General features: G+C 38.1%; 1 protein-coding gene and 1 pseudogene across 1 annotated transcript; both read right to left on the bottom strand.

Moving 5' to 3' along the window:
• Positions 1–39,852: 39,852 nt before the first annotated feature.
• On the bottom strand, positions 39,853–40,210 carry LOC149190569 (large ribosomal subunit protein eL33y pseudogene; annotated as a pseudogene).
• Positions 40,211–66,142: 25,932 nt separating this feature from the next.
• LOC149190568 (putative pentatricopeptide repeat-containing protein At3g23330) lies at positions 66,143–68,221 on the bottom strand. Its single transcript, XM_089410553.1, has 6 exons — positions 67,729–68,221; positions 67,313–67,383; positions 66,979–67,083; positions 66,702–66,720; positions 66,378–66,565; positions 66,143–66,250 (listed from the first exon to the last, which is right to left on the bottom strand). The coding sequence occupies exons 1-6, from the start codon at positions 68,219–68,221 to the stop codon at positions 66,143–66,145; spliced, it is 984 nt and encodes a 327-aa protein (XP_089266679.1).
• Between the last annotated feature and the right edge of the window lie 3,868 nt (positions 68,222–72,089).

The raw sequence follows: 72,089 nt of genomic DNA, 5'->3' as shown, positions 1-72,089 counted from the left end.
TATCATATAAGGTTATCTCAACATAACCATCAAAATCATACCCCATATGTAACCATATGTCACACTCTAGATTGGTTTCCTTACCAGACAATCATTCAATATCTTCATTTACACCTGCACATAGTGTGCATTGCACACACACACACACAACTATACATGTCATGTATTATCATGCAATACATGTATCCATACCGGTACCATATGTACCGCTTGTACACAGTACCACTTGTATAACTTGTACATCATATCAATGTCCATAGCATCACCTGCATGACATACACTTCATCCACATGTTTTCAACCATGTTAGTATTATGCTAACAATTTTTCCAACTATTCATCTTACCTTTAGGCAAGTCCATTCAAACCATTTTTGGTTTGTCAATTGGGGAATAATGAATTTTGCAATCGAAGTATAACTAAATTTTTTTATGTCAAAGTATTCAAGTGCTTTTACTTAGCTATTCCTTTTCATGTATCTTGTGGTTGTAGGAAATTTTCAGCAAATGATAACATAGATGCATAATACAAATTTACAAAACCAACAACTTTGAGATTTTGGATTGAATTTTTCCTGTAGACAAGGTTTTAACAATTATGGAATATGACTTACACTTAAACATAAATTAGACTATTGACTATGATACTTAGTCTATCATAGATATTTGAAGTCTAATAACAACTTTAACTTTGTCTTTAACCAACAAAATGATCGTTTGGTACTTAAAAGTACTCCACACTTAACTAATCATGTCACATGACTTATTGTTTCTCTTTTTACACTTCTTACAACATATTTTTGGCCATGGATAATTTAGTGTAGGTCTAAACCCATTGAACAAATTGTATGCAAATACATACATTTCCAATGCATGAGTTCTAAATGAAAGTTACAATGTTTTCAATTCCACACCTTCTGAGTTTTTAGACACTATTTGTAATAGGGTGTGATCCTAGGGTATTTACATGTTAAAACCTCATTCTAACATTAAGCCACCCCTGAAAAAAGAGTGAATATAAATCATTTATTAGTTATCAAATTTATTAGCATGAATTTTTGCGTCGTTTATGCAATACTTGTTATGTTGGCCTATTCAGAACCAAAAAACACTCTTAGTGCAATCAGACAGAAGACTTATTCAAGATTGCTGGATGGGAAATAGTGTTACAATATGCATTTCAAATTATACGGTTATCCATTTACTAGATACCCAATATCTTTCGTGCACAAAAATCCTAATTACTCGTGTCGCCTTTGCCATCATCTTCTTAATATAGCAACAAGTTTTTGCATGATTTGTTATCCTCTTTCTTCCTCATCTAGAACATTTTATATGTTCCATTTCACTTGACGCGTGCATTTACTACCAGCCTAAAATCCCTTGATTATCATAAGATGTATTAATGTGAAACCTTTTTGGTTTACCAAAGATTGGTTTATTAATTTGGACCAGTGATGTTACAAATCTATTATACAATTCCTATTAGCTATTAGGCTGCTCAAAATTGCTCTAATGCATCAAGCACCACCATATCTAACCTACAAGTATACTTTATTTATATAAATTAGGAACACACTGATCATTTTTACCTTATTACTTTGTAAGATCTTCAATCATTCTACTGGGAAAATCTTTTTGAAAGGTTCTTACTTGTGACATATTAATAGAACCCCATCTATATCTGGATGGATATGTACATTAAGGTTGTAGAGTTGGGGTTGCACACTTTAAGTTGATTTTTTTTACATATTAGAATTTGAGTGAGCCTGTACTCTTAATCTTAATATTGTCTTTCTGCTATTAGCCAAGAAGCACCAGGAGTTGCTTTTACACTCCCATTATGTATTTACACTAGAGGTACTTTTGGTGTCAATCCCACTGACTTTCTTATGAAGGTCATACATTATTAATGTATGATTTCTTCCGCCATATAATAAGTTGTATTGAAGGTGTGCCTACTCTTCACACTTTGACCCTAGCTCAGTCCATAATTGAACATAAAATGTTCCTTCTTATTAGTTACAATTATTTAGGTATTGTTTTACTCAAGAGCCTATAGGTCCAAACTATACATATGTTACTGAATATAATAGAATAGTAAGGTTAAGCTCCCTTCAATAGAATTTTCCCCAATGGAAAATTACATTCCAAAATGGTTTATATCATTACATATAGATGCACTAATCAAAATATTAAATTGGAAGACATTTTATACAAATACATAATCTTATACAACGACCTGTTCTTCATGAGCTTAATGATTTTTCATGAGAACATTTATGAATAGATATCCTTATATAACTATTTTAGGACAGAACCCACTTAATTTAACTATCAACTTCTGTTAATGTTGATGGTATGTCATGGACCTCTTACCCAATGGTTTATATAATTTTCAATTATATACTCTTATTTTTTATTTTTCCTCATGTTGTCCATGATTTATGGAAATAAAACACTTGACATTTTATCTCATAAAGGTTCAATATCTCTATACGCATAACTTTATTCCATTAAGTTATGTCCTTGTCTGGACTATCTTTACCAGCATTAATTTGCATTTCATTAAGCTATGCCCTTGCATAGAAATCATACAACTCATAATATATCCATTATTCCTCATACAGCTAGTTATATTCTTTACTCCTCTTATGTGGAGACATTTAGTATTTGAATCTTTTCATTCCTCAATGATATATATATTCTTTATAACAAGTTGTTCAATGTCAGAGTTTAATCATGTTGTTCCACGCCCCTTCTATTTAATTCCTTGATATGTTTTACATAGAGTTTATTTTAGTAGTTTCAGTTGCACATTGCCGAAGATAGAAATATTCCAAGGGAAAATAAAAGTGATTTAACTAAAAGCAAAAAGAGGGGAGAAAAAAAAGAGCTTAAGTGATTCAAACACCTAATCTTCGATAGTCCTCGAGTGATTTCCAATAATGAAGATCCTCGCAGTACTATTTCAAGGCTCGAGCAGATCAACATCTTTAATGGCCAATTTTTCCCACATATGCTCGAGCATATCAACATATGCTCTGCACACTATTATTTTCCAGTTAGATGGACCTTTTTTGTTTTTCCAATACGTTCAATCTGAACAGGGTCCTTGGAAGACTCTACATGCCTATACTCTATGTAAACTCTAAGTAAACTAATGAAATCTTACTCTAAAAACAATATAAATAAAATAAATTTTCGTATGTAACATAGGGCTTTGCCCATTACTTATACATTTAAATTTAATATTCTCTTAATTATACTTATAACTAATAACATTCTCAAATTGACATCCTTATGTTTATATTCACTGAAAAAAACACTTGTGTTTCCTTAATTTAACTTATATTTTGTTATGTTAATTTAAGTTATATTTTATTTCATATTAATGTTTCTTCACTTTATTCAAACATAACAATATAAATAATTCATTAAACCTTTTAATAAAAAATACAACATACAAATCTATTCTAATATTTCAATTCTTTAAAAATATTAATCATGACTAGTTTAACTTATTACATACCTCTTTAAGTGCAAAAATTGATTTTATTTATTTTATAATATAGATTAAATGAATCAAAACTTATCATATATGAAGAATCCATATATAATTCCAAGAATTAATATATGTTTGTATGGATCAATGAATTGGAAATAATTAAAGGTTAAAACTAATGACAATTAGTGAAATAATTATATCAACATTTTCTATAGCTTTCAAAGTAAGATACTTTGTGTATAATACTCTCTCTCTCTCTCTCTCTCTCTCTCTCTATATATATATATATATACATATTACACCTTTCACATCAATCCTAACTCAATTATTAAAAATATGATATATACATAAATATTGCACTACCATGTTCTCCTATGCTAATATCTACTAGGAATCCAATTCTTTATTAAAGAAAAAAATTATAATCAAATCAATCTATTCAATTAAAAATGTACACAGAGAATCAATTTATCGGTAAGAATAGTTTTGATGTTAATTATATTACTTAAACCAACTTTTTAACACAATCATAAATAATATCCGAAAATTTTATTTCTCTAACAATTTTTTTTTCTCATCACTACAATCCGCATTTAAAATCATGTGGAATGGAGTGAATTAGTTTATTCTTAACCAATTTATAATAAAATCAATACGATGCATTTAAAATAATGTATAATGGGTACATAATTTTACCATGATTTAAATCAATGATATCTCATTACATTACAATATAAATATGTCCATCATTTTAATATATATTGTAATGATGTAACATTATCCCAATAGTGTAATGTAATGAATGGATTCATTATGATGTGTTCATCCTCCAAACTCTATAAAGTAATCAATACACTCATCAATTAAATATAAGTTACGGGGAATATGGTGTGATGGTCCTCTTCAATTTATAACAACATAAACATTGCATAGAAATTGATATACATACCACACCCAATTGTTCTCCAACTAAGAAAATGTTATGTAGAATAAAATATAAATAGAAGCACATGGTCACTTATCATATTTCATGATATTAGTAAGAACAACTATATAGCAATTTCATGGCTTTGATAAGTTACCATTTCATGGCTTTGATAAGTTACCATTTGCTGCTGAAAAGCACATGTATATATAAATATTATAACTTGAAAAATGAGCAGTTACATGTAAATATAAATATTATAACTTGAAAAAAAGAAGTTTCTTCTATGTATATGCAAATATAACTATATCGGAACCAAAAATAATCCAATTTTCAATCAATATTTTCATTAATTTGTTATGATACAACGTGCAATTAAAATCCCTCCACTATCACTACAACATCTGTCACCTTCTTATCAAAACTAAGAATGAGTTGCAGGTAAACTGTGATAATGTGGATGCCTCATTAGCATGGAGTTGAGTTGGATCCCTAAGATTTTCTACAAACCTCAATGGTATAAATAATGAAATACTTAAGGAGATTAGCTCATTTCATAAACAACTAAGTTATCTGTAGAAATTGCATGTTGTTGAGCACGCATCGTAGAGGTGTCTATATGAGTTATTTCAATGTCTTAGTAAAGCTAAGTGATGGATAAATGATGTTGAGTGATGGATCAGTGATGCATTATTTATTCTCTCTTTTGTGATGCTACCCTTATGTTGTTACAAGTCCAAATTTCCCACTCTTTAGCACTATTAGAGGTGGAAAATTTTGGACAACAACTACATTGAATTGCAAAGAAAATTTCACATTAAATTTTTCAATGTTTTCTCGATATTGAGTATAGTCGGCCTATTTTCAATGGTATTGAGCCATAATAGATGAAAGTAAGTTTTATCAAGAGAGTAAAAGCTGGATGTTTCGGTTTGAATTCAAGTAAATTCATTTTTTGGTTTGAATTAATGGAAGACGTGTTCACATTAAAATCCCATGCAGCTAAAAAATATATAGGTTGGTGAAGACTTTGCCCCACTGTTGCATGCTACTGGCAGATTCCTTTTATTTAAGAGGAGAGAGAAACATCATTTGATTTCGTAGTAAAATAGGGAGTCATGACCATTGAGTTTTGAACATTGAATATAACACCAGTAAAATGAGGGGATGACTGAAGGAATGGCGTAAACATAGGCCTGATGCTTGACAGGGATACCAAAAGTTAGAAACTAGTGACATAAACATGTGTCTCTAGTTTTTCTAGTCCAAAATATGTTATGTGTGATTCAATGTCAAACCCCAAGAAGATGTTGTTTGACCTAATATTTCCATTGACATACTTATTTTCATGTAAATAAGCTAGACCTCTAGCTACTCCCTTTGTAATTTTAATTCTAGCCAACCATGGTAGACAAATGGGAGAGTTTGATGAATTTCTGATCCAGGTGGATGTTTTTGGCCACCCACCTATCCCACTTGGACACCCACAACTGCCTCTTTCAGTTTTTCAGTTTCTTTATTTGTAGCACAATTTACTATTTTTAGCATTTTTTCGGGTCCTGAACTTTCAGAGCCGTTTTGAGGCCCTAAACAACGTTTTTTGGGAAAATAGGAACAACATGGTTCCATGCATCAATGTTGCTCTTCCCAAAGTTGTAGTCCTCAGATAGATCTTTCTAACGAGGCATTTTGTGTGTCAAACAGAGATCGTATGCCAAAGTTACAACCCCGGGAAGTTGATGTACCAATTTACCCAAACGGAGCCCACAGTTTGGAGTTTCATCTTCTAGGGTTAGGTTTTTGGATGTTTATGGTTTTCCATTGTTTCTCAACAATAAATAGGCCTTCTAGCCTCATTATTAGACAGTTGAGAGGCATGTAGCCACCACATCTCTTCTTAGAGATAAGCTACCATCACCCTCGCTGGTTTATTTCCATTTTTTGTTTGTAAGCATATTTCAGTGTTTTACATTAATGAAATGAAGCATTATTTCTACTGCATCTCTGTATTTATGGTTATATTTGTATTTTTTTGCATTCCTCTATAAATCCGGATCAATGGTATTAGAGTGGTTTGCTCTTTCTCTATTTTTCTTTGCATGTCCCCAACGAGGTCGACTTATAAAAAGTTAGGGCTTGAACTGGTTGAACCTTTGCAAGACCAGCCTCGCAAACCCCGACGACCTCCCATGGTGGATGAAAAGAAATACGAGTGGGCAGGAGATCCTATCAAAATATTGCTCGAAGAAGCCCTCAAATGACAAAGGAACGCGATGATGGATAGCTTTGCCCAAATCCTTCAGTGGCTACCCAGAGGCGACGCATCGGCTTCCAGTAGCTACTATGGAAATGCCACACCCTTTAAGGTACAAGTTAATTTTGAAACCCCCATATTCGAGGTTCAGATAGACATGGATGCCATAGATAAATGGTTAAATCTGCTAGAAGGGTATTTTTTTGTTCATGAATTTTCCAGCCAGAAAAAGATCACTTTTCCACTTCTCAAAGTAGCCCCCCACATCAAGGACTGGTGTGAAACCTACTACGAGCAGAAGGATGAAAGTATGAACTCACTGTTTTCAGCCGCACCCACTTGGAATTCATTCTGGGATGCGATTAAGGAGCAGTACTACCCTGTCAAAAGCTATGGGGACAAATACATAAAGTGGGCCACGTTGCGGCGGGGAAGGGACCAAGATGTGCTAGAATTCACAAACATTTTTCATACCCTTCGCACATAGTTGTGTATAAAGGATTCTGAGCTACATTTGGTATTCAAATATCGCGGCTGCCTACACAGGTACATCCAAGATGAGATAGAGTTCCTAAACATCTCCTCGCTTGGCACGACATATCGATACACTGTCAAGATTGAGCATAAGTTTAAACAAAGGAAACGAGACTTTGGATCTGTGAATCTGAAAAACAAAGGACAAAGCTAAGGTGGGGTGACCCAAGACAACTTGTCGAAGCTGAAAGAAAAGAAAAACACCATGAAGCTAAAGAAGGACTCAGGAAAGTGGTGTGAGTTCCATAAGAGCCCCACTCAAAATACAAGTGAGTTTCGGACCAAGCATTTGCTGGTGGCTGAGTTGAAGGCTTCCAAATCAAATGCATGTTCTGACCCTAAGTCAGAACTTGACAAGGGGAATGACAAAGGGAAGAAAATTATTGACGTGGAGCCCAGTGCCGCAATTGCCACCACCAAGATCTAGAAGAATGAGCCCAAAGATCCAGAGGAGGGGGAGCATCTATTCCACTAACAGATGTGGGTGAAGGGTTCACTGCTGCAATTCATTGTTGATAGTGGGAGCCAAAAGAATCTCATTTTAGTAGAGGTCATGAAGCGGTTGGGCCTACCGACTACAACACACTCGCAGCCGTATAGTATCAGGTGGCTTCACCAAGGACGAGATCTCCGAGTCCGCCAGTAGTGCCACCTTCCCTATAGCATCAGGCCCTCCACAGTTGAGGTATTGTGTGATGTTGCACCTCTTGATGTTTGTAATGTACTATTAGGCCAAACATACTTATGGAGGCGACGTGTTGTGTATGAGTCAAGGCCTCGCGCTGTTACTATTTATTTGGGTAATTCATTATACAGTATATCGGAGGTAGCCCCACCTACAACCATGTCTTTGATCACTGCTAAGAAATGCAGCAAGCTCATCTCCCACACTAGGAAATTCATTTTCTGTCTATTTTGCTCCCAAAGTAAGGGGAAGATCGTTGCCACATCCATGACCCCCGTGAAGGGTTCCTCCACGCAGTGGCAACAGCAGATGGATACAGTCATGAAAGCAGACAAGAACATCTTCTCCTCACCCACAAGGACATCATTGCACTATCAGGTCAAGCATTCATTCGATCTGACTCCTAGAGCACCACTACCCAATGGGTCAATATATCGCCGCTTCATTATGGAAAATGCCAAGTACAAGCAACGACATGATCAGCATCAGGTAACACACAAGTTTCAAGTGGGCAACAAAGTCTGGTTGCATCTGCAGAAAGAACGCCTTACAAGAGCCCATACCAAGGTTGTGGGAAAAAATGCTTTAGAGCACAACATTTCCCCATTCCTTCGCTTGCACCAAGTGTTCAATGTGGATCGCCCTCAACCGTGCTTCCCACAATTGTTGGACACATCAGAGGTTGCATAACAACTCACCAGGGATGCAGTTCAACAGAAGTTTCCTCATCATAGGGAGGAACTCAACGCAATGGGGACCATTTCTTCCTAGGGGGGAGGAATGATCCAGGTAGATGTTGGTGTCCACCCACCTATCCCACTTGGACCCCCATAATTGTCTCTTTTAGTTTTTCAGTTTCCTTATCTGTAGCACAATTTACTATTTTTAGTAGTTTTTCGAGTCCTGAACTTTCAGAGCCGTTTTGAGGCCCTAAACGACGTTTTTGGGAAAATAGGAGCACCATGGGTCCATGGACTAATGTTTCTCTTCCCAAAGTTGTAGTCCTCGGATAGATCTTTCTAACAAGGTATTTTGCGCGTCAAACGAAGATCGTACGCCAAAGTTACGACCCCGGGAAGTTGATATACCAATTTACCCAAATGGAGCCCACAGTTTGGTTTTTCATCTTTTAGGGTTAGTTTTTTGGATGTTTAGGGTTTTCCATTATTTATCAACAATAAATAGGCCTTCAAGCCTCATCGTAAGATAGTTGAGAGGCATGTAGCTACCACATCTCTTCCTAGAGATAAGCTACCATCACCCTAGCTGGTTTATTTCCATTTCTGTTTGTAAGCATGTTAGGTCCCTATAATACTAGTGTAACCCCTTATTGTTATTAGTAAAACCCCCTTATTATATTGTTGTGCCCATGTAGTCACCATATTGTTATTATTGTGCCCCATAGAAGCCCATTATTGTTATTACTATGCCCTTACATTATTATTGTTATGTTAACTCTGATTATATTATGACCCTTTAGACTCCTATATATAGAAAGGAGGCCTTGTCATTTGTATCATCCAAGAATTGTTCATTTGTGTAATGTAAAGGAGGTTGCTGCCTCGAAGAGGCTTATTTCTAAGGCGTTGATCTATCTTTTCTATCTTTTTGTGAGCTAGTTTCATAACATTTAGTATCAGAGCTTTGGATTCTAGGGTTTCACTGATTCAAATAGGTCATTGTGGAATTTTTGCTATCACTTTTTTGATACGAATTTTTAGAAGCTAAAACAAAACCCCATTTGAGAAGAAATCAGCTTGAACCTCGTGTCTGAATTTCAGTTCTTGTCTCGATACTGTTTCAGAGATATGATATGAGGAATTTAGGGTTTTTGTAGGCTCCAGAATCTCATCTCAAACATGTCATCGTGGAATTTGCGCTATAATATTTTTTCTACGAAGGCTCAGACTTTGAAATTAAAACTCATTTGAACTTAAATCTGGGTGAAGCTCGGGTCCGAATTTCAAATCTTGTCTCGCTATATTTTCGGAGGTATAATCTGAGGAAGTTATGGTTTTTGTAGACTCCCGAATTATATTATAAATAGGCGACATTGGGAAAATCGTCATAACTTTCTCTCTGAGCATTAGATTGAAATTTCGTAAGGTGTTACAGAAATACGACGGACGGTAGTTTTATGTGTATATTTTTCAGATCCTAAGGTTGAAACAGTGACACGTGGCACTTCATACAAGTGCACTATAGTAAACTAATCTATAATCAGGTCATTGTGGGAGATTTGACATAGCTCTTTCTCAAACAATCCAATCTTGATCAGACTTGCGGGGTTAGAAAGAGACCACAGAGGGCTATTGCAGGACGCAATTTTAAAACTTGAATATCTGAAATTTCAGAGTTACAATCGTTTCAAGATCGAGCTCATAAAATCAAGAAAAGGCGATATGAGGAAGTTTGATGGCAAGGATCTGGTAAATTGGATACTACAGATGGAGCAATATTTTGATCTACATGAGGTGCAACTATTACAAAAGGTACGTATTGCATATTCGTATTTAGAACCGGATCAATTTTTATGGTATAAAGGGCTTTGTTCTCATAAACCACTTGTTACGTGGTAAATTTTCATGGAGGAAATGATAGCACACTATGAAGATACAAAGAGAAACACCTTCTTTAGCTAATTGATAAATCTCAAACAAAAGTGTTAAAAGGTAGAGCACATTGAGGACTTTCAAAAATTGAATATAATGGAAAATGATATTCCAGAGAAGCAGAGAATTGATGTCTCCATAAGGAGTTTAAAGGATAACATTCAATGTGAGGTTCATCTTTGGGAACTTGATTCATTGGAGAAGGCATTCATGTTGGCAAGAAAAGTGGAAAGAAAAATTATGGAAACAAGGAAGTCTACCCCTCACAACTATAAAGATGGAAGTGTTGTTTCTCCTAGCCTTTCACAACCTACAAGGTTGACACCACAACAATTGGAAGAAAAAAGAGAAAAAGGGATTTGTTACAATTGTGATAACAAATACATTAAAGGTCATAAGTGTGCTGAGAAGAAATTATTTTACATTGATTGTGAAGAGGAGGAAGAAAATGATCAAGAAACATCAAAAGAACGGGATATATAATAGGAACCAATCCCAGAGAAAGAAGAAATGAATCTGACCATATCTTGTAAAGAACTGGGAAGAATTACCACTCCTCAAACTCTCAAGATAGAAGGACATATCAAGAAGAAAAAGGTTCAAGAATTGAAAGATCACATCGAAAAATAAGAAATGAATCCGACCATATCTTGTAATGCATTGGCAATAATTACCACTCCTCAAACTATCAAGATAGAAGGACATATAAAGAAGAAAAATGTTCAAGAAGTGAAACATCATATCGAGCATCAAGAAATGAATCTGACCATATCTTGCAATGCATTAGAAGAAATTACCACTCCTCAAACTCTCCAGATAGAAGGACATATCAAGAAGAAAAAGATTCAAGCAGTGAAAGATCACATTGAGCATCAACAACAAGTTCTCCAAGTTTTAAAGGATAACGCCAATTTGGTGCAAAATCGAATGAAAGAACAAGAAGATCAACATCACAGTGACAGAAGTTTTGATGTAGGCGATTGGGTATTTTTATGGCTACATCTCAAGCAAGATATTTATGAGAAAGAAATGTTGGCAATACTACATGCACTTAATAAATGGCGACCTTACCTAATGGGAAGACACTTCAAGGTAAAAATGGATCATGATAGTCTTAAATACATTTTAGAAAAAAGATTATGTTCAGAAGAACAAAAAAGATGGGTCACAAATATGTTGGGTTATGACTTTGAAATCATCTTCAAAAAAGGGAAGCAAAATGTTGTTGCGGATGCACTCTCAAGAAAGGATGAGGATGTGGACACATTGATTTATGCTATTTCTATTATCCAACCAGATTGGATAAATGAAGCAAGAGATGAATGGAAGAAGGACGAAGAAGTGTTGCCACTCATTCAAATGTTTCAGAAGATCCCAGTTCAAACAATATTGCCAAAACTTGACGAGGAAGGAAAAATCATATTGGAACCTGTAGCAGTCATAGAAACAAGAACCCGACAGCTACTAAATTGATTAATTTTATAGTATCTCATCAAGTGGAAGAACTTACCCGCTGAAGATTCCACATGGGAGGACAAGAATTTTATACAGAAGCATCAAGAACTACTCAAGTGCTGAGGACAACACTTTTTGAAGGAGAGGGGCATGTCAAGTCCCTATAATACTAGTGCAACCCCTTATTGTTATTAGTAAAAACCCCTTATTATATTTTTGTGCCCATGTATTCCCCATATTGTTATTATTGTGCCCCATAGAAGCTCACTATTGTTATTACTGTTCCCTTACATTATTGTTGTTATGTTGGCTTTCATTATATTATGATCCCTTAGACTCCTATATATAGAAAGGAGGTCTTGTCATTTGTATCATCCAAGGATTGTTCATTTGTGTAATGTAAAGGAGGTTGCCCCCTTGAAGAGGCTTATTTCTAAGGCGTTGATCTATATTTTCTATCTTTTTGTGAGCTAGTTTCATAACAAAGCACATTTTAGTATTTTACATTAATGAAATCAAGCATTATTTCAGCTACATCTTTGTATTTATGGTTATATGTATAATCTGTTGCGTTCCTATTTAAATCCAGATCAACTTCCTCTAATATTGGAGAGATATAATGTTAGTCAATGTTCATGAGATAGGATCTGAAAAGATAGGCCGCTAAAAACTTTAATAGCTGAACAAGATGATCAAGGTCAGCATGCAACAAGAGGCATAAAACAAATCAGATCCTACATGATAATGGACTCCCTTTTGCAATGATTACAGAGATTTGGTTGGTTATCCAAAATGTTGAAACTGAAAAGAAGTCAATACACTTTGATAAGAAAGGAAATAATTATACTCAACCTGAGGGAATGCAATGGGAAAAATGAGAAATAACTAGTTATAAACAAATACAGAGAACTCAGTGAAAAAAAATGACAAATATCAATTTTAAATGAACTGTAAAGAACCTGGTGAAAAAAAATATAAATATCCATCTTAAAGGTAAAGGAAAAATGAAATAAACTGCAACATAACCTGGAAATAAAACAAAAGGGTTGTTATATATTCTAAACAAGAGAAAACCAAAATAGACTTTGTAGAATCCAGAATATGAACCAGAATCAATGATATTGTTGTTTTCAATAATTTATTTTATGGAGTAGCAAAGATGAAGAATCCCAAATAATTAGGCAAATCACAGAAAGTTGATTCCTATTCTTAAAACTTCTTGTTTTCACTTTGAAAGATATATTTATTGAAGTTGGAAGCAAACTCTATATTTTAGCTCTCCTTTCTTATGTAGAGATGGGGATCTTGTATAATCACTCTTTATTTTTTTGATGTAACAATGCTTGTTCACATGTAGGATGCTTCTACCATAAAAACCTTGAAACTTTCACTTTACTTCATTTTCTCATTCCTCCTTGAGTGTATCCTTTAAAAAAAATAGAAAAGACTATTCAAAATCTACAGTGTCATATAGGGTCATTCTAAGAGGAAATGAGAAATCAACATCACTGGTGATGGGTGCAATTTCAGGGACTTAAGAAATTACAAATCCCACGGGATACTTGTGTATAAGCCTACAAATTGTTTGGAATAATATATCACATCCCGTGAAAGTTAGTTGACAACAACGTTGTAGAGATAGCTCCAAATGTTAGCTTGGTTGGAAGATGCTTTCGTGAAAATGTCCAAAGAGTTCTTGAGATCAAATATCATTGAATATTTTGTAGTTACCAATGGTGGCTAAAGAGGGGAAGAGAGTGGAATTCTTAACAAACTCATAATATGCAAGAAAATGAAAGACTAAATTTGTCAAAAAAACAACCTTGCTAAAACGAAATAAAGAAAGAGAACAAGACAAACCACCAACCCAAATATTGACCTTGCGTGTCATGCCCCCAGGCCGGCAATAGTCTTTCAACCGCTCTTAGTAAGGTGTGGCACCATCAAACACTTTCTTTTCACCAATACTTATGTTTGTGGACTACGCCTAACCACTTATCCCACTTAGTTTGTGTTTCGCAACCAATTATTATTAATGTTTCCTTTATACCAATGAACATCCATACACATTCATTAACATCAACAATTATACATGAAGAACACAATTGCATAGTATAAAGGGAGGGGAAACTCCCTGAACAATGAGTCTGCCTGAATAATATATTATACAGTCTTTCAATGTTACAAAGCTTTACAAGTATACTTGGAAACAACAAGTTTCATACTTAGGCAAATTTACAATCTTCGGCAAACTCGATTGCCCAGCTCGTCGACGCCTCTGCACGGTCGCTGCACGACTCACCAACCCTTCGTTCAACTTGTTGCATGATTGTGTTGTTTGCCCAACTTGGGCGCGCCTCCAAGTCGCCACAAACAGGTGCCTTTACCTGAGACACACCTTTGTTCACAATCTCAACACTTCACCAAAAGTCACACCGTGCACACTTTCACGATGGGTGGGCACTCACCCGAGTCACCCAAGAACCTGTGCCAAGTCGTCACACAAACCAGGCAGCACACTTGTGCACGCCTTACTCCAACCGACGGGCGACCTCTACCCATGCCCTTCACCCAAAACTAAGAAATGACACTATCTTCGTGCAGCCTTGCCCAAGAATGGGCACATCACCAAAATCTGTGCCTCCTTATCTTGCTGCGTCCACCTCTTAGATCTGCGCCTTCCTCTTCTTCATGATCGAAGTTGTTGTGTGTTGAGTGATGGTGCCAAATGACTCCAATGCAATGCCAATATATACGAGTGGCAGGGCGAGGTCATGGCTGTCTAGCCAACCTACCCACGCCCTCAACGCCATCACAATTTCCTTCTAAACATGAGTCGACCTTTGTTTCAAACGCCCATGAGTCAAGTCGGCCTCACTATGCTTGTTGGTCGGCCCGTGGGTGCTCCTCCACACTCCCACGCACATATAAATAACTCGCCCAACCTTCCATGCATGCCATAACACCTCCGCACGCTTATGTTGAGCTCGCACCTTTGTTGTTTGTCATCGCACTTCAAGCCGAAGTGTGCGCAAGGATTGCAGGTCCTTACATCCTCCTCCACCTGAAGTCATGGTCGTCCTAGACAAAATACCATCCTGGTAGCCATCCACCAAGATCATCATCAATATCTATCTCATCCTTGGTCCATGATGTCAACTCTTCCACATACTGCAAACATCCCTGCAACATATGTAGAAATCCCATCTCCATCATGAGTTGTCCTCATTCTGTGAACTCTCCTCCTTGCCTGCCTGATGCCAGCATCTCTTCGTGCACTTTCGGACCCCATGTTTGAACTAGTTGGGTATCTAATCCAACTGTCACACTCAAGCCATGAGAGTGAACATTGTTATGCTTCTATCAGTCTATCTCAGATTTTGCCACATCTCGGACTCACCAAGAATCTCACCCATGCTTAGGTCCATGGAAACTCCATCCCATCTGCAACATGTCATGATGCTTGATGCCAAGCCATCCCTGCACCATCTACCATACCTGCTCAACCAGTTTTAAGGACTCACTGCCATAAGCAGCTAACAATGAGCCCCATCTTCTTTGTCATCTAAGAAGATGTGGAGGGAGTAGAGCCTGAAGGCTCACCCTCACTAATCACCTCAATCCATCTGTCAGGATTCTCTATCTCCTTCCTTTGTAGATAAGTGATCTGATCCTCCTCCCAGACATTCGGCCTCACATATACCTCCTCCTCCTCATCATCATCCTTGACCACTTCTAGCCTTCTTGACAAATCCAAGATACTATCTGAAAGAGTCCTGATGACCAATGACTGCTCGGTAAGCTTTGTCTCCATCGTAGACAACCGCTTACTCATATCTTCCATCCACTTCTCATCCTCCATTTGCATCACTGCCAACTTGCAATCAGGCTTTGTCACTCCAATGGTTGGTACACCAATGGGTACATCCTCCCTTCCATTATAAATGTACAGCTTCTTCAAATGTGGAACAATCATAGCATCGAATTGTTTCAAGAATTCCATTCCCAGCAAAGCTTCATAGTCATCTATCCGCACTATGGTGAAGTTGACCTTCCCTATCCACTCACCTAATGTTGTGCCCACATTTTCAGCTACACTAAGAATACTATCCAAAGGAGAATTGACTGTCTTCATCTGTGCCTTCATCAGTACAAATTTCAGCCCAATTCTTCTCGCAGTATCTTCGCCCATGAAGTTGTGAGTAGCCCCACTATCCACCATAGTGAGTATATTAGCACCCCCAACCTTCATCCGAACATACTCCAACCTGTTCCTCTCAGGATCCCTCCAAGAGATCACCTTTGTAGCAGCAGCAGCACCAAGTATCTGCATCATCCCCACAGAAGCTTCTTCATTCTTCGTATTAGACTGTGCAATCGCAGCCACTTTCGGTCTAGAAGGACAGTTCCTCACTGTATGTGGTCCAGCACATATCCAACACTTCAAGGCTTTCTTCATCTTTGAATTATCATCCGATTTCAAAGCATCATCCTTCTTCTTTTCTTTTAGATTAATGGACTTCTTCTTCCTATCATCAGAAGTCTCTTCATAATGCTCCACCAACCTATCCACAGCAGTAAAAGCTTCCTCAAGTGTTCTAATCCTCTGCCTCTTCGCTTCATTGCGTGCCTAAGGCTTCAATCCAATAATGAAGTTGAACACCTTGTCCCTCTCTGCCATGTCAGGAAGTTCCAGAACCGCACTTGTAAACTCCCGCTGGTATGTCTGAAGGTTACCTATCTGCTCTATGAACTTAATCTTCATCCTTGCTTCCCACGTTTCATCCTAAGGACTGAAATGGGTCTACAGAGCTTTCTTCATCTCATCCCACGAAGTAACGTCACCAGCACTGCCATTGGCAATCTGATCCATCCTCCTTCACCACCACATATTAGCATCCTTTGTCAAGAATTGAGCAGCTACCTTCACCTTCGTCTCATCATCAGATAGACCCAATCATTGCAAGTATTGCTCCATGTCCCATAGAAAGTTTCCAAGAGTCTTTGCACTCCTTGTACCATCATAAGATTCCAGTTCCTTGACTTTCACATGAGGTACTCCTCTACCTGAGTTATGCCTCACAACCTTCTTCAACACCGCAATCTCATCTCTGGCTTTGTCAAGAGATTTCTGCAAGTCCACGATCTCTGCAAGACCTTGGTCTCTTGCCTCTTCATCCTCCTTGACCCTTACTTCAAGTTGTGTACACATAAGATTAGTCTACTCGTGTTGAGTCCGGAGTTCATCAAGCTCTTCCTTCATCTTTGAATTGGCCTCTTGATCTCTCTCGATCAAGTCCATCTTCTTAGTCCGGAAAGCCTCTAAGTCCTCCATATTCTCCAACACTTTTTCAATGAATGCCATAGTAGCATCCTTCGCACCGTGAATAGACCCAGCCTAAGATTCAGCTACCATTGCTAACAACTTCCTTCTTTTTTGCAATCTAGTTTCGACCATCCAACAGCTTTACCATGATGCCTGCAACCTGAACCAACCCTTGTTCCACTCGTATGTGAAACAGCTTCCTTCACCTTCAAGTACTTGCTTCACTATCTTCAATTTCCAAGTGTATCCACACCTGCACTTCGTCACGAGCAACCCTGCACACCCAGCTTCCTGCAAGACTCCTCCAAGTCTTCATACTAGCTCCGATACCACCTGTCACGCCCCTAGGCTGGCAGTAGTCTTTCAACCGCTCTTGGTGAGGTGCGGCACCACCGAACACTTTCTTTTCACCAATACTTATGTTCGTGGACTACGCCTAACCACTTATCCTACTTAGTTTGTGTTTTGCAACCAAGTATTATTAATGTTTCCTTTATACCAATGAACACCCATACACATTCATTAACATCAGCAATTATACATGAAGAACACAATTGCACAGTATAAAGGGAGGGGCAACTCCCTGAACAATGAGTCTACCCGAATAATATATTATACAGTCTTTCAATATTACAAAGCTTTACAAGTATACTTGGAAACACCAAGTTTCATACTTAGCCAAATTTACAATCTTTGGCAAACTCGATTGCCCAGCTCGTCGGCGCCTCCGCATGGTCGCTGCACGACTCAGCAACCCTTCGTTCACGTTGTCGCACGATTGTGTTGTTTGCCCAACTTGGGCGCGCCTCCAAGTCTCCACACACGGGCACCTCTACCCGAGACACACCTTTGTTCACAATCTCAACAGTTCACCAAAAGTCACATCATGCACACTTGCACGACGGGTGGGCGCTCACTCGAGTCACCCAAGAACCTGTGCCAAGTCGTCCCACAAACTGTGCGCCACACCCGTGCACGCCTTACTCCAACCGGCGGGTGACCTCTACCTATGCCCTTCACCCAAAACCGAGAAACGACACTATCTCCGTGTGGCCTTGCCGAAGAAGGGGCGCATCACCAAAATATGTGCTTCCTTATCTTACTGCATCCACCTCTTAGATCTGCACCTTCCTCTTCTTCATGAGCGAAGTTGTTGTGTGTTGAGCGATGGTGCCAAATGACTCCAACGCAATGCCAATATATACGAGTGGCAGGGCGAGGTCGTGGCTGCCCAGCCGACCTACCCACGCCCTCAACGCCATCGCAATTTCCTTCTAAACATGAGTCGGCCTTTGCTTCAAATGCCCATGTGTCAAGTCGGCCTCACTACACTTGTTGGTCGGCCCGTGGGTGCTCCTCCATGCTCCCACACACATATAAATAACTCACCCAACCTTCCACGCACGCCATAACACCTTCGCATGCTTATGCTGAGCTCGCACCTTTGTTGTTTGTGATCGCACTTCAAGCCAGAGCGCGCGCAAGGACTGCAAGTCCTTACGTCCTCCTCCACCTGAAGTCGTTGTCATCCTCGACAACATACCATCCTAGTAGCCATCCACCAAGATCATAATCAATATCTGTCTCATCCTTGGTCCATGATTTCAACTCCTCCACATACTGCAAACATCCCTGCAACATATGTCGAAATCCCATTTCCATCATGTGTTGTCCTCGTCCTGTGAACTGTCCTCCTTGCCTGCCTGATGCCAGCATCTCTCTGTGCACTTCCGGACCCCATGTTTGAACTAGTTGGGTAGCTAATCCAACTGTCATGCTCAAGCCATGAGAGTGAAAATCCTTATGCCTCTATCAGTCTATCTCGAATTCTGCCACACTTCGGACTCACCAAGAATCTCACCCATGCTTAGGTCCATGGAAACTCCATCCCATCTACAACATGTCATGATGCTTGATGCCAAGCCATCCCTGCACCATCGGCCATACTTGCTCAAACTATTTTAAGGAGTCACTGCCATGAGCAGCTAACAATGAGCCCCATCTTCTTTGTCATCTAAGAAGATGTGGAGGGAGTAGAGCCTGAAGGCTCACCCTCACTAATCACCTCAATCCATCTGTTAGGATTCTCTATCTCCATCCTTTGTAGATAAGTGATCCGATCCTCCTCTCGGACATTCAACCTCACTTATACCTCCTCATCATCATCATCATCCTTGACCACTTCTAGCCTTCTTGACAAATCCAAGATACTATCTGAAAGAGTCCTGATGACCAATGACTGCTCGGTAAGCTTTGTCTCAACCGTAGACAACCGCTTACTCATATCTTCCATCCGCTTCTCATCCTCCATTTGCATCACTGCCAACTTACAATTAGGCTTTGTCACTCCAATGGTTGGTACACCAATGGGTACATCTTCCCTTCCATTGTAAATGTACAGCTTCTTCAAATGTGGAACAATCATAGCATCGAATTGTTTCAAGAATTCCATTCCCAGCACAGCTTCGTAGTCATCTATCCGCACTATAGTGAAGTCGACCTTCCCTGTCCACTCACCTAGTGTTGTGTCCACCTTTTCAGCTACACCAAGAATACTATCCGGAGGAGAATTGACTGTCTTCATCTGTGCCTTCACTGGTACAAATTTCAGCCCAATTCTTCTCGCAGTATCTTTGCCCATGAAGTTGTGAGTAGCCCCACTATCCACCATAGTGAGTATATCAACACCCCCAACCTTCATCTGAACATACTCCAACCTGTTCCTCTTAGGATCCCTCTAAGAGATCACCTCTATAGCAGCAGCAGCACCAAGTATCTGCATCATCCCCATAGAAGCTTCTTCATTCTTCATATTAGACTATGCAATCACAGCCACTTTCGGTCTAGAAGGACAGTTGCTCATCGTATGTGGTCCAACACATATCCAACACTTCAAGGCTTTCTTTGTCTTCGAATTATCATCCGATTTCGAAGCATCATCCTTCTTCTTTTCTTTCGACTTATCAAACTTCTTCTCCCTGTCATCAGAAGTCTCATCATAATGCTCCACCAACCTGTTCACAACAGCAAAAGCTTCCTCAAGTGTTCTAATCCTCTAGCTCTTCACTTCATTGCGTGCCCAAGGCTTCAATCCAATAATGAAGTTGAACACCTTGTCCCTCTCCGCCATGTCAGGAAGTTCTAGAACCGCAATTGCAACTCCCGCTCGTATGTCTGAAGGTTACTTGTCTGCTTTATGAACTTAATCTTCATCCTTGCTTCCCACGTTTCATCCTAAGGACTGAAATGGGTCTGCAAAGCTTTTTTCATCTCATCCCACGAAGTAATGTCACCAACACTGCCACTGGCAATCTGATCCATCCTCCTTCGCCACCACATCTTAGCATCCTTTGTCAAGAACTGTGCAACTACCTTCACCTTCGTCTCATCATCAGATAGACCCAATCATTCCAAGTATTGCTCCATGTCCCATAGAAAGTTGCCAAGAGTCTTTGCACTCCTTATACCATCATAAGATTCCGGTTCCTTGACTTTCACATGAGGCACTCCTCCACCTGAGTTATGCCTCGTGACCGTCTTCAACACCACGATCTCATCTCTAGCTTTGTCAAGAGATTTCTGCAAGTCCACGATCTCTGCAAGACCTTGGTCTCTTGCCTCTTCAACCTCCTTGACCCTTACTTCAAGTTGTGTACACATAAGATCAGTGTACTCGTGTTGAGTCCGAAGTTCATCGAGCTCTTCCTTCATCTTTGAATTGGCCTCTTGATCTCTCTCGATCAAGTCCATCTTCTTAGTCCAGAAAGCCTCTAAGTCCTCCATCTTCTCCAACACTTTTTAAATGAATGCCATAGTAGCATCCTTCGCACCATGACTCGACCCAGCCTGAGATTTAGCTGCCATTGCTAACAACTTCCTTCTTTTTTGCAATCTAGTTTCAACCATCCAACAACTTTACCAAGATGCCTGCAACCTGAACCAGCCCTTGTTCCACTCGTATGTGAAACAACTTCCTTCACCTGCAAGTACTTGCTTCACTGTCTTCAATTTCCAAGTGTATCCACACCTGCACTTCATCACGAGCAACCCTACTCACCCAGCTTCTTGCAAGACTCCTCCAAGTCTTCAAACTAGCTCCGATACCACTTGTCATGGCCCCAGGCCAGCGGTAGTCTTTCAATCGCTCTTGGCAATGTGCGGCACCACCGAACACTTTCTTTTCACCAATACTTATGTTCATGGACTACGCCTAACCACTTATCCTGCTTAGTTTGTGTTTCACAACCAAGTATTATTAATGTTTCCTTTATACCAATGAACACCCATACACATTCATTAACATTAGCAATTATACATGAAGAACACAATTGCACAGTTTAAAGGAAGGGGCAACTCCCTGAACAATGAGTCTGCTCGAATAATATATTATACAGTCTTTCAATATTACAAAGCGTTACAGGTATACTTGGAAACACCAAGTTTCATACTTAGCCAAATTTACAATCTTCGACAAACTCGGTTGCTCAGCTCGTTGGCGTCTCCACACAGTCGCTGCACGACTCACTAACCCTTTGTTCACCTTGTCACATGATCATGTTGTTTGCCCAACTTGGGCACACCTCCAAGTCACCACACACGGGCGCCTCTACCCGAGACACACCTTTGTTCACAATCTCAACACTTCACCAAAAGTCACACTGTGCACACTTGCATGACGGGTGGGCGCTCACCCGAGTCACCCAAGAACCCGTACCAAGTCATTGCACAAACCGGGGGCCACACCCGTGCACGCCTTACTCCAACTGGCAGGCGACCTCTACCCGCGCCCTTCACCCAAAAATGAGAAACGACACTATCTCTGTGCGGCCTTGTCCAAGAACGAGTGCATCACCAAAATCTGTGCCTCCTTATCTTGATGTGTCCACCTCTTAGATCTGCACCTTCTTCTTCTTTATGAGCAAAGTTGTTATGTGTTGAGCGATGGTGCCAAATGACTCCAATGCAATGCCAATATATACAAGTGGCAGGGCGAGGTCGTGGCTACCCAACGGACCTGCCCACACGCTCAACGCCATCGCAATTTCCTTCTAAATATGAGTTGGCCTTTGCTTCAAATGCCCATGAGTTAAGTCGGCCTCACTACGCTTGTTGGTCGGCCCATGGGTGCTCCTCCACGCTCCCACGCACATATAAATAACTCACCCAACATTCCACGCACGCTTATGTTGAGCTCACACCTTTGTTTGTCATCGCACTTCAAGCCAGAGCGCGCCCAAGGACTGCAGGTCCTTACATTACGTATGTCAACGCACTCAAGCTATCCCACCCAGTTATATATATATATATATAGCTTATATATATGTTATGTAATAATTTTACATACGTAAAAATTTACTTGGTTAAATAAAGTGCTTTGGAAGTTTCACACTGTTTTACCCTGAAACTCTCGATCGTGTTTTCTCAATTATTCCTTTGTACCATGGAAAATATCTCATTTTCTATATTGGAGAATATTAATTCAATTACCATTTGCACCCTTGAAAATATTGACCTGAGCATACGATGACAAAATAATTAATTTCTTAATTCGTCTAGCTGAAAATGCCAAATTAAAGCTCTCAAAAACTCCAATATCGCAGAGAGAGCTTCAATTTCCCATTCTTTTCTTGGTCAACATATTGCCTGAAATTTAGTAAGGGGGAGTAGAATAGGCTTCAAATGTTAACAATGATGTAGATCTAGGTCACATCTAATTTAATGAGTTAGAGAACATATTATTCGCGAGGGCAGAGGACTACTCCAAGGAATTGAAACCGTGATATCTGGACTTCAATAAAAGTCCATTTAAATGTAATGAATAATTCACATGCACTATAATACAAGGGTTTAACAGAGAACAAATGTAGAATTCTTTATTTATTTAATTGCTACCCGTATTTAATTACTACCCGAGTGGGATGCACGGCGGTTTCCAAGGCTGAGAGGCAGTGATTGAAAGATCCAAGAATCGAAACCATGTCATCCGTGATAGTATGAATTTTGTTGACTCTCCCGCATAAAGTGTGCACATTCGGTCAACATCTCCATTACTAACGGTAGCCCATAAAGTGTGCACGTTCGGTCAACATCTCCATTACTAATGGTACCCCATACTCTCGTCGTCCAACAAGAAAATCAAAACCCTTTCTGCAAATAATCTCGTAGTGATGCAATCACTTCACCCTTCAACATATTTTCCAATTGATTTGCAATTTCATTTTGAAGAATGAAATCAACACTTCGAGGGAATCCCAAAATTTTTACACATGAAACAAATGAGGCACTAGCCCACGGATCGATACAGAATCTGATCACACCCAATATGCTCCAATACATTTGACCATAGCTCTTGGGTATTCTCTGTTAAGCGATTTCAACTGCTGCAGTTGAGATGAAACTATGGAAGCAGTACAAAGAGTCCTTCGACAGGCCCTTAAAAACTCCCATACCAAGAGCTTTATTTTAGACTATAGCGCACGACAATGATGAAGACATAAGTTGTGGTTGTGTTGGTGGCACTACTTCAGAGGAGCGAATGTGCCGCTACTTGTGGCTCAGGATTTAGCATGTGCGTTGGGCGAAGAGGAGCTTAGAAGAATCTTCGAACGTGCACTCTACGCATGTCTGTTCGGAGTAATAAAATCCATAATTTTATTCAATAAATTAAATATAGAAAATTTACCATTTATATAAATATTGGTAATAAATCCATTAATGTATATACAATGAAAAAATAAAACTCTGAAACTTAATGAATGTAATCGAGTGTAAATTCGGACAACCCAAAAGACATGGAAAAAAATCAATAGTTCAAATTGCTATATACCGTTGACCCTAGTAAGGCGTAACCTTATCTCAAAGGTGGCCAGAGAAATGGATGAGAAGACAAGGTAAAGAGGACAGCGAGGCTAACGTATGTGTACAGATAGACGACCATGATAGTGACCAGATGATATAATTTTTTTATAAATCTGAATGAGGCCGAAGAATTCTAGAGATTTAAATTTGAATATATATATATATATATATATATATATATATATATATTTGTTCAAAAAAATAGGAAAGAGAACTCGGTGAGAGATTTTTTATAAAAATCCACCTAAAATTAAAGATAAAATTTGTAATGATGAAAGAATGAGTGTTGCAGTTACAAATCTGGGATGCTTGGAGAAAAATAGCAAATATTAGAGTTCAAATATGATAAATGTTTTTTCATATCAAAGTATTAGTTTAGATAGAAATTAAAATGTCAAGAGTAAAGCAACGAAGAAAAAAGATAAGAGAGGGAGAGTAAAAAATTAATAATACGATTAAATATAATTGATAAAGTTTTATAAATTAAATTAGCAGTTAAACATTTATTCCATCATATATTTTAAGTTATTAATATTAAAAAAATTAAAAATTGAGTAAATAATGATTTTATTATTATTAAGTTAAACATATATATCTTAAAAATTATATAACAATATTTTTTATAATAGAGATTTTAATATGTAAATGGGTTGTGTTGGTTTATGAGTATCATATGCCAAAAAAACTATATGACACTTGTTCATATGTCATTTTTTTTAACTAATGAATTCAATTATAAAAACAAAAATGACATAATTATTTTAGATGTAAATTTCAACTTTTGATTTGTGTATACTACTATGAATATTTACTGTATCTATATTGGAATTGGGCTCGAGGAATTTCAATTTTCTATAAATGAAAAATTGTTTAAATGGTCAAAATTTTGATAAGCCTAATTTATTTAAGTTACAATCAAATAAACTAAATTGAGAGTTCGAAGTATTCATAAATTAAGTTACAACCTTTTCATAACTATTTATTGAGGGAATTCATTAACTCGCCATATATTACTCATCCATTAGATTATGTAGGGTTTCACTGAGATTAGGACATTTTTTTTAAGGATTCCCATATTTTATATTGAAATCTAAATATTTAATTACAAGGCATCATAAAATTGGAACATGTTGGTTGCACATTATTTTAAAAGTTTGTATGATAAATCATCCATCCAGAGTGGCTGATGGACAGATCTCTTACATATTTTATATTCTCCCATTAAAAATATTATTAATGTGCATATCCTGAACCATGTGAAAAAGTATATGAACATGTTATCTTATTAATTTTACCATCAACTATTAGTATGTTGCATACCCCTGGCCTAATTTGACAATTACGTCTAGGCTCCTATTTCTTAACTTTAATTGGATTAAAATCAAATTCAATAGTCGTCACAAATATAATTATTCCATAATTACATGAACAATTATTATTCACGCAACTACACTCATATTCTTCAAAATTCGACAGCATCAAAGTAATGAACCATACCCCCTGGGCACAATACTGCAAACTCCTTCTCTGCTTTACTAGACCTATGATGTGGACTTTTACTTTCAATTACAAGATTTAAATTTCAAATCAAACCTTAGGCATAAATTACAACTTGGAGAAAGAACCAATCATGGCATTCAATGAGTAAGATTCTTTGATGAGCTAACACAAACATTAATGGAATGTTATCCTAAATTTACTGTAGTTAGCATGGCCATGAATCATGATCATAGTCCCACTCGCATAGTTGAAGTATTACTCACATTTATGCAATATGAATAAATTGTTAAGCGAGCCTTAGTGGATGCATCTCCGAGGATGCCTAATGCATAACATAGATAACCTGAGCCATAGGTTATACCATTTCAAGCCTCACAAACACAATTATTCTGCATACATCATTGTCTCATGCATAAATATTCATCACCTTAAAATTAGAGATCTCCTATACGTTTAGAGAGGTACTAAATTTAATTGTGATTCAATTTAGATTTAATAGTTATACCATGCATATGTATAAAGTTAGTATAGGCAATTCTGCTCAGGCATAGTGGTCGCATGCAAATTCTACTATTTATAACATGTTTCATATAGCTCGTTGACCCATGTATTAAAAACTACCTGCTATGCTCCCATCACTAAATCTACACTTGGATGCATTAGGGGTCACATGCATAAGAATTAAATTATCCTCATAATTCAAGATAACACATACAACTATACACATGTGTTGAGCAATTCAACAACATAAAAATTAAGGAGTAAACATACAATACATCCCATGCAAGTGGTTTAGACAAGAGAAATTGGAAAGAAGGTCACTTCGAGAATAGATCCCCGCCACCCAGCCTAGAACTGTCTTCTACCAGGTCACCCCTAAGCCGAGGGTTCTTTCCATGGATCAACTGCCCCTGTTGATCTCTTCAATGGTTATTTAATACCCTCTTTCATGATATGGTTTCCTTTGGTGTCCCACTTTTATGGATATTTTTTATCCATTTGCCTAGGATTTTCCCAGAAAAGCTCGCTTTTATCTCCCACGAGGCTTTTCCTCATAAAAGCTTGTATTTCTCTGCTGCAAGGATTTTATGTTTTTCTTAACTTAACATCTTTCTTCAGCTAAGTAGTATAATGGATGTTTATCTCCAATCCATTAATATTATCTAGAATTGGATCTAGAAGTGTTATCATGAAAGAAGTATCCCTTCCCATTTAAAAATGGGATTTGGCAAGAATCTCATCTCTTGGTTTAGTGCTTTCCCAAGTGATTAAATTATTTTATTTATTTCATAATATAGTATTTACTTTTCTTGTCACGCATCAGACCTTGCTTTTCTTGGCTTAGGTTAGTGAGCTTTTAGATACAATGGAGGGATGTTACATACTCACCCCCTTAAATTTACACCATCCTCGGTGTATTACTACATCTTACAATATTATTTCCGTGTTCATAGGTAGTTGTCTCTAAATTTACAGGCTCCCATCACCTTACCATCTTATGCAGATCCTATGATATATATCGATTACAAAGGATCACATCTCCTTCTATCGCTACCTGTAAAATTTGTTTCAATCAATTTTGTGAGAGATTTTAGATGCAGAAACTCAACTTTGTTTACCACAATTAATATCATAACTTGATATATAGTACTACGGTTTGAGTAACTATGGGTTATGTTGCACATTATTTAAATATCATTCCTCATTTTCATTGTATTTGAAGAAATCCATGTTCTTCCATCGTTTTTGTGTTCTTATCGAACACTTCCTTCCTACAGTTTCCTTGCATTAGTCACAACAAGTTGACTACCACATTTGACTAATTACATGTATAAAATATCATATCAGGTTATCTCAACATAACCATCATAATCATACCCCATATGTAACCATAGGTCATATGTATACTAAGACTGAAGCAAAACACAGATACCTATCCTTAGTTTCCCACACCAATTCTTACTTTCCACTTTTATCCTGCTTCTATACACACTCTGGATTGGTTGCCTTACTAGGCAATCACCCAATATCTTCATGTGCACCTGCACATAGTGTGCATTACACACACACAACTATACATGTCATGCATTATCATGCAATACATGTATCCATATCAGTACCATATGTACTGCTTGTACACAGTACCACTTGTACAACTTGTACATCATATCAATGTCCATAACATCACTTGCACGTCATACACTTCATCCACATGTTTTCAACCATGTTAGTATTATGCTAACAATTTGTCCAACTTTCATCTTACCTTTAGGAAAGTCCATTCAAAACATGTTTGGTTTGTCGATTGGGGAATAAGGAATTTTGCAACCAAAGTATAACTGAAATTTTTTATGTCAAAGTATTCAAGTGATTTTACTTAGCTATTCCTTTTCATGTATCTTATGGTTGCAAGAAATTTTCATCAAATGATAACATAGATGCATAATACAACTTTACAAAACCAATAACATTGAGTTTTGGGATTGAATTTGTCCTATAGACAAGGTTTTAACAACAATGGAATATGACTTACACTTAAACATAAAGTAGACTATTGACTATGATACTTAGTCTATTATAAATATTTGAAGTCTAATAACAACTTTAACTTTGTCTTTAACCAAGAAAATGATCGTTTGGTACTTAAAAGTACTCCACACTTAACTAATCATGTCACATGACTTCCTGTTTCTCTTTTTACACTTCTTCTAACATCTTGTTGACTATGAATAATTCATTGTAGGTATAAATGCATTGAACAAATTGTATGCAAATAAATACATTTCCCACACATGAGTTGTAAATCAACGTTACAATGTTTTCAATTCTACACCTTCTAAGTTTTTAGACACTATTTGTAATAGGGTGTGATCCTAGGGTATTTACATGTTAAAACCTCATTCTAACATTAAGCCACCCCTGAAAACAAAGAGAACATAACTCATTTATCAGTTATCAAATTTATTAACATGAATTTCTATGTTGTTTATGCAGTACTTGTTATGTTGGCCTATTCAGAACCAGAAAACACTATTAGTGCAATGAGACAAGAAAAATTCTTCAAGATTGTTGGAAGGAAATAGTGTTACAATATGCATTTCACATTATACAGTTATCCATTTACTAGATACCCAATATCTTTTGTGCACAACAATCCTGATTACCAGTGTTGCCTTTGCCATCGTCTTTTTAGTTTAGCAACAAGTTTTTGCATGATTTGTTATCCTCTTTCCTCCTCATCTAGAACATTTTATATGTTCCATTTCACTTGATGCGTGCATTTATTACCAGCCTAAAATCCCTTGATTATCATAAGATGTATTAATGAAAAACCTTTTTGGATTACCAAAGATTGGTTTATTAATTCAGATCGTCATGTTACGAATCTATTGTACAATTCCTATTAGCTATTAGGCTGCTCAAAACTGCTCTAATGCATCAAGCACCACCATATCTAACCTAAAAGTATACTTCATTTATATAAAGTAGGAACACACTGATCATTTTTACCTTATCACTTTGTATGATCTTCAATCATTCTACTGGAAGAATCTTTTTGAAAGGTTCTTATTTGTGACATATTAACAGAACCCCATCTATATCTGGATGGATATGTACATTAAGGTTGTAGAATTGGGGTTGCACACTTTAAGATGAAATTTTTTACATATTAGAATTTGAGTGAGCCTGTACTATTAATATTAATATTTTCTTTCTGCTATTAGTCAAGAAGCACTAAGAGTTGCTTTTACACTCCCATTATGTATTTACACTAGACGTACTTTTGGTGTTAGTCCCACTGACTTTATTATGAAGGTCATACATTATTAATGCATGATTTCTTCCTTCATACAATAAGTTGTATTGAAAGTGTACCTACTCTTCACACTTTGACCCTAGGTCAGTCCAGATTTGAACATAAAATTTTCCTTCTTATTAGTTACAATTATTTAGGTATTGTTTTACTCAAGAGCCTGTAGGTCCAAACTATGCATATGTTACTGAATATAATAAAATAGTAGGTTAAGTTCCCTTCAATAGCATTTTCCCCATTGGAAAAATTACATTCCAAAATGGGTTGCATCATTACATATAGATGCATGTAATGCCCCACTTAAATCTTATCCTACAAATTTTGTTAATGTTTACATTATCTAAAAATATTGAGAAATATTGGTCTAATATAAAATTCATGATTTCCATTATTCAAATTCCCCACTTACCTTCTCAAATTGAATATTAGGTAGGATATGGTCTCCTTCCATTATTTCAAAATATATGTATTCATTTCACATTACCCAATGTACCCTCACATTTACTAAGGAGAAGACATGGTCCTCTCCATGTAATTACATCTCACATTCCCCAATGTACCCTCACATTTACTTGGGAGAAGACATAGTCCTCTCCATCTTATTATCAATATATATATTCATTTCACATTCCCCAATGTACCCTCACATTTACTAAGGAGAAGACATGGTCATCTCCATGTAATTACATCTCACATTCCCCAATGTACCCTCACATTTACTTGGGAGAAGACATAGTCCTCTCCATTTAATTATCAATATATATATATTCACCTCACATTCCCAAATGTACTTTTTAGATTTACTTGAGAGAAGACATGATCCTTTCCCATTAAATTCTCAATTTTATATTCATGTCACATTTCCAAATGTACCCCTAACTTACTTGGGAGAAGAGAAGTCAATTGTAAGGATGGATGAGAAGTTAATGACATTAATGAGAGGTGGTTGAGATGGAGAAGGGAAGGAGGGTATAAAAAGGGAAGGGGGAAGGAAGAAAGGGGAGGTTGGGGGGTCTTGCTTATGATTGTGGGGGTTGGTTGTGATTGTTTGGACTTGTCATGATTTTTGGGAGACCTTGGAAATCTATGGAGGTTTCTTGGGTTTGAGAGGAGGAAAGTATTGTTATCTGGTTTTGCATATTCTTCTTGAGGACACACTATATCTGGTTGGATTTGGGCACAAAGGGCTAGGGAACCTGTGGAGGTTTCCTGGGCTAGGAATTTATTTCCTAGTTGGCTGGGAGGTAAATCCAGTTGGGTCGGCGAGAAGGAGCGCTTAGCTAGAGCTATAAGACAAAGGTATCATCATCAACCACCGGAACAGGTATATTGCCATGGACTACTCTTGTTAAGTTGATATGGATGGAATGCTCACCTTAATTTATGTTGCTTATGATAAAATGATAAGATGTTAAATGTTTAAAGCTATGTGAAAAGGTCAGCAAACTCCTTTTATTACTTTAATCAGCAAAAAAAAAAATAGAACTATTAATGTGTAATAGATTGAAGCTCTAATAATTGGAATTAGGCCCTTACACATGGTATCAGAGCTTTGGTTCAAAATCTGGACCCAAAGCCCACTAAACCCAAATTCCGCTATAAAAAGCTTGTAATCCTCCTAAGTACTTGTAATATCTATATATATATGTTTTAGATTGAAAATGATACATTAACTTTTACCTCTATTAAAAAAACCAAAGACTTTAAAAAGGTTGGGCTTAACAACGATTTGATCATTCTTATGCCAACAATCGATATGCTACGTTGCATACATTTCCATTTTGGAAAGAAAAGATCTCAAGGTTTATGTAGGATCCACATGCATCTAGAAGAGAGGAGGTTTATGAGTATATATACCACAGCCATCTGAGAGGGGCCTTCGATTTATTTAGACTTGCCTGAACAAGCCCATAACCCATTGAACTAGGTACTCATGGTATTTTTTTTCGTGGGCGGTGGCAATATTCCATTAGATTCAATCCAACCTTCTTGCCTCCGAGAATACTTTGAACAGATAAAAGGGCAAAAAAAAAAAATCCACATTGGAATGGATAGCAAATTAATCTTCACTGCTTCCTGCTTGGCGGCAGTTTCATTAGCTGTATTTGTGTATGCGATTCATCACAGTGAGAAAAATACTCGGCGTCCAATCGCAGACGAAAAACCTCAAAGGAAGTTCAAGTGCATTTTGGCTGGTAACTCCTAGTCGCCCTTTGTACACTTTCAACACCAGCGGGAACAAAATGGGCAAACCTACTTTTCTTTTATTTATTTATATTTTTGTAAAATCAATCTTCACTGCTTCCTGCTTGGCGGCAGTTTCATTAGCTATATTTGTGTATGCGATTCATCAGAGTGAGAAAAATACTCGGCGTCTAATCGCAGACGAAAAACCTCAAAGGAAGTTCAAGTGCATTTTGGCTGGTAACTCCGAGTCGCCCTTTGTACACTTTCAACACCAGCGGGAACAAAATGGGCAAACCTACTTTTCTTTTATTTATTTATATTTTTGTAAAATCTACCGCTTCCATTTGGAGTAGTTTGGTACACTGCTAAGCCAATTCTTTTCAGTTTTAAATACAGAACGTACCAAAAGCACGAACTGCAGTGACAGTTGGGGATTTTCAAAAAAAAATATAGGTCTAGTATGTTCAATTAGAAGTTCGAACGACGATTTTAAGTTTAAATTTGACGGAAATTGACTTCATAGGGTATTGTAATCTGTATATTTTATGGAGTTTGAGGGTTTCTGTTGTCGGATTGCTGTTTTGAGTTTAAATTTGACAGAAATTAAGTGTTTAGTGGCTTGTAGCTGCTAAATTTTAAGGTTTTTGTCGTCGGATTTCCATTTTGAGTGTAAATTTGATGGAAATGGACTTTTCTGGGGTTCGTAATCTCTAAATTTTATGCAGTTAGAGGGTTTCTATCATTGAGTTGGCGATTCTAATTGCGAATTTGACGAAACATTGTTACATTGTTTAAATGAGGTTTTAGCCTGTAAATTATTCGTAATTTGAGGGTTTATGTCGTTAAATTGGTGATTATGAGTGTAAATTTGACGGAATGTTCTTTGTTTGAGGTATTAGCCTATGTATTATACGCAGTCCGAGGGGTTGAAACCGAGACCTGTGCCATACAAACCTGGTGCCATACCACAATACCACACTTTGGTTCTTCTGGTTGCATTTAAAAATACAACTCCAGGGCTCCCTGGGAGTGTCCATCCCTGACATAACATAATCGCATTCTATGTGAAAACATTTTGCTTGGGAATGTTATCAAACACCTAACTTGCATACTTCATATTTTGAGAGCAAGCATACATGCCAACAAGCTTGGTTGCTAGAAAAACACTCTGGGTGCAAAAGTGCGTGGGCTATTCATGTTGTCAATATAGTCAAATATATTCTACAAGGAGAAGCACGATTTTTTTTTCATTGCTTTTCTCAACATGACACCCAAGTTCTTTTGTTTTTTTTTTTTCGGCCCTAATTTTCTATGAAGGTTTAAGTCATACTCCAGGGATATTATAAGTCTTATCACTAGTTTTCTTCACGATATACGGATTTCCATACTATCTGCCACATGATGTATATTCACAACTTATATGAATATATTGCAACTTTTTTATCTTACTGAAAAAAAAAGGTTTGGTTATCTATAACATCGCTTGACGTATTGTATGCAAAAATTTACTCAAATGCTTCCAAGAAGGGCCATATAGAGCCAATCCAATCTCCAAATAATTATATGACAAATACTAAGTGACGGCCGTTGGTGGTATATGACAAAAAAAAAAAACAAACAAACTGATCATGGGTGCGCTTATGTATTAAAGATTATGTATCCAACTTATGGAAGTCTTGTAATTTAAATTACCATAAATTGGATGATAAGTGCTCAGTATAATCACGTAATTTCACGTAGTTCAATTGCACTAATTTCAATAATATATTTATATAACTATGACCCTAATAATTTCAGTAAAATTTATTTTAAATTTGACAACAATGTAAACTTTGAAAGGGGAACTATAAACTCAAAACGGGAACTCTAGCCAAAAAACCCCGAAAAAACATCAAAAACAGTGCTAAAAACGAAAAGTGTGTATACTGGAACGATGATTTTATTTTTTAGGAGTCAATTTTGAACATGTTTTAAATATCACAGTGACTACGAAATTTACTACGAAATTTTCGTGCAAAATATAGCTTCAAAACGAAAAAGTGATGATACTGGAACGATGATTTTTTTTTTAGGGTCAATTTTCAAACTTTTTAAAAAATTCTAGTAAAACCAAATTTTTATGTGCCAAACAAAGTTGTTTATGAGGAAAAAAACACATTAATGTTTTTGGTAGAATATCATTTTTCTTTCCTAAGTATAAATTCAAGATGTTTTCAACCATTACATGCCATGGTTATTACACCTAAAAACATAGATGGACAAATTTACCATATCACATCAAGCACATTTTCTTGATTATCCTTATCTTAATTTTGAGCATGAAAAATTCATAGGAGGCCAGGATTTCGCTAAAAAGAGGAACTAGAGTCAAATTACAGTGAATCTCCTCTAATGACCCTCGCTAAACTGATCACCCTCTCCATAAAATATGTTCACAAAAAGTTCACAAGGAATCCCATAAGCAAGTTTTATTTGTTCTAAAGCAACTCAGTTACACCTGAAGAACCATATTACTCCCTCATAAATGTGTTCCCGAGAAATGAAAGTAGCATAACTCCATTTGCTATCAATAAATCCCAAACCTAGTTGCCAGAGGATTTTCTCTCAAGAATGAAATAATTGGAAACAACAAGCAAGTTACCAGAAGATAACTCTAGTGTCAATCACAATCCTAATAATGCATCATCAATGAAATCATACCCCACATGTAGGGAGAATATGATGAGCTACCTACGACCACTCGATTTACTTTGATTAGAGTATCTAAGGCCATAATAATAATCTATTTTAATTTCTTTCCAAACCTTTAAAGGAAGGTCACTGTCACTGTCATCTTATGAACCACTATAATAAATTTGATGGCGTTTTAAATATAGTTACATGGTATTTTGTGTTTGTCTTATTTTGTTGCAGGTGACTCATGAGGAGCACATGGACGCTAATACCACAATGGGAAACACAACTAAAATGATCAAACTAAGTTTGGACCTCCATTAACATCAATTACCACTGAGAAAGGATTACATTTATCAAATTCACTGCGAATATCTTAACAACAGCATAAAAACATCTCCGTTGGCAACAATTCTAAAAAGTCAATTAGGTCAAGAATTTACACCCAATATAAGGAGACAAACCTATTAATATGGTTATTCAATGCGTTGCTTCCCCCACTATTATCAATTAGATGTTACCCATCCTCATATCTAAATAAAAGAAAATGGAAAAATAAAATAAATGAAAAGCACCCCAATGGGGGAAGTAACGAGGGATATAAAAACCTTTTATGGGGCTATGAACATCTAGTTGGTAGCAAATGCTTATTATTTCATTGTGGTGATTACGTTGTAGACATAGAAACTCATTAATATTGGAAGAATACCTTTAGAAATCCTTGAGTCATATTTAAGGAGTCTATTACCTCAAGATCTATACAAACCCATTGGATCAAAAACCAAACCTAAAGTGAAAGTAAAAAAAAATATTTTTTTAAAAGTAAATGACCTTTATGGATAAATTATTATAATAAAGAAGTATTTCTTAATCCTCAAAATAAAAAGCTTTCAATGTTAAACAAATATATCTAATCTCTTGTGAATTCCTAATAAAATTAACTAAAAATATATTATTGTACCATAACTATAACCTTATTGTTAAAGCATTTCAAATATTTTAGACTCATCTATTGTCTTTCCATGAATTCACTAGAAAACACACTTGAATTTTGCTTTTAAAAACTACTCCTATTTCCATTCCTTTATGCTTAACATGGTCATTTTAAAAGTCTTCTTAATCAAGGTGAAAACCATAATCTCAATCAATTTTCATATAAATATCTTAGATAAAGATGAATTGACTAAAAAACAAACTTGGATTTTTCTTTCAAAAACTACTCCTATTTCCATTCCCTTATACTTAATCATTTTAAAAATCTTCTTAATTAAGGTAAAAAACTAATCTTGATCAATTTTCATCTAAATGTTCATCTAAATGTCTTAGACACAGATAACACCAAACTTAACGACCCCTTGTTTGAATGATAATGAACTAAAATAACAGGACCATATGAAAGCCCGAACTTTCTATCTTGTTTGAATGATAATGAACTAAAATAACAGGACCATATGAAAGCCCGAACTTTCTATATTATCTTCACCATAGTAACTTAAATCTTGAGCTCATAATTTTATCAATGTTACCTCCAACTAATGTCTAATGTCTAATATTATTAGACAGGGACAGTGAATTTTAGTTACAACTTACATTGAAAGTCCATGTAACCCCATGGAAACACTTAATATATTTTAAGACAAAAAAATCACCGAGAATATGTGTCCGCTTATATATTGGTCTTGAAAATACCCGAGGGATATAAAACACGTACCTCATTGATAAATTAGAGAAGATCAACTCGGGACATTCTTCAAAAAAAAAAAAATCGCCACCTGAGACGCGTTATACATATGGAAACAGATGTATAATTTTAACCCATGAAAACAGGGTTTGTAGGATCCGGTAATGTTGCAAAAACAGATGACAGCGCCTCCGGCATTGGCGGAGGAAGTGAGGCAGTCATAAAATCAGATGAGAACGTCAAAGTCAAAGTGGCTGAGGCATCGATGGACAATGTGAGGCCTCATCAATACCGCTTCACTTTATCCACCAATGCCTACAGTCACTTTGACGCTGCTATCTTACTCTGTGGCGTTACCGGATCCCACAAAGCCTGTTTTCATGACTTCTATTACCCAAAACGGATCTGGGTCTGGTTGTCTTTCTCTCCTCCACCGCCTTTATTTATCGCCTATGTTACTGCTACAGGCTCGGTATTCTCCAAGCAATTCGGGTTCGATAGAAATCGTGGGACACTTGTAATATAAATATATGAACTTTTTTTATAAGATAAACAAGTTCACGTGGCAAGAGTGAGAACATGGATATTATTTTTATATCATTTATAATAACCATTATTAAAAGAATATTTATATTGTAATTTATTTATATCAAGTATTCCAAGTTCATTATATTAATCTACTACCTACTACTCTAAAGAATCAAAAGAGATAATCAAATTGCATAATTAAATTGTCATAATCTCATAATCAAACCTCGGTGGATGGTAAAAAAGAAGACAACAATCCATTACCACTATTTGACCTTATCTCTTGAAAGATTTATATTATAAAATTATGTCATAATCAAACCTCAAGATTCCAGCAAATTTGTTTATTGTAACACTTTGGAGAAGGTGGCCTTGGAAATTGCACAATTCCCACGTCATGATTTATGCCTTGCAAAGAAAACTTTGAAAGAGGTTGCAGTATTCACGACGCGTGCAAACCATATGGTTACGTGGCAATTGGGTATTCTAAAATCATAAAACTTTATCCGGCTGCGTAAACAGTAAAACTAAAACTTTATGGGGTGAGTGCGCATTACAAAACCTAAAATGAACTTCATGGGGCAAAGGCGTATTGTAAAATCCAAAACGTCAATGTCATGGCCCGGTCCTGGAATTTCAAGTTTGTTCCGCCTGTCGAGTCAAAATTTTGGGACGGTTATTTATTTTTTGTGCCTGTCATTTTAATGACAGCTTCATTTGGATGAGTGTAAAAGAAATTCCTGTTTTAAATAACAATACTTTATATTTAAAATTTTCAATCCTAGGTTAAAAATGAAGTATAAGAAACGAATTAAATATAGTTCAATACGTCTGAATGAGAAATTTAAATAATCAGAAGAGGTTTGTTATTAATATCTCAGTTTGAAAATGAAGCATAAGAATAGTTCGATATTTCTAAATGAAAAATTTAAAATGAAAATAAACCTAAGAGGTTTAAAATATAATGAGTTATTGGTAAGTTAAACGGAAACATCTGCTATGAAGATCTTATCACCAGGATGATGGCCGGGTAATATTTAATTTGCTGTATTGTTGTGATGCATAGTCTTTTTCAAAATTTTTGATTTTTGAAACCTCTGGAAATCTTGCGCCCTTTTCTCTAGGAAATTAAGAGAATATATTTTATTATCTAGAAGGGCTTGAAGTTAGCATATGCCAAGGGTTTACAGTGGGCTTGTCTATTCATATGTTAATCTGTATTCACAGTCTGATTTAAAATAGATTGCTTCGATCTAGGATATTTTCGCCATATTCCTGTGAGAGTGCCCTAATTTTCAGTTTGCCGCTGTTTGAAAATTTCATTTTTATCCATTTTAATGAACTGAGGCAATTCTGAGAATCGCCGGCTAGTGGGGCGATTCTCAAAATCGACCCGCCACCGGTGCCGCCACCACCACCGGTGGCGGGTCGATTCTGAGAATCGCCCCACCACCTCATATGCTGCTGGGGTACATAAATACTCTCACTCGACCTCCCATGGACAATACACCTGTAATTAGTTCCCCCCTTCACAGCACTGCAGTAGAGAGTGAACTTAATCTGATTTGGCATTCGTCTTCTAAAAGATTCCACCTCACGATCAATTCTCATGAGACACTTTTGAAGAAAACTAGAAGCATTGTTAAGAACTTTATTGTACAAATTGCCTCTGCTTAAGTTGAAAGCCAAGGAATCTTATCGGTGAAATAATGCACTAGTTGGATTACATTGCTCAATGAAAAATGCCATATTATTGACAATATCCCTTCTTGAGGACCTCGTTCTACATTAATGACTACTAATATGTGTAATAGTTGGCCTGCCACCTTTGTGGCTTTGACCAGGAAATACATCTTTCATGGTGCTTTTAACATAGACAGGAAAGCTTTGTCGTGGACCAGTGCTATATATACAAATTGATGTGCATTCAGCTTAGACAAACCAAGAACCTGTCCTATTACCTAAGATTAAGCATTCCTGTTTGCGAGCTGAATAACTTCTGACGGCCATATTGCAGGACAAGCAAATAAGCAGGTTGCAGCAATATCAATTTGGCCAGCAAAGCAATTGCTGGGATAGCAATCCAAAACTGAGTCTGCATCAACATTTCCATTATGCTGATGCAATATTAAGGAGCTTCTCTATAGCGGAAAGAACCAAGGTGAAAAGTGTCTTTACAATGTGTGTACACTTAACTTCTGGAGCTGGTCACATACTATAAAAATTCCAGACAAACGCAGGAAATTGCGACGACACCAACTTCTGTGACCTTCAGCTGCCTTAAGGGTACAAGAAAATCAGAAACATCCCCACTGAATGTAGTAATGTAAACACAATTCGAGTAGAAGGTTTGACACCAAAAGCTGCAAAAAGCAGAGAAACAAGGCTAAGAGAACCCATTTAAGATCATACATTGATTAAAACTTAAAGGAATCAAGTAATGTTGTGTTTAAAAAAATATATATTTCATGAAAAATCAAATGAAACTCACGTGAAGCTGAAATAGGTGACGGTTATTTATTTTTTGTGCCTGTCATTTTAATGACAGCTTCATTTGGATGAGTGTAAAAGAAATTCCTGTTTTAAATAACAATACTTTATATTTAAAATTTTCAATCCTAGGTTAAAAATGAAGTATAAGAAACGAATTAAATATAGTTCAATACGTTTGAATGAGAAATTTAAATAATCAGAAGAGGTTTGTTATTAATATCTCAGTTTGAAAATGAAGCATAAGAATAGTTCGATATTTCTAAATGAAAAATTTAAAATTAAAATAAACCTAAGAGGTTTAAAATATAATGAGTTATTGGTAAGTTAAACGGAAACATCTGCTATGAAGATTTTATCACCAGGATGATGGCCGGGTAATATTTAATTTGCTGTATTGTTGTGATGCACAGTCTTTTTCAAAATTTTTGATTTTTGAAACCTCTGGAAATCTTGCGCCCTTTTCTCTAGGAAATTAAGAGAATATATTTCATTATCTAGAAGGGCTTGAAGTTAGCATATGCCAAGGGTTTACAGTGGGCTTGTCTATTCATATGTTAATCTGTATTCACAGTCTGATTTAAAATAGATTGCTTCGATCTAGGATGTTTTCGCCATATTCCTGTGAGAGTGCCCTAATTTTCAGTTTGCCGCTGTTTGAAAATTTCATTTTTGATCCATTTTAATGAACTGAGGCGATTCTGAGAATCGCCGGCTAGTGGGGTGATTCTCAGAATCGACCCGCCACCGCCCCGCCACCGGTGCCGCCACCACCACCGGTGGCGGGGCGGTGGCGGGTCGATTCTGAGAATCGCCCCACCACCTCATATGCTGCTGGGGTACATAAATACTCTCACTCTACCTCCCATGGACTTTGGTGGAAAATTTGTTCTAAATTTTGCCTTAACAACACCACTGTTACCATGCGGCCTTGTTACTTTGCCCCAAATACACCTGTAATTAGTTCCCCCCTTCTTGGTTTTTGCCTTGTAAATATAGGGCATTTGCCGAGATACCAATACCAATCCACTTCCTATAGTGTATTGACTCTTTCAATTTGAATCAGAGAAGTATTTGGGCACTGGTTTGATTTTGACCTTTTGTAGCAGAGGATGATCCCTCGAACATACAACCTGATACGCTCTCCTTGGCGTCCCTTCACCATGTTGATCAAAACGGCTTGGAACATCTATCTCGCAATGTGATGTGAATTGAGTTTTACTTATCAATATCAGCACTTTCCCTTGAACAAGGGGTAGGCAATAATATTACATTTTGATAGGCACACTATGATTTAATAAATAATAGAGGTTGATGTATGTCGTTGAGCTTTTTTATAGGCATGCAACATAATGTTTTGTAGATGGATATCAAAATCTTTCTTTATCAAATTAAATAGGATAATTTTGAGCGATTATAAAGGTTGAAAATTGAATAATGTAAGTCAAGTCCAACATCGTATAGTGAATATAAGAATGAAGTGTTCGTTATCTGCGAAAGAGAATTGCAAAGAGTAAATGGAATGGAGATATAAGTTTTAAACCAATTGGTAGGTTTATATGACTAATTGTACATGAAAACATGTTTTAAAGAGAAATTAATGTACAAGTTTAAAAGATGTTTCTAAAGAAGTTATTGAGGAAGAAAACGTTAAAGGAGTTTCATGTAATAAAATTTATTACTTAGGGTGAATAATCATCTATTTTTATGTAATAAGGTGAACAGATGGACTGTTGCACAAACTCTTATTCCAGTTGCTGCTGCTCCTCTTCCTCCACCTCGCCTGGCACAGCCAATGTTAAAATGCATGGAACAAACAAAATAGTTACTAATGCGTGGGTGCATGTATCAAATATGGCAGAAGAAAAAGTGAAGAATCCAACTCAGCAGTTTCTTCTCAATGAAAATGTAGGTCCCTCTTTCTTTTTTTCTTTTGTTTTTTTGGAATAATTAACTCCGACTAAGATATAAATGAATAATCAATCCATAAACGTCTTTATTTATTTCTTTTGTTTTTTTGAATAATTAACTGACTAAGATATAAATGAATAATCAATCCATAAACGTTGATTAGATTACATTGTTTGATTATTTCTAACAATCTTCATGGTATTCCTTCTCAACAAAAACCAGACTAAGGTTAACCAATAAGGTTTCATATCAAATTTGGTTTGATATGTGATCTATCTCCTCTCCTCAGAATTATAACCTATCCAAATCTCTTATTCATGATGCATGCATTAGGCATCTATGCCAGGTTTGCAAGCAATTATAAAAATCTGCAATATGTTTAGTATTTATGACTTTTCTTTTTCACCCATGGATCTGCCACATCTATTTGTTTTCTTCCCATCTTGTTTTTCATTGGGTATGATACAATATTTTCCAATCATTGTGTATGACACAATATTTGCCAATCTTCCATTGTCACATATTTTTTGATGCTAAATAATCTTGGCAAGCAAAAAAGAGTGGTTATTGGTGTGTATTGTGAAAGAAAAAGAGATAATCTAACACAGTTTACCTCTTCTCCAAGTTCTAGATGAACACATAGGTTTCTTTCTTTTTTCCAAAATAATGAACTCCGAACAAGATAGAAATGTAGGTGTCTTTTTCTTTTGCTAAAATAATTAATGTATGATGAGATAGAAATAAATAAAGAATTATGAATTGGGATCACAAATTTCAAGATTTGAGTATACTCAAATGTTCATTTTTACATTCTCTTGTATGTTTGTTTTGATTAGGTCTATTGAATCAAATTGGTTTTCAATAGGTTTGTTTTGAGTATGTGAGGTTTCTAGTGTCTTATTAATTCAAGTGGAAGAAATCTTTCTTACATATCATTAGATTATGAAGTGACATTGGACATAATTAAGCTTTGGGCCATACCCTTTTAGAAACAACAACCCAAACTAAATGATTAGTTATTACACCTTTTTATTTAGTTGATCTAAACTAGAAGATTATAAAAAAAAATTCTTTCATTGCTCCTCATAAACCAAGATAGATTGATTCATCCCTCCTTTTTAATGTACAAAGAGGAGTGCTTGATTTTTACTCAAAAAGATTTGGTGTTGATGTATCTATATATGGATGCTCAGGTTTTTATATTAAAAATTTTCTCCAGTGCTTGATTTGTAGTCAAAGAGATGCGGTGATAATGTATCTAGATATGGGTGTTGAGTTTTTTATATTGAAATTTTCTCCTTGTTTCAATTAGAATTAGAAGAGTTTTTTATTTTTGTTTTCCTCATAATAAACTATTGTTCTCAATTGAAATTGGATCATTTGTATTAATGTTTCTTTTCAATGTAAGTTTGAGGTGCAAGTTACTTATTTTATTTTTAGACTATGATATTTAACACATAGTGACCTATGCCTAATAAACTAAAATTAGGAAGGTTTAATAACTTGCTTAGTTTTTTATGGTTTTGGTGTAGCTTGTTTGTAGAGAGACTAGAGATTTGTCCACTAGGCAATAAAATTCTCTTGCATCTTTGAAATCTTATTTATTGGTTCTATGTGCTTGCATTACCATCTTTTCATAAATGGTATTTGAAATAGTTATTCAAGAAAATTTCTAAACATTTCAGCCTTTCATTCAGCAAAGAATTAATTCTTTTCAATTTCTTCCAGATGCATTGCAAGAAATTGGGTTGAAGAAAGGGGACTTTAGTGAATCACGTGTGGCAAAAAAGGCAAAGGAACCCCACCCACCATTACATGGAATGTTTGGAAAGACATACATTGGGAGATTTGCAGACATCAAAGATCCATTAGAAGAGGAAAATGAGCAAAAGGAAGCAGAAAATATTGTGGAAGAAGACAATGATGAAACCTTAGAGGATGAAGAGTTTGGATTACGTGACATTGTTGATTAAATTTAAGTTATGCCTGGAAATAAAGCTTTGCAATGTTTTGACTTTGACATTTTAGGAGAAAAATAAACACTCAATTAAGGTTGTTATGCGTTCAATATTTCTAAGATGTGATTTTCACATTAATTTTTAAGTTAATCATTATTTAAAAAAAAAAAAGTGATTATTATTATTTTTTTGACATGAAATTCATAAAAAAAAACTATTATTTAACCATTTTTAGTTAAAATTTTCGTATAAAAGTTGTGATTTTGACATGTCAATTCTAGCAAAAAATTATCAAAACGTGTAGTTTTTTAGTTATATTTATGTTAAAAATGGTTACTTTTATGTCCATTGTTAAAAAATATTGTTTTTTAGAAACAATTATTCCATGTGGATTGAAAAATTACTTAAGGATGTATAAATATGTACAATATCGAAAATTCTAAATATCGACCTCCTAATTTAAAAATGCAAAACAATAAAAACTCACAAAAAAAAGGTTAAAATTAAAATAAAAAACAAGAAAATGTGAAGAAAACGACTGTTATCACCCAGGTTGTTCCCTATGACTCCCAAGGGAATACGGCCGGGGTAACCACTAACCAATCTTTGGGTTACAGTTCCTAGCCTAACTGCAACCAGAGAGGGCTCTCTCTTTATGATTTATCTTTGCTATAGTTGTGTTTTAGGCTAGCTATGATGCTCAGGTTTTTGTTTGTGTTTTGGTTGAAGGATCTCTTTCAGTTCTTATGATGTAATACTTTGATGATGAATTTCCATTGGGCAATGGAGTCTAGATGCTGTGAGATGATCTTAAATGTTGAGTAGTGTTATAACTGCAAGGCCTATTGTGTACTTAGCAGACAAGTTCAATATTTTGAGTGATGATGTGTGTCAACCAGCAGAAATCTGTTAAGAATTTTCTGTTATGTTGGTGAAATGAAAATGAACACAGAGCACAGGAGCAAAGTTATGAATTCCTGTGACAGTGACCTATGTGAAAGATGTATTCTGAAAGTGCAGCAGATTAAGAATCACACTTTATATAGATTACACCTGAAGAAAACATTTATAAGCAACACAGACTGAACTCAGGGTGCTCAGTGAGCAAATCCTGGGAGTTATTCTTTTTCTCTGTTGCTCAATACTGGAAATCAGGTAGCGTATATGGAATTATGACAAAACAAAATGAAAATGGAGAGAGTTACAGAGACTTATTGCATGGTAAGATACGCAGGGATCCAGCAGTCATAAACAGGCACAGAACATCCTCAACACATCATAGCATCCACGAAATTCCATTGCTTTCCTTTATTGACTTTCAGAAAACAATTACAGCATAAGTAACCGTTCAGGAGAAATTTCCAACAACCCTTGCTACATTCTGCGAAGGGGTTTATATAGAAATATGTATACAAAATATCTCAGGTATTGAGTCATCTGAGAGAGAGAAAATATCTTCAGTAGTGTTCAGAAAGTAGGCAAGAAGTTATTACAATGTTAAATGCAGCGTAAATGCCATTTATATCTGTCAGAGGATTGTTTGACTTTTAAGGAGTCACTGAGTCGGTTGCATTACTCTGCATTAATCCTGTAGGTACGCATTTACTTTTGCCTGCGTAATGAGTTCTCGGCTTTGCCAGCTGTGGTTCTCCTTTTTCTGCTTTGTTGGCCGCTTCATCTGCTGAGTTGGCTCAGCTTTGAATTTATGATGCCTGCTGACTTTGCTGACTGTTCTTTTCATCAAAATTTGTAGAAGAAACAGGAATTGATGTATGGCCTAATGTTTACAAAATTCTCTGGATGGCATCTGTCCACCATTCCTGTGTAGGGAGCTGATGCCTGAGGATGGCCTCCATTGTTTCCTCAGCTTCTGTATACTTGAAAAAATTCGGGGCTATATCAAATAAGTGATTTATTTCATTCATTACAAAAAGTAGATTTTCTATTTTACTATAGAAAATCTGTCCTGTAATAGGCCCTGTGTCTTCTGAACTGCTGGCCTTCTCATTTACCTGTGATGAGGCAAAAACATTCACTCTCTTGGCATATTGTTCATGGGTGAATAATCTCCCTCCGCTGTTCAGTAAGCTAGGGAGTCCTTTACTCTCCAATACTTGGAATCTCTCCATGAACCTGTTTACCTCTGTTTGCATATCCTGGGTTCTTCTGTCCAATGTCTGCACCAGATTTCTAAGAGTAAGAACCCTCTTGATCATTTGGATAGTCTCAGTTCTGTTTGCAATTCCCATGATGGCCAACTGAGAACTTGTCTTGTGATTGAGCACATTGATCATTCTTGTAGCAATTTCAGGCATATTCCCCAATAAGGCCCTTGATGTTCTGATTTCCCTCTGTGCCTTTGGAATGAGCTCTAGTTGCTCATGGATTGTCTCAATGTATGGCCATTGGTTGTTGATGGATTTACCAATATTGGACCATATCATTGCTCTGATTTCAGCTATGATTTTATCTAGCTTTAGCTCGTTCTCAAGCTCCTTGATTTTGTCTTTAAGGGCTTTGATTTCCCTGGCCTTCTCTCCCACTTCTCTTTTTGTTTTGTCATGCCTTTCATTTACCTTAGCCAGCTGCTCCTTAGTTTCATTCAGCTGCATCATTTGAGCTTCCAAAGCTTGTATTTCATTTTTTAGCTTTTGCATGTCTAGGCTCTGATCTGTGCTGATGGGTGTTGCTGCAGTAGATGTGGCTGGTTGTTCAGCCTGCTGAGGTGGAGGTACAGTAGTAGGAACAGTCTCCTCAAGATTTATGACCTGTGGAGGAGGCTGAGATGTCTGCCCTTCTTGTGCTTGTTGTGATAATGTTTGGGGAGGTACTTGTGCAGCTTCATATTGCCCCAGTTTTTCTTGTGCCTTGATAAGCTCTTTGTAAATGGAAATTAGCAGGGCAGTGGAATCCTGCTCATACCTTTGCTTTGCTACCTCATCAGTCTGTGAATGGATAGTGGCTGGAATTTTGATCTTCTTTCTTAGTGCAACCATATCAGCATCTCTAATTTTCAAGATCTCTTGTATACCTTTGATGTCATTGGGATTGTGCCCAATTTCTATAATGATTTCCTCCAAGGTTTTGATCCTGTTGTCTTTGGCCTGAGAAGAGGCCCTCTCTAGCTCTAGCTGGGAAGCTGTGGCATTCAGACTGCTTGTTAATTTATAGTTGTCCAAAGTCTTATCGGTCAATGAAGCATACACCATTTCTCCAGTTTGTTTATGCAGCTCAATTTTGTCCATGGGGTGTATGTCTTTGGCAAGGACCTCTAGGTTGGTCCTGAGGTAGTCAGCAGAAGACTGTGGTTTGAGTGCCGTAGGCATGAAGTGACTCATTGTCAGTTTGCCCTCACTTACATCAAAAGCAGACATAAGTCTCTGCTGATTGGAAGGAGCCATATTTAGTAAGTGATTATACAATTGCACCTTGATCGGGTCACTCCTCCTCTTAATGTCTATAAACTGCTGCTTTATGCTCACTTGTCCTTCTTTCTGCTGGCTGGAGGAGCTGACCTCCCCTCCCATGGTCCTGTCCTGTTCCTGCTGGAAGGAACTTGCTGAAACTTCTTGACTGGGTGGGCCCATGCCCAATGCATCTCTTATTGCTACATCATCCTCTGGGAAATCATTAAGTCTTTGCCTTTTCTCTCCCTGGTCCATGGAGGATGTGAGGGGAGTTTCTCTTTCCCTTTTCCTAAAGACAAATGTATCCTCCTTTTGTGGGGTTTGGAGGACCGAGGCATCAAATGTGGTATCTTGTCCTGTAGGCAGTGTTCTTTCAGTGGTCGGAGGAGTATCCACTGTTTTCTTTTGTTGGTCTGGCTGCTCCTGCCCTTGCTCTTCCTGCTGTTGTTGCTCTTGCTGTCCTGATTCTTCTTGCTGCCCTTGCTGCAGCCCTTCTGCTTGCTGCTGTTGTTTTTGTCGCTGTTCCTGCTGTTGCTCCTGCTCCATCTCTTTCTCTGCCTCCATTTCCTTTTCTTTTCCTTTTTCTGATACTTTTCCAGCAACTCTTGTAGTTTGCTGTGGGGTGGTTGAAGAGGAGGCTGCTGCTCCAATTTGTGTGCTTGGCAGTGAGGGGACCTGTGCATAAAACTCAAGGTCAGCCATCTTCTTTTGGTTGTTTAGAGCTCTTTGATTAAGCTCTTCTTGAGTCACATTTTCTTCTAAAGTTCCTCTTTTCCACTTGCTTTGGTTGGCATATTTTTCTATTTGAGGGAGGCTATAATGACCATAAGCAGACAGTTTGTATTTGAGTCTCCTCATTGTGATGAAGTTGTTGGGGTCATAGGGTTTCCATATGAAACTGTACTTGAGACCAAATCCCCCCAGTGTTGCATCTACTTCCTTCCACCCTTCATCCCTTTCATTGTAAATGAAATGGCCAAGTTGGCTCTTGATTTTCAGCTGTGCCTTCTTGCCTCTGCCTGAGAAGTGGAACATATCCACAAAGCCAAACTGCCTGAAGTATTCTAAGGCAAATAGCCTCATGGGCACAAATTTGGGTAGTCTAAATGGGGGCAACTCACACCCATATATTCTGATGACGGTGTGGTGTTGGTAGAGATACCAATCCCCAATACTGTATACTTTTGATAGCTGAAGGAGTCTTTTCATCTCATCTGTCAATATGGAAAACGGATGTCCAATACACAACTGATCTGAGGTTGCCCTGTGCATCTACTCTTTTCTTTGGGAAAGAGAACTTATCATGCTGGAAGTAAAGGAGCAGATGATATAGGTAAGAGGTGTATCTAAACACCCTTTCTCTTGACAAATTCATCAACTGATCATGCATCTTGTCTGATATGTATGTGGCATAATCATAGTGGATTGGTTTCCTTCCTGGGGAAAACATAAGCATCATTTGTATAACTGTTTCATCCACATGTTCTATTGAATCATATCCCAGGATGGGACTGATCATGTCAACCAGGTCTTGGCCCAATTGGTTGAGGTAAACGCAGTTGATGGGAGGAATTTGCAAAGTGTCAGCCCTGATGAAGAGCTGGTTGATCTTAGTGATTTGGGCCTCTGTGGTTCTGGCTCCCTGTACTATTAAATCAGCTAGTGACAGAGGGACCAACTTTTGATCTGTCTGGAATTGCAACATCTCCCTGATGGCTTCAGGGGTAATGAGGAACAGAATTGAACCTTCAGCATCTAGCACTGCCCTCTGGGATGCATCATAGTGTTCAGCAACTATGTGCACAAGCTCAGGGAATTGATTAACCTGAGGAAGCTTGAATATTGGGAGGAATGAATCCCAAATTCCCAGGATGTCTGTCCCCCTCTCATGTTTGATCTTTATCTCATTTAATATTTGCAGATGGAACCTGCTTCTGCTCAGCATTTCCTCTGTTATCTTGTAGTCCAAGTCTGCCAATGCTCTGGTGTCAAATGTTCTATTAGGAACATTCAGGGGAGCCACATTGAGGGCTATAGGGGCTACAGGGGGGTCCATGACTCTTGTTTTAAGATTTCCGTCTGCTCAAAGACTGTGTTACTATGCAGAGTAACAACAACAAGGTTTGCTTGCAGAGAAAGATGGTTTAGCAAGTGGAAGGTGGAAATAAGGCCGCAGCAGTTGAAATACTGCCTCTGTATGACTCTGTGGTAGCGGAAATGTCAAGGGGATACTCTCTTGCGGTATATTTGTCCCCTGCAGGTAACGGGCTCACGATTGCGTGAACCAGTTGTAGTTTTGTTTTTAATTATCAATAATTGGCTTGACAGAGGCTAAATAACGTTTCTGGTTAAACTTAAATGGCAATTTAGTGGTTTTCAACGGTGAATTTCTGCTCCTAAGGTCTGCTACTCATTTACATGCGAAATGTAGGCGAAAATGGAGTTTTAGAGCACAAACGAGCAATACCTGTAAAATTGGATCGGTCAGAGCTTGTTGGCGTTGAAGGAATAGACGCTCTGGTGGTCGGGAGACGGTTTTCAGCGGCTGGTGCAAGATTGGACGTAGTTTGCATGCAGAGCAGAAAAACGACGAACACACCAAAATGACAAAAAACGCGAATTTTTGGCTAAAATAGACCTTTTGATGCTTTTGGCGCGAATTCGTGCTGACGTCATCATTACGTCATTGGTGGGGTCAAGGTCGGATGACGTCATGCTGACGTCATCGGGTGACGTGGCGGGATCTGGTTGGTACACGGTGGCGGTGACATGGCAGGACAGGTGGACCAATGGCAGGGCCAGGGGGTTGACGGGGCAGCGTACCTGGGTGACGGGGCGCTGACATGTTGCTGACGTGATGATGACGTGAGTGGGCGGGATAAGGGAATCCGGAAACCGGCAGTGGTTTCATATCGCACCGCCTCCTGTACGGGGGCGGTATCGGTCAGTAGTACCTCCGACGTATGGTGGTGAGGACACGTCGCAGTGGAATGACGTCCTCCAGATACGGACGTCGGGAGATATCTATCGGTCATCGGATGGGCTCCGACGTCACGATGATCGTTAGATCTACGGACTTTGATCGGACGGCGGACGTGAGGCAGATGTGACGGGAGGTTAGTACAGGTATCGGTCAGACGTCGGAAGGGGTCCGACGCGATCAGGGCCGTCGGATCTGTAGGCTTTTGATCTAACGGTCGTCGGGGAGGTGACATGTGTGGAATATACGGATGAGGGCGGAGGCAAATAAACCTGCTTTGAGCGCTTTTCTAATGTATTTTGATAAAAACAATTACATGCGCCTGACCTTGATTATGTGACGGAAAGAGGGTTTTAATGCTTTTTTGCCCTTTGAAGCGGGTAAGGTGGTTTTTTAGGGTTTTTTTATAGGTTTTATGTGCAAAAAGGGGGTAGAGATAGAGGAACTTGCTCATGAGGGAAAAGGGGTATTTGGCATAGGTTTATCAACATGACCTGGTGTCATTTGATCCCTGACTTGTGACTTTATTGGCTATAATGCCAAGGGGTGGGTATTTATAAGATTTTGGGATTTATACACCTTGGTGTTAGTAATATTAGGGAAAAGGGTGATATAAGGGATTTATATAATAGGGTTAGTGTTAGTATGGAGGAGGGGGTAAGTGGAGAGAGAACCATTAAGTTTATATGAAACAAACTTGGTTTTAAGAGTAGATCAAAATGAAAAGAACTTTAGACAAGAAATGTGGCTTCTTAAAGATTTAAGAAACACCATGGAACCTTAGTCTTTTCCATGAATCTTAGCTAATAGGGGAATGTTAGAAATGAAATTGGAGGGGAGATGGGGAAATTAGTCATGCTTCCTGCTGAGAATTGATGAAGAAGGACACCCTTGTCACTTAATCAACTTTGCTTTGATACCTACCATCACCATTCTTGCAATAGTAGGGATAACCTTTCTGCAACCCCAACTACCTACCCAGCTACTTACCTAGAATTTTATTTCTTCTTGGAGGGTGCACTTGGACTTGCAGACCCTTACTTGCCTTTTCTTTTCTTTGGCTTTTTCTTTTGTTTTTTCTATCTACTTCTGCCCTTATCTCTTCCAAGGTCCCAGATTAGGCTGTTGGGATCCTTTTCTTCTCTTCCTAAACTAGTTGTCTGCCAAGATTAAGCAGTTTGGACAGACTTCTTTCTCTAGTCTATAGCACAAAATTGAACACATGGCATGATCCAGATTAAACTGTTGGATCATCCATCAAAATTTGAAATAAGGTCATCAACATTGAAACACTTTACACACCTTTTTGTCCTCTAGGAAATATGGGATCTTTGTGAACTCAAAGCAGAGCATATTTGGACTTTCTCTTGCCAATCATGAAATATGAAACCTATTGGTATAGGTATCCAACAGTGGCTCCACATGGGGATGGTTTTTCTTTTGAAAGACCAAGAACAGCAGGTCAGATTGCCTTGCTCTTTAGCTGCCCATACCAATCTTTGAAACTTGCTGCCTTAATGTGTCAAAATTGTGTGCTTCTTTCTTGGAAGACCTCTGATTCTATTTGCCTCTTGCTGCTTGGTGAATCACTTGGGAAAACTGCTTTTTACAATCTAAAACAGAAAATAACATGTACATCTGTATATATACAATGAATCCTTAGGTTCCACTCATGGGGAATAGTCAAAGTAGTGCTTCAGCATCCTGCCATTGACAGGACCTTCATCCAAGTCAGTTTCAGTCAGACTTTTAAGGAAGTAGGTGTTGTTACCTTGGACTGCTTGGACAGCAAATGGTCCTCTCCATAAAGAATCAAATTTCCCATGTTTTCCTTTCTCTTCTCTTCTTGCATCCCACTTTAAGACTTTGTCACCTACATTGAAATCTTCTGCTTTGGTTCTTCTATCAAAGGCCCTTTTCAGTTTCTCTTGTAATGTCTGCACTCTGCTGAAAACCTGTTCTCTGGTCTGCTGTAGGCAAATTATCTGGTTAATCCTCCTTTGCATGTCATTTGGCTCTGCTTGACTCTCTTGCAGAAGCTTCATAACCGGTACTCCAAGTGATGAAGGAAATCTGGCTTCTAATCCATAGACTAACTCATATGGGCTGGTCCCAATTGATCTTTTAGTTGTTAGTCTATCTGCCCATAAAGCGTTGACCAGTTTCTTGTGCCAATTCTTTTTGTTTTCTTCCAGCACTTTCTTTATGATGTTTATTAAACTTTTGTTTGATGATTCAGCAAGGCCATTTCCTTGAGGATAGTAAGCAGTAGAATGGCCCAAAGTAATGTGAAATTTGTGGCAGAAGTTCACCATTCTCTTGGATCTAAAGGCAGCAGCATTGTCTGTTATTATCTTGTCTGGACAGCCAAATCTAGCCAGTATATTGTTTTCCAAAAACTGAATAATCACCGAATCATTTGCTCGTCTGCATGGGGCAGCTTCAATCCACTTGGTGAAGTAGTCTGTTGCTGTTAGAATCCATCTGTGTTGCCCTGAAGATGAGGGATGAATTTCCCCAATGAAATCCAAACCCCATTGTTGGAAAGGTCTCTCAGTTGCAATGGGCTTCAAAGGAAGTGGCAGCAACTGTCTTTTGCCTTCAAACAGTTGGCATTTGTGGCATGAGGCTGTGAATTTCTTAACATCAGAGAACATGGTGGGCCAGTAATAACCAGCCCTCAATATCTTGTCCACAGTGGACTTCCAGTACAAATGTCCACCACAGTCTCCAGCATGGAAATCTTGCATGATATTGTTAGTTTCATTCTCTATTAGACAGTGCAGCAAAATGCCTTCATGGTTCTTCCAAAGTAAATTTCCATCCATCACACAAAATCTAGATGTTTTCATTTTTAGGAACCTACACTTAGTTCTAGACAGTCCTGGGGGAGCACACAGGTTTTGTAACACATAACAAATGTCAGAGTACCACGGAGATTGTTCAAAGGCTACATTGATCTTTGGAGTCGCCAGCTCTGTTTCACTGTCCAGTTGGTTGATATCTAAGGCTTGGAAATTTGCTTCTGTCATTAATTTGGCCAAACCTTGCCCTTTTATCAGCTTTGTGGGTTTTATTTCAATGTCAAATTCTAGTATGTTGGCAATCCATTTTCCTCTCCTACCCTCTAAGTTTTCTTGGGTGAGAATGTCTTTGACAATAGGACTTGGTACATAAGCCACAACATGGGAGTAAAGGATGTAAATCCTAAAGTCTTTAATAGCTTTGATCAAAGCATAGGCTTGTTTTTCCATAATTTGATACTTTAGAGGGGCATCTCTAAGAGCTCTGCTGAAAAAAGCAATAGGCTTCTCATTCCCTTGGTCATCTTTCTGTAATAAAACAGCAGCAATAGTATGTTGGGAGGCAAAGGAGAAAATGATAAAGTCTCTGTCAAACTGAGGATTGGTTAACACTGGGGTTTGAGTCAAGGCCAATTTTATACTTTCAAAGGCTTGTTTTGCTTCAACAGTCCATTTGACCTTTGAATCTTTCTTTAGCATATTGTTTAGTAATTTGATTAATTCTGCTAAATTCGGGATAAACCTTCTTAAAAAGTTGATTTTCCCTAAGAATCCTTGCAACTCCTTGACATTCCTTGGATGAGGCATTTGTAGGATAGCTTGTATCCTATCTGGATCAATTCTTATGCCATCTTTTGAGATAATGTGTCCTAAAAGTTTCCCTTCTTCCAAGCCAAATAATGACTTCTTGGGGTTTAAGGAAATGCCATATTTCCTGCATGTTATGAAAATCTGTCTCAAATGTTTCAAGTGTTCTTGGTCAGATTTTGAAAAGGGTGTGAGATCATCTAAGTAAATGACCAAGAAGTCATGAATCTCTTTTGCAAAAGCAATGTCCATTGCTCTTTGAAACGTTGCCCCTGCATTTTTCAATCCAAAGGGCATTTTCACATACTTGAAGGTTCCCCATGGGGTGGTAAATGCAGTTTTGTCTTGATCATCAGGGTGTACTAGGATTTGATTGAAGCCTGAGAATCCATCAAGCAACGATATCCTTGAAGCCCCTACTACTCTTTGAAGAATGTGATCCATTTTGGGTAAAGGGTAGTTATCTTTGAGTGATACTTGATTCAAATTCCTTAAGTCTACACAAAGTCTAATCTCACCAGTTTTCTTTCTTGTAGGGACCAAGTTTGAAATCCATTCAGAGAACCTGATTGGTGCTATGATACCAGCTTTGAACATTTTCTGTAATTCTTTTTCAATGGAGGGAAGGAGCACAGGATTGATTCTTCTCAATTTCTGTTTGAATGGTTTTTGATTAGGCTTGAGGGGAATGGTGTGCTGGATGACAGAGGTATCATAGGACTTTAGATCCTCATAACCCCAAGCAAAAACATCTTGAAACTCTTTAAAGAGGTCAATATATTTGGGTTTTTGATCAGGGGGCAGAGAAGCATATAGTTTTATTATTTTAGGCTTGTCAGTGGTACCAATGTTGCACTCTTCAACTGCTGCATCTAATGGCTGCATCTTTGGCTTCCTAGGGATGTCATTTGAGTCAAAAATATCCTCTAGTGGGGTAAGGCCTACTGGAAGGAAATTGTCTTTGAGTTGTATGATTTCAGCTTCAGCGTTGCTCATCTCTTCACAGTCAATTTGGTGAATTTGCTGAATGTTTTCATTGTTGAAAATGGTTGGACTCAGTAGTTGTTTTGCTGTTCTAGGTGACATTGGATGAGCAGATTGTTGAAACAGTATTTGTGATTGACTTGCTCCATCAAGTATTTGTGATTGACTTGCTCCATCAATATCAATATTTAATCCTGTGAACTCTTGTTGCAAGGTTAAAAAATTGTTTATTTGCATGTCATCCTCAAATACTTGCCATTCTTTGACATTATTTGGAATAGAGGGTCTGTATTTGACCTCGGCCGTGAAACAGTTATTGGGTTCTAATGGGAATTTGAAGGTGCTGGCAAACGTTGCCAAGCTGTGTGCATGGAGATTGTGGCCCCTTGAAATTTTTGTGATAACAAACTCAGAGAAAGTGTCTAAAATTTCAATTACAGCAGATCTGTAGGACCTCAATCTTTTGTCATTAGTGACAAAGTTTCCTTTCACTTGTTGAATTACTAGATCAGAGTCTCCCATGATGGAGAGCTTAGGAGCTTGTAATGACTTTGCTAGCTTCAGGCCTAGCAACAGAGCTTCGTATTCTGCCATGTTGTTAGTGCATCTAAAATTTAATCTATAAGCCCTGCCTTCTGCATAATCTTTCTCTTTGTTATGTATCCACACTCCAGCTCCTGCCCCTAACTTGTTAACTGAGCCATCAAATTCTAGGACCCACAGGATGTCTTGCTGGACAGGAGATTTGAAGTTCTGTTCATGGGATGGTAGTGTGAGCATGAGTTGAGGTTTCTTTTCCCATTTATTTTCTAGGGCAATTTCATCACTTCTTTGACAGTCTTTGACAATTAGAGGAGGGCTAATGTGTATTGTTGGGCTGATTGATGTTTCGCAGGTGTTACTTGTTTGATCAATGTTTTGTTCTGGTATGAGTGTTTCGGTCCTAATATCATTGTTGGAGAGGTCTGTGCTGTCATTGAAAAGGATGAAGGAGTCTATGTCCGAATGAACAGCATATATTGGAAAATTTTGAGGCTTTTCTTCACTGCTGACCATATACTTCATGAGTGTTTCCCTATAAAGTCTTTTTGGTTGCCCAAAGACAGAGATAGTTTCATATGACATGTCTAGTTGCAGGGAGCCTTGGAGCTTGGCTCCCCATGATCTTGATAACAACATCCCATATTTGGGTGGGATATCAGCGACTACAACATCCATTAGAATGGTTTTGTTGGGAAATTGAACCAGGGACACACATAAATCTTTTATTAGGCCCAAACATTTGACTTGGCTAGAATCAAAGGAAAACAGGTCTTTGTATGGTCTTGTTATATCCAAATTCAATCTTTCCATGACTGCTTTTGGCATAAGGTTGTGAGAGGCGCCTGAGTCGAACATTGCATTATGCAGTATTTTATCATGAACATGCAGGCTGACATAAAAAGGTAAAACCCCTGTGACTATTGTTTTTCCATCTACCTCCGGGCCAAACAGTAATTCTGGAGTGTCATCTAGCACATTTACATCATCTTTGCTATTAGTGAGTTGAAGGGAGTTCTTGATCTGCTGTTTATAGATATCATGCTTGGCTAGCTCTGAGAGGGGAATTGCTATCTTTAGCTTGCCAATCTCTGTGGCTAGGTCAAAAGGTTTGTCAACTTGGGTTTTAGAGTCACGGGTAGCAGTCTTTTCTTTGTTCATTGAATCTTCTTGTTGGATTTCATCTTGACTTTGAGACCTGCCCCTTTTACTCATGTTTTGAGGGGTAAAATTTGAATCAGGGTGAGAGGACAAAGTTGCCATGGGCTGTTGTGGTGGTGACGGTAGTTCAGTAACCTCTTCAACCACTACTTCGTTTGTAGGCGAGTTTGTTTTGTCATTAGATTCTGTTACTATGGTTTCTTTAGACCTCTGTTTATCCTTTATCTTGTCGGGCTGATTTACATTTACAGTCCTACTCCTTAGCTTGTACTGTTTATGGACTTCATAGACAGCAGTATCATATCCTTGTTTAAAGTCAAAGGATTCTCCTGATTTAGTTTGAAATGTTTTGCTTTCATCCTCCTCATGGTCTTCTTGCGTTAAGAACACATGGCTTTTACCATCCAGACCCATTAAGTTAATTTCAGGGTCTTCATTGAGCTGATTGGCTGTGGAAGTTTCTGCATAATTTTCTTGAAAAGGGGGTCTAATGTCTTGGTCAGCACTTGTCTTTCCTATGTTTGGGTTCTGAGTTCTCCTAAAATTCGGGTTTCTAGGAGGGTTGCTTTGTGATGCCTCCCATGATGATTTTCTTTCAACTGATTCCACTCTTTCACCCAATCTCTTCATGCTGTTTAGTATTGCATCCAGCTTTTGATCAAAACCTGAGGGCTCTTCTCTGAAGCCAGCCTTCTTTTCCAACTTTGCCCTGTTTCTTTTGGCAATTAAGTTAGCCTCTACAGTGACTGCAACCCTCTGAGCTTCTGCAAGGGTTGGAGGATCTCTTTCTTTCAACTGATAGGCCACATCAGAATCAAAACCGTCAGGGAAGTTATACAGGGCCAAATCAGGAGGGGGCCTTAAGTTCTGTGGGATAGCATTATATACATTGTTAAACCTAGCACAATATTCCAAAACTGTTTCTTGGGGACCTCTTTTAATAGTGTTATATTCACCAAGTATGTGGAGTGGATCTTTCTTTTTCTCCCATCTGTTGGTAAACTCTTGGTACAGGTCCTCAGGGGTTGCTATGGAGTTTGCATTTAGGGATCTAAACCAAGTTCTGACATCCCCAGTTAAGCTTTGAACAAAAATTCTCATCCTGACACTGTCATCATCTATTTCATAGGTCTCAAAGTGGTCTTGCATCTTCTTAGCATGCTGGACAGCTGTCAAAGGGCCATGGGAGTCAAAAAATGAGATTTTGGTTTGGTAGTCTTGGGGCAGAGCTGGAGCATTGGCTGGTATCTGCAGAGGTGCATACCTGTTAGCCATGTTTATGGGGTTTAGAGGGTTAATAGGAACAAATGGAACAACAGGGATTACAGGTGTAACAGGGTTAATAGGATGGGTAACAAGCGGGGAACTGTTTGAAAGAGTATGTGCAGATGGTGAAGATGGGAGAGGAGGACTTTGGGGTGTTGATGGTGAACTAGGGGAACTAGGGGTGGACCGGAACAGAACTTTGCAAGGAGTGGGAATGAGGATAGTTTGATCTGAGCTTATATTTGAATCAGCAGGCTTTTCCTGCTTTTGCTGTCTCCTTATGTTCTTTGGAATGATGTTTGGATTATCGACAATGATGGGTTGATCAGGGTCAGGGTTTGCCCTAGTGTGCCTTGGGTTTCTTTTGGGAGCCAGCTTCTAATTATTCTTTTAGAGCTTGTATACAAGGTTTTATGTGCAAGGACTGGATGAAAATTTTGGAATGGCTATATATGTTTCAAAGCTAGGATGAAGATTCCCTAACTAGCTCTTCCTTCAAGCTGTCCCTGTATTACAGAAACAGTTCTAAGGCCTCTTGGCTAATTTCAGGCTTGATGGCAGCTTTGGAAGATAGATAGTAATTGAAAAATCTTAAGAAGTCCCCAGTGGAATCGCCATTTATGTTATCACCCAGGTTGTTCCCTATGACTCCCAAGGGAATACGGCCGGGGTAACCACTAACCAATCTTTGGGTTACAGTTCCTAGCCTAACTGCAACCAGAGAGGGCTCTCTCTTTATGATTTATCTTTGCTATAGTTGTGTTTTAGGCTAGCTATGATGCTCAGGTTTTTGTTTGTGTTTTGGTTGAAGGATCTCTTTCAGTTCTTATGATGTAATACTTTGATGATGAATTTCCATTGGGCAATGGAGTCTAGATGCTGTGAGATGATCTTAAATGTTGAGTAGTGTTATAACTGCAAGGCCTATTGTGTACTTAGCAGACAAGTTCAATATTTTGAGTGATGATGTGTGTCAACCAGCAGAAATCTGTTAAAAATTTTCTGTTATGTTGGTGAAATGAAAATGAACACAGAGCACAGGAGCAAAGTTATGAATTCCTGTGACAGTGACCTATGTGAAAGATGTATTCTGAAAGTGCAGCAGATTAAGAATCACACTTTATATAGATTACACCTGAAGAAAACATTTATAAGCAACACAGACTGAACTCAGGGTGCTCAGTGAGCAAATCCTGGGAGTTATTCTTTTTCTCTGTTGCTCAATACTGGAAATCAGGTAGCGTATATGGAATTATGACAAAACAAAATGAAAATGGAGAGAGTTACAGAGACTTATTGCATGGTAAGATACGCAGGGATCCAGCAGTCATAAACAGGCACAGAACATCCTCAACACATCATAGCATCCACGAAATTCCATTGCTTTCCTTTATTGACTTTCAGAAAACAATTACAGCATAAGTAACCGTTCAGGAGAAATTTCCAACAACCCTTGCTACATTCTGCGAAGGGGTTTATATAGAAATATGTATACAAAATATCTCAGGTATTGAGTCATCTGAGAGAGAGAAAATATCTTCAGTAGTGTTCAGAAAGTAGGCAAGAAGTTATTACAATGTTAAATGCAGCGTAAATGCCATTTATATCTGTCAGAGGATTGTTTGACTTTTAAGGAGTCACTGAGTCGGTTGCATTACTCTGCATTAATCCTGTAGGTACGCATTTACTTTTGCCTGCGTAATGAGTTCTCGGCTTTGCCAGCTGTGGTTCTCCTTTTTCTGCTTTGTTGGCCGCTTCATCTGCTGAGTTGGCTCAGCTTTGAATTTATGATGCCTGCTGACTTTGCTGACTGTTCTTTTCATCAAAATTTGTAGAAGAAACAGGAATTGATGTATGGCCTAATGTTTACAAAATTCTCTGGATGGCATCTGTCCACCATTCCTGTGTAGGGAGCTGATGCCTGAGGATGGCCTCCATTGTTTCCTCAGCTTCTGTATACTTGAAAAAATTCGGGGCTATATCAAATAAGTGATTTATTTCATTCATTACAAAAAGTAGATTTTCTATTTTACTATAGAAAATCTGTCCTGTAATAGGCCCTGTGTCTTCTGAATTGCTGGCCTTCTCATTTACCTGTGATGAGGCAAAAACATTCACTCTCTTGGCATATTGTTCATGGGTGAATAATCTCCCTCCGCTGTTCAGTAAGCTAGGGAGTCCTTTACTCTCCAATACTTGGAATCTCTCCATGAACCTGTTTACCTCTGTTTGCATATCCTGGGTTCTTCTGTCCAATGTCTGCACCAGATTTCTAAGAGTAAGAACCCTCTTGATCATTTGGATAGTCTCAGTTCTGTTTGCAATTCCCATGATGGCCAACTGAGAACTTGTCTTGTGATTGAGCACATTGATCATTCTTGTAGCAATTTCAGGCATATTCCCCAATAAGGCCCTTGATGTTCTGATTTCCCTCTGTGCCTTTGGAATGAGCTCTAGTTGCTCATGGATTGTCTCAATGTATGGCCATTGGTTGTTGATGGATTTACCAATATTGGACCATATCATTGCTCTGATTTCAGCTATGATTTTATCTAGCTTTAGCTCGTTCTCAAGCTCCTTGATTTTGTCTTTAAGGGCTTTGATTTCCCTGGCCTTCTCTCCCACTTCTCTTTTTGTTTTGTCATGCCTTTCATTTACCTTAGCCAGCTGCTCCTTAGTTTCATTCAGCTGCATCATTTGAGCTTCCAAAGCTTGTATTTCATTTTTTAGCTTTTGCATGTCTAGGCTCTGATCTGTGCTGATGGGTGCTGCTGCAGTAGATGTGGCTGGTTGTTCAGCCTGCTGAGGTGGAGGTACAGTAGTAGGAACAGTCTCCTCAAGATTTATGACCTGTGGAGGAGGCTGAGATGTCTGCCCTTCTTGTGCTTGTTGTGATAATGTTTGGGGAGGTACTTGTGCAGCTTCATATTGCCCCAGTTTTTCTTGTGCCTTGATAAGCTCTTTGTAAATGGAAATTAGCAGGGCAGTGGAATCCTGCTCATACCTTTGCTTTGCTACCTCATCAGTCTGTGAATGGATAGTGGCTCGAATTTTGATCTTCTTTCTTAGTGCAGCCATATCAGAATCTCTAATTTTCAAGATCTCTTGTATACCTTTGATGTCATTGGGATTGTGCCCAATTTCTATAATGATTTCCTCCAAGGTTTTGATCCTGTTGTCTTTGGCCTGAGAAGAGGCCCTCTCTAGCTCTAGCTGGGAAGCTGTGGCATTCAGACTGCTTGTTAATTTATAGTTGTCCAAAGTCTTATCGGTCAATGAAGCATACACCATTTCTCCAGTTTGTTTATGCAGCTCAATTTTGTCCATGGGGTGTATGTCTTTGGCAAGGACCTCTAGGTTGGTCCTGAGGTAGTCAGCAGAAGACTATGGTTTGAGTGCCGTAGGCATGAAGTGACTCATTGTCAATTTGCCCTCACTTACATCAAAAGCAGACATAAGTCTCTGCTGATTGGAAGGAGCCATATTTAGTAAGTGATTATACAATTGCACCTTGATCGGGTCACTCCTCCTCTTAATGTCTATAAACTGCTGCTTTATGCTCACTTGTCCTTCTTTCTGCTGGTTGGAGGAGCTGACCTCCCCTCCCATGGTCCTGTCCTGTTCCTGCTGGAAGGAACTTGCTGAAACTTCTTGACTGGGTGGGCCCATGCCCAATGCATCTCTTATTGCTACATCATCCTCTGGGAAATCATTAAGTCTTTGCCTTTTCTCTCCCTGGTCTATGGAGGATGTGAGGGGAGTTTCTCTTTCCCTTTTCCTAAAGACAAATGTATCCTCCTTTTGTGGGGTTTGGAGGACCGAGGCATCAAATGTGGTATCTTGTCCTGTAGGCAGTGTTCTTTCAGTGGTCGGAGGAGTATCCACTGTTTTCTTTTGTTGGTCCGGCTGCTCCTGCCCTTGCTCTTCCTGCTGTTGTTGCTCTTGCTGTCCTGATTCTTCTTGCTGCCCTTGCTGCAGCCCTTCTGCTTGCTGCTGTTGTTTTTGTCGCTATTCCTGCTGTTGCTCCTGCTCCATCTCTTTCTCTGCCTCCATTTCCTTTTCTTTTCATTTTTCTGATACTTTTCCAGCAACTCTTGTAGTTTGCTGTGGGGTGGTTGAAGAGGAGGCTGCTGCTCCAATTTGTGTGCTTGGCAGTGAGGGGACCTGTGCATAAAACTCAAGGTCAGCCATCTTCTTTTGGTTGTTTAGAGCTCTTTGATTAAGCTCTTCTTGAGTCACATTTTCTTCTAAAGTTCCTCTTTTCCACTTGCTTTGGTTGGCATATTTTTCTATTTGAGGGAGGCTATAATGACCATAAGCAGACAGTTTGTATTTGAGTCTCCTCATTGTGATGAAGTTGTTGGGGTCATAGGGTTTCCATATGAAACTGTACTTGAGACCAAATCCCCCCAGTGTTGCATCTGCTTCCTTCCACCCTTCATCCCTTTCATTGTAAATGAAATGGCCAAGTTGGCTCTTGATTTTCAGCTGTGCCTTCTTGCCTCTGCCTGAGAAGTGGAACATATCCACAAAGCCAAACTGCCTGAAGTATTCTAAGGCAAATAGCCTCATGGGCACAAATTTGGGTAGTCTAAATGGGGGCAACTCACACCCATATATTCTGATGACGGTGTGGTGTTGGTAGAGATACCAATCCCCAATACTGTATACTTTTGATAGCTGAAGGAGTCTTTTCATCTCATCTGTCAATATGGAAAACGGATGTCCAATACACAACTGATCTCAGATTACCCTGTGCATCTACTCTCTTCTTTGGGAAAGAGAACTTATCATGCTGGAAGTAAAGGAGCAGATGATATAGGTAAGAGGTGTATCTGAACACCCTTTCTCTTGACAAATTCATCAACTGATCATGCATCTTGTCTGATATGTATGTGGCATAATCATAGTGGATTGGTTTCCTTCCTGGGGAAAACATAAGCATCATTTGTATAACTGTTTCATCCACATGTTCTATTGAATCATATCCCAGGATGGGACTGATCATGTCAACCAGATCTTGGCCCAATTGGTTGAGGTAAACGCAGTTGATGGGAGGAATTTGCAAAGTGTCAGCCTTGATGAAGAGCTGGTTGATCTTAGTGATTTGGGCCTCTGTGGTTCTGGCTCCCTGTACTATTAAATCAGCTAGTGACAGAGGGACCAACTTTTGATCTGTCTGGAATTGCAACATCTCCCTGATGGCTTCAGGGGTAATGAGGAACAGAATTGAACCTTCAGCATCTAGCACTGCCCTCTGGGATGCATCATAGTGTTCAGCAACTATGTGCACAAGCTCAGGGAATTGATTAACCTGAGGAAGCTTGAATATTGGGAGGAATGAATCCCAAATTCCCAGGATGTCTGTCCCCCTCTCATGTTTGATCTTTATCTCATTTAATATTTGCAGATGGAACCTGCTTCTGCTCAGCATTTCCTCTGTTATCTTGTAGTCCAAGTCTGCCAATGCTCTGGTGTCAAATGTTCTATTAGGAACATTCAGGGGAGCCACATTGAGGGCTATAGGGGCTACAGGGGGGTCCATGACTCTTGTTTTAAGATTTCCGTCTGCTCAAAGACTGTGTTACTATGCAGAGTAACAACAACAAGGTTTGCTTGCAGAGAAAGATGGTTTAGCAAGTGGAAGGTGGAAATAAGGCCGTAGCAGTTGAAATACTGCCTCTGTATGACTCTGTGGTAGCGGAAATGTCAAGGGGATACTCTCTTGCGGTATATTTGTCCCCTGCAGGTAACGGGCTCACGATTGCGCGAACCAGTTGTAGTTTTGTTTTTAATTATCAATAATTGGCTTGACAGAGGCTAAATAACGTTTCTGGTTAAACTTAAATGGCAATTTAGTGGTTTTCAACGGTGAATTTCTGCTCCTAAGGCCTGCTACTCATTTACATGCGAAATGTAGGCGAAAATGGAGTTTTAGAGCACAAACGAGCAATACCTGTAAAATTGGATCGGTCAGAGCTTGTTGGAATTGAAGGAATAGACGCTCTGGTGGTCGGGAGACGGTTTTCAGCGGCTGGTGCAAGATTGGACGTAGTTTGCATGCAGAGCAGAAAAACGACGAACACACCAAAATGACAAAAAACGCGAATTTTTGGCTAAAATAGACCTTTTGACGCTTTTGGCGCGAATTCGTGCTGACGTCAGCATTACGTCATTGGTGGGGTCAAGGTCGGATGACGTCATGCTAACGTCATCGGGTGACGTGGCGGGATCTGGTTGGTACACGGTGGCGGTGACATGGCAGGACAGGTGGACCAATGGCAGGGCCAGGGGGTTGACGGGGCAGCGTACCTGGGTGACGGGGCACTGACATGTTGCTGACATGATGATGACGTGAGTGGGCGGGATAAGGGAATCCGGAAACCGGCAGTGGTTTCATATCGCACCGCCTCCTGTACGGGGGCGGTATCGGTCAGTAGTACCTCCGATGTATGGTGGTGAGGACACGTCGCAGTGGAATGACGTCCTCCAGATACGGACGTCGGGAGATATCTATCGGTCATCAGATGGGCTCCGACGTCACGATGATCGTTAGATCTACGGACTTTGATCGGACGGCGGACGTGAGGCAGATGTGACGGGAGGTTAGTACAGGTATCGGTCAGACGTCGGAAGGGGTCCGACGCGATCAGGGCCGTCGGATCTGTAGGCTTTTGATCTAACGGTCGTCGGGGAGGTGACATGTGTGGAATATACGGATGAGGGCGGAGGCAAATAAACCTGCTTTGAGCGCTTTTCTAATGTATTTTGATAAAAACAATTACATGCGCCTGACCTTGATTATGTGACGGAAAGAGGGTTTTAATGCTTTTTTGCCCTTTGAAGCGGGTAAGGTGGTTTTTTAGGGTTTTTTTATAGGTTTTATGTGCAAAAAGGGGGTAGAGATAGAGGAACTTGCTCATGAGGGAAAAGGGGTATTTGGCATAGGTTTATCAACATGACCTGGTGTCATTTGATCCCTGACTTGTGACTTTATTGGCTATAATGCCAAGGGGTGGGTATTTATAAGATTTTGGGATTTATACACCTTGGTGTTAGTAATATTAGGGAAAAGGGTGATATAAGGGATTTATATAATAGGGTTAGTGTTAGTATGGAGGAGGGGGTAAGTGGAGAGAGAACCATTAAGTTTATATGAAACAAACTTGGTTTTAAGAGTAGATCAAAATGAAAAGAACTTTAGACAAGAAATGTGGCTTCTTAAAGATTTAAGAAACACCATGGAACCTTAGTCTTTTCCATGAATCTTAGCTGATAGGGGAATGTTAGAAATGAAATTGGAGGGGAGATGGGGAAATTAGTCATGCTTCCTGCTGAGAATTGATGAAGAAGGACACCCTTGTCACTTAATCAACTTTGCTTTGATACCTACCATCACCATTCTTGCAATAGTAGGGATAACCTTTCTGCAACCCCAACTACCTACCCAGCTACTTACCTAGCATTTTATTTCTTCTTGGAGGGTGCACTTGGACTTGCAGACCCTTACTTGCCTTTTCTTTTCTTTGGCTTTTTCTTTTGTTTTTTCTATCTACTTCTGCCCTTATCTCTTCCAAGGTCCCAGATTAGGCTGTTGGGATCCTTTTCTTCTCTTCCTAAACTAGTTGTCTGCCAAGATTAAGCAGTTTGGACAGACTTCTTTCTCTAGTCTATAGCACAAAATTGAACACATGGCATGATCCAGATTAAACTGTTGGATCATCCATCAAAATTTGAAATAAGGTCATCAACATTGAAACACTTTACACACCTTTTTGTCCTCTAGGAAATATGGGATCTTTGTGAACTCAAAGCAGAGCATATTTGGACTTTCTCTTGCCAATCATGAAATATGAAACCTATTGGTATAGGTATCCAACAACGACCACTTCAAAAATGATCAAATTTACAAAATAATTAATTACATTTTATACATTAGAAAATTTAAAGCCAAAAAACAGGTCTTTTAAAAAAAGGGGGTGATGCAGAATACTCACTTTTTAAAATCAACATGAAAATCACTACCATTCTAAAACATAATGTACATAAAACTATCCTTCCCATGACATTCCTTCCAAAAACTATGCTCTAAAAAAAACATGTTCGTTCTGCATCACCCCTTTTCAAAATTAGGTCACTTTTTTGCTATCTCTACGAAACGGGTAACAGTATCAGTTCCCGTTTCAAAGTTTACATTGCTTTTCTTGTACATATATTTCTTTTTAAAATTGTTAACCTGTGATCATTCCTATAGACGTACACCATCCACTACTGATGTATTAGATAAAAAAAGGGGTATTGACAAAACCCTCATTTTTTTTTTTTGTCGATGTTCTTAAACAATTATGTCTAAATCACATGAATTTTTGGAAAATAAATTGAAGCAATTAACGAGTTTGGCCTCTTGGAAGATAAGATTAAGGAGCTTCTTAGGAACAACCCACAAATATCTGCGTTTCAATGCATAAAGTATAGAAGGTCATGGATTCCTGATAGATGCTATTGGGCTTCCCATAAGGGTGATTATGAGTTATCCAATGTTCTTATTGCTTATCCTAGAAACTAGGACCAAGCCCTTCTACACAGTACTTTGAAAGTGCAATGCAACTTTAGAAACCTATTCCTTGTTTGTAAAGATGCTTATATTGAATCAGCGGAAATTCCTTGACAAGTATGTGAAGCGCTAATCTCATGACAGTGGTAAGTTCTTTAATCTCTTAACTTTCATATATTACTTATTCCCTCCTACAAGGTGAAAAGGATGTTTGTGGAGTTTTCACTTTGTTTGAGTCATAACTAACCATAAAAAAATTCAATACCCAAATTTCATTGTATCTAGATAATGGAGAAAGTAGAAAATGAAGAATTCTTTTACCCTCAGCGGAATAAAGAGATGTTACTGCAGCTTTGTTAATCCATCACCACAAAAGTCGAAATCTAATTTCCAGATTTGCCATATGCAACTGTGCTGAAGTTCATGTTTCTGAACTCACCAACTACACTAAAACGCACTGTTAGCATTCTAGTGTCATTATTATGAACCCCGACCCCCCCACGAAACTTGCCTTCAGCAGTAAAACTAGCACATCTTATGCTAAGAATAAACATAAGGCAGAAGTTGATATGGCACAAGCCGATCATGTTGCCTCTCTCATTTTGCAATTATCAATAAACCTCGCAGAATGAGGCAGATCCTTGAAACAATGGCAATAACCCTGTCTCCCCAAAATATGTTATGTCCCTCAAGTCACCGAACCTGCATGATTGAATCTCTTGCATTGGAATATCATTATGCTTCAATTTCCAAGATTGAAATTCTGAATAAAGGGGTACCCATTGCCTGGCAACAAGCGCAAGGCAAAATTTACCCGAGTAATCTCATCATTGTCACCTCTTCCAATTAACTTCACCAATAATCCCCACAAGAACATAAGCCATCTTCAAAATGATGGAAATGGTTCCCATCCCTTACAATGATTTTTTTTCGCCCAACAATTTTGGAAATAAATCTAGTTGCATTGTGGCAATCACCACATACTCAAGGGTTTTGGTGATCCTGATAGACATCCCAGGGGGTGTGCTCATAAGACCAGAATCAACGGCCAGCTTCTCGTTATGCCCATAAAGGATGTGTTCCTTCTCCTCCTCGTCCACATCATGCAATGCAAAATTTGTGTCAGGCACATAGCCTTCTGCTTTCATTTGCCCAGCCAAAATGTCTAACGTCAAATAGATTTCATTTAACTATAGGTGTGAAGTGTCGCCTACAACGATTGAATAAAGTTTGTTCTTGACCTCAATCCATGTGCATCCCGGCTTCTTGTTTAAACCTCTATCCTTCATCAGTGTTCTTACATTTGCTGCATCTTCCCACCTGCAAGATGCAGCATAAATATTTGACAGTAGAATATAGTTTCTAGTGGTTTTAGGCTCCAGCTCATAAAGGTGTTTCACAGCTCATTTTTCTAGCTCTATGTTGTAATGTTTTCTGCGTGCACCGTGCAAGGCCACCATACACAAGCATTAGGTTTTTGTGGCATCCTTTTGATTAGGTTGTATGCCTCGTCCAACTGCCCAACACGGCCAAGGATGTCAACCATGCAGGGATAGTGCTCAACCCTGGGAAAGATACCTGAGTCATGCAATCAAAATATCTCCAGCCTTCATCCACAAGCCCAGCATGACTGCATGCAGACAAAACAACAATGAAGTTGATATGGTCTGGCTTAATGCCTGCCTGTTGCATTACAAAAAAAAATTTGTCAGGGCATCCTCCCCGTGCCCATGCATTCGATACCCTGTAATAATTGCATTCCGTAATATCATATCTCTTTCAACCATTTTGTCAAACATACTGCGTGCACATTCTAAACTTCCACATTTGGTATACATGTATATAAGAGCATTCCCCAAAATGACGTTTGATTCTGAATGATTTCTTACTGTGTAGTTATGAAGCTCCTTACCACGCTGTAGAGCCGCCAAGTCAGCACATGGAGGCAACTAATTGCCATGGTAACAGAGTTAGGCTTCACCTCTGCAAGTTGCATTCAACTAAAGAGCCTTTTCAAGGCTTAAACATTATGATCAAATTGAGTATACCCTGCAATCACTACACTACATGTAATTACATTTGGGTTCATTCCAGTCATCTGAAGTTGATCAAAGTGTCCCGAATCCCAACGCCTCATCAAAATATCCGTTCAATGCATAACATGAAATTATTGCATTCCATGAGATCAAATCTCTCTCTGGCATATTGGAAAACACTTCGTATGCGTCATCCAATTTTCCGCATTTTATATACAAGTGAATCAGTGCATTCCCCACAAAAACATTTGATTCAAATCCATTTTTATCATATAGTTATGGATTTCCTTGCCCCGTTGCAGCGCTGCTAAATCTGCACCAGAAGCGAGAACACTGGCAATAGTGACTGAATTGGCTTTCACACCAGCCCGCTGCATTTGAGAGAAAGACCTCACTGCATCATTGCCATGACCATTCCGCTCATACCTGGATATCATCGCGCTCCAAGTTATCACATCAGGTTTCAACTTTCCCATCTGCATTTCATCAAATAGCTTTCCGGCCTCTTCACAATTCCCAATTTCGAAATACCCTGCAATCATAGTGTTCCATGTAACTGCATCTCGCACAGACATTTTGTCAAACACTTGGCGTGCATTCTCAATTCTCCTACATTTCCAATACATGGATGTAAGGGCATTAGCCACATTGACATGCAACTCTAGTCCACCTCTGACTACTGACCTGTGAATTTCCTCGCCCTTCTCCAGAGCCGCAATCTCAGCGCATGCCTTGAAGACGATTGGAAAGGTGTAATTGTCTCCACTCAGTCCTTCCTGTTGCATTTGGTTTAGAGCCCTGTTTGGGTGCGTCTTGCAATTCCATTACTTGAACTGTGAGCTGCTTCTTGGCTGCAAAAAGCATCACTACACCATTACTTAACAAGTTATTGAACTAAATTCCACTTCATAATTTAACACTATTGCAAGAACAAATTTGAATAAAAGACGCAATGCAACAACAGATGACAAACCATTTTCCACTTGTTGATATCCTTCATGAAGCCTTATCTTGCTGTTTCAAACTTCACCTTCAGGTTAACATCACCTCGATATTTTGATTTCTGCTGTACAAATACAGAAATTCAGGTTTACAAACATGTTGCTATATTACAAAACCTACAAATAAGCAAAGTAGATTGTCCTGCTACAAGTTCCATCCAACAATAGCTAGTAGGTACAAAAATATTTCGCCTCCTTATATTTTTGGGAAAAACATTTTCCAAAATAGTAATTCTCAAATTGAATCTTGGGAAATTTTAAGAGGTTTAAATGTCCACATTCCACGGAGGCCGGATTGATCATTGCACTCTCATTCGCTCAGCCTAAACTTCCAGAGTTCATCTCAGTTTTTGTGCATCAAAGAACATACTAATTACATGTATTGGTGGCTATCTTTCTGATAAGAAAAAGGGATGTTCTGTTCTGCATTTCAGACTTATTTATGTGCTAAGGACATGCTGGTTATTTTCAGTGGATTGAGGGAGAATTTATTCTGGAGGCTTATCTACCAGCTAGTCAATTTTTTTTTATTAGTTGGAGCTTGTTCCAGGTGTTGAATTCCATGACATTGTAACTCTGAATTTTTCTCCCTAATAAAACTAGTTTCTGTTCATTGACTAAGATTATATTTTCTATCAACCCATTGTTTAGCACCCATTCAATGGTATTTCGCTGAATATTTTTGAATTGAACATTTGAGCCAAAAATAAAAGAGAAAATTTTATTGTGCATGGTGCTTGTTGATTTGCACATTTATGGCTAAGTTTTATTTGTGAATAAGCACATACATTTGATAAAAAGGGCCTATTCTGAAACCAAACACAGCGACCATACCTACAGTAGTACAGAAAACTGTTTTGATATAAGACTCCACTGGGAAATTTAAAATGACTTGGAAATTACGGTGCTATTTTGGGTCATTTCCTAAATTGGAATATTACAACCAACAAGTACACTGGAAAAAAGTGCCCTAGAAAGGTCTTTGAGAACTCTTCATCTTGTGACCTTACAATGTGCATACACATTATCACGAAGGTCATTCTTAACTGTCAAATTAGATATTATTTATTTCTATGGACTCTTTTATATTATCCTTCTTATGCTTGATATTATCTCTTTGATCAACTATTGTTTGTTATATTGAACCTACGCTGTTAAGTGCGACAAAATATCATAGGTACATTTATCTTTGGCATCTTGTTTAAAAAAAAATGGAAGTTTTTAAGCAATTGGCTATGCAAATGTAGAATGGGTAGGTGAAAAATAGGGTAGCATGATACACATTCACTGAATCTGGAGCGATTTATTTTTTTTAATAAAAAATCAACAAGATAATAAAAAGCTGCAATATATGTAACATGTAAAGGAGTGTTTTGAGTTATCAAAGCATGGCCCACATGACACCTCCAGGCATACAAATATTTATTCCAAGGCCTGCCAAAACCTACTTTTTCTAATGTTAGTGGCAAAAAGTGAGGAAACAAAAAAAATAATAATAATAATTGGAGAAAAATTATTATTTTCTCTATGGTAAAACAAAAAAAGGGTCAAGAATTTGACTTTGACATGGAAATTAATTGGAGACTAAAGGTGATGTGGAAACCACGTAGGGCCCGCCGAATGAGGCCCAACTTAGTGACCAAGTCAAAGAGGCAACGTTGAGTTCATGAGACATCACGACTTAATTCAATATGTTTGAAATAAAGTGCAATAATTTGATTTAATTCAATTTGTTAGAAATAAAGTGCAAAGGTAAAGTGAGTGAGTGGGGAGTAGACCCCACCTCACTCCTTGTCTACGCATAAGTCAGTTCAAAGGGAGCATCTACTATCGTGGCCCAAATGCAATAAAAAAAAAATAAAAAAAATAAAAATAAAGGCTCAGAACAAGAGATCCACATTCATCAAGAACAACAACGTGACAGTGAATGGCCTCCTAGAGCAGTGACCTGAGGTTGTCACAAACAATTGTCCAACAACTCTTCACAAAGGGGTGCTGCCAATGAATGTGTTTAAATGTCTCCAATCTCATACATTATGGACATTTGTCATCCACTAGACCACTCTTGTCGATCAGGACTATGGCAGTATTTAAATAATATATTAAATCCTAATTTGACCCACCTAATAGGCATAGGATCCTATAGAGACTCAATATAATGATATTTTGCCTTCCAAGTATAAGAAATCACAATTCATGCTTGTATCATTACAAGACATGATACGATATTTTACTTTTAGAAAATAAAACAACGCATATCTTGTAATGGTTTTTTCATGTGTTCATTCCGAATTAACAATGATGTGCAAGCAATATATCAAAGAGTGGGACTTTTATATTCACTGAGGTATTAAAGAAATTATATGCATGAAACTTATACTAGTGCCTTCTAGTGGAATTGATAGTGCACTAACCCGTTACTTGCCAATATTTTGGTTTTGGTACCACCTTATAGCATATACAGGTTCCAATACTATTCTTCATGGTGGGCAGTTGAATATGTTTAAACTCTAATTGTTATTGAGGGGTTTCACAAGGTTGTCACATGAGCATCTGTGATGCCCATTTGACTTAGATAGCTACCCATGCTAAGGCTCTATTTTGCAACCCATGTTATTATTTATGAACATTATGTAATATTGATGCATTTGGTTGGACATGTGAAACTACTTATATAAATCAATTGATAGATTTGATATTGATGATGGAAATGGTTGATGTATGGCCTAAATGTATGACTCACTTAGTAGTGAATTATCTAGTGCACGACTTATCCGAATTATTTTGTTTCATATATGGCTCGAGTGGATATGATTGGTTTAAACGAATGACTTAGTGAATTTATGATTTATTTCCAGTATGGACTGCTAGATTGACACATGGATACTAGACTTAGTAATGTGATGATTATATGTCTTGTTGTTATATAAATGCATGAATGAGAGCTAACCCGCAGGGGAAAAGAACTATGTGATAGCCAAGAGGGAAGGATGAGACATCTCATGAGGAAGGTATAATGTACATTATTTTACTTCATTTGGTATCTACTTGATATGCACTCTTATGACACGAGAAAAATGCAAATGACAGGTGGCAAGACGACCTGACTGGATTATTCGATGACAAGTCCAACCAGCTCTGTAGTGTGGTCTGTATTAGGGTATTGACCCTAGTTCTGCAGGAGGGGTGGAGGCATTTCCCACCGTGTATCCTCCGAAACCTAGAATCGTGGGAGGGCAGTGGTGGACACGCTCCCCTAGACGTGTGATGACGATTGCCAGTTGCCTGCTGGGGAAGTTAGGTCGATGTATTCGACGCTTCCACCATGTCGGTTTTATTAGTGGTTAGTATGGCCGTTGCCACTGATAAAGCAGCAGAGGACGGATAGGGTGGGAATGGAAGTAGGCCACGGTGGATAGGAGGATATAGATCAGTTGGAGACTCTTGATGGGAAGAAATGCCATTGTCGGACTTATCCGATTTTATTGCTATAACTCTCTATGGTTGCTATGCTTTCAAACTCCTTGCATCATTCATTCTAACTTCGTGACGAAGTTCTCTGAAGGAGGGGTGTATGTAATGCCCCACTTAAATCTTATCTTACAAATTTTGTTAATGTTTACATTATCTAAAAATATTGAGAAATATTAGT

This window comes from Pinus tabuliformis, chromosome 3_1, assembly GCF_031772625.1.
Source record: "Pinus tabuliformis cultivar Carrire ecotype Pingquan chromosome 3_1, CPIR1, whole genome shotgun sequence".
In the NCBI taxonomy this organism is placed as follows: Eukaryota; Viridiplantae; Streptophyta; class Pinopsida; order Pinales; family Pinaceae; genus Pinus; species Pinus tabuliformis.
The sequence above is the reverse complement of the archived record's forward strand: the minus strand, read 5'-3'. Positions and strand labels throughout refer to the sequence as shown.

Coding starts and splice junctions, on each gene's coding strand:
- LOC149190568 (XM_089410553.1), bottom strand. CDS start 68,221: ATGCAACAGGAAGGACTGAGTGGAGACAATTACACCTTTCCAATCGTC. Junction 67,384..67,728: donor TTTAGCAGCGCTGCAACGGG/GCAAGGAAATCC, acceptor TGCAACTTGCAG/AGGTGAAGCCTAACTCTGTT. Junction 67,084..67,312: donor CTTGGCGGCTCTACAGCGTG/GTAAGGAGCTTC, acceptor GTAATGCAACAG/GCAGGCATTAAGCCAGACCA.